The sequence below is a fragment of the Peromyscus maniculatus genome, chromosome X (assembly GCF_049852395.1).
Source record: "Peromyscus maniculatus bairdii isolate BWxNUB_F1_BW_parent chromosome X, HU_Pman_BW_mat_3.1, whole genome shotgun sequence".
NCBI lineage: Eukaryota > Metazoa > Chordata > Mammalia > Rodentia > Cricetidae > Peromyscus > Peromyscus maniculatus.
The window spans coordinates 109,899,606-109,971,694 of record NC_134875.1 but is presented as its reverse complement, the minus strand read 5'-3'; the positions used below and the strand labels follow the sequence as shown (position 1 = coordinate 109,971,694).

The following is a 72,089-nucleotide window of genomic DNA, read 5'->3' as shown; positions in this document are numbered from 1 at the left end:
GGGATTAAAGGTGTGTGCCACCACCACCCAGCTAGCCTGGTCTACAGAGCGAGATCTAGGACAGGCACCAAAACTACGCAGAGAAACCCTGTCTTGAAAAACCAAAACAATAAAATAATAAAATAAAAAAATATTATTAATTCAAGGAAGGGATAAAACATGGGTGGTACTCACCCAGCATACATGATCCCCAGTACTGCATAAAACCAGGTTTATGGATGCACACATGTAATCCTAGCACTTTGGAGGCAGAGAGGCAGGATGAGCAAAAGTTCAAGGTCATCTTTGGCTATACAGCAAGTTTGAAGTCAGCCTGGGTGATATATGAGACCCTTTTTGAAAAAAAAAACACAAATAAATCAGACCATTAAAGCTTGTCCTTTGGGTCTTCAAGGTCATCTATGAGCCAATAAATTTACTACATTTTTCTTGTTAACCTGCCTTTTGTTACAAGAGCTATGACTATGAGCCTTTATAATGGACAGAAAAATCGACAGCAAGGATTCACCTCTTGCTGCCCTACAAAAGGTGGACATCCTTTGCTTCAAAGTCCAGTCAGTTCTTTGAAAAACATATAGTTTTGTCACATAGCATATAAATGTTAAAAGAAAATTCTTTTGGCTACTCAATTCAGTTTCTGGAAAAATTGTAGGTATATTAAATCAACTTGAGTATGTGAATCTGCATTTTTCTTCCCCAATGGAAACTGAATGAAGAATAACTACAGAAGAAATACTTCCCGTGAAGATGTAGCATCCAAAGATGTGCTAGAGGTGCACACACACGTAATTTCAGAGGCTTAGGGTGAAAAGAAAATCTAAAAGATCTCATTACTTTTTGTGCATAATTAAAAGCTAACATATTGAATAAGTTAGGTAAAATAATAGGTATTAACATTAGACTCTCTAGTTTCTATTTGTGTGTGTGTGTGTGTGTGTGTGTGTGTGTGTGTGTGTGTGTGTGTGTGTGTGTGTGTGTGTGTTTCAGGCTAACTGGCCTATGAGTTTATGGCCAACTCTCCCATCTCACCCTGCCATCTCGTGTAGGAGTGCTGGGATTACAGATGTAAGCCATAAGCCACAGCATATGGCTTTTAACCACTGAACCATTTACTGGGCCCCTGGGTTTCTTTTTACTTCTTTTTAACTCTTGATCTTAGTCGAGAGACTAAGAAGCAATTTTGTTTCTTTTAAAGATTGTTTTGTATTCTTCTCTCATACATTACATCCCTACCTAAGTTTCTTCTCCCTCCACTCCTCCCAGTCCCTCTGCTACACATCCCCTCTCCCCCAGATCAATTTCGTCTCCATTTCCCTTCAAGAAAAGAGCAGGCTGGAACCAGAGGCTGGACAGCCCAGAGACCCAGGATAGAATCAAATAGGACTGGTAGAAAAAAGTTAATGAAGTGATTCCCTAATGATATTCTGTTATACTCATAGATTGGTGCCTAGCTCAACCTTCATCAAAGAGGCTTACTCTGACAATTGATGGATGCAGATGCAGAGGCCCACAGCCATCACAGAAAAGGGGAGGGACTATTTTAGGAGCCAGAGGGGTTGAGGATACCACCAGAACACAGGCCACAGAATCAGCTAAGCAGGGCTCATATAGAGTGAAGTGACAATCATGGACCCTGTGTGGGTCTGACCTAGGTCTCATATATATATATATATATATATATATATATATATATATATATATATATATATATATATATATATATATATATATATATATATGTAATGATTATGTAACTTGATGTTCTTGTGGGACTCTGGTGATATGGAAACCTAGTACAATGGAAACTCCCTGGAATCTACAAGTGACCCTAGTGAAGACTCCTAGTAATGGCGATACAGAGCCTGAGCCAGCCGTTTTCTTAGCCAGGCAAGGCTAGGAGTGGGACTGGGACACCAACCTAGCCACAAGACCTTTGTCCTACAATTTTTCCTGCCTACAAAATGTGCTGAGGTAAAGGTGGTGCAGAACTTGTGGAAGTGGCCAAGCAATGACAGGTCCAACTTGAGGTTCACACCTGACACAGCCTGGATAGCCATTTTTTTTTTAATATTATAAGTGTTTTGTCTGCATGTGTGCATTGGCAACATGTGTGTGTAGTGCCTGTAGAGATCAGAAGAGGGCATCAGATACTCTTTGACTTAGTTGAGTTTCTATTGCTCTGAAGAAACACCATGACCAAAAGCAGCTTGGAGCGAAACAGGTTTATTTTGTTTAAACTTCTGAATCACAGTTCATCATCAAAGGCAGTCAGGACAGGAACTGAAGCAAATCAGGAACTTGGACACAGGAGCTGATGCAGAGACCATGGAGGGATGCTGCTTACTGGCTTGCTCCTCATGGCTTGCTCAGCCTGCTTTCTTATAGAACCCAGGACTGCCAGCCAAGGATAGCATCATTCACAATGGGCTGAGTCCTCCCACACCAAACATTTAGAAAATTTAGAAAATGCCCAAGCTGGGCAGTGGTGGCACACGCCTTTAATCCCAGCATTCAGAAGGCAGAGCCAGGCGGATCTCTGTGAGTTCGAAGCCAGCCTGGTCTACAGAGTGAGTTCCAGGACAGCCAGGACTTTCACACAAAAACCGTCTCAAAATATAAACAAAAAAAATGCTCTACAGACTTGCCTATAGCCCTGTCATATGGAGACATTTTCTCAGTAGATTCCCTCCTCTCAGATGACTCTAGCATATGTCAAGTTGACACAAAACTAGTCAACACACCCTGGAACGGGAGTTACAGATGACTGTGAGCCACCATGTGAGTGTTGGGAATCAAACCCTGGTCTTCTGCAAGGGGGACAAGTACTCCTAACTGCTGAGCCATCTCTGCAGCCCCTTTAATGTGTTCACTAGGCCACACTGCTCTGCCTCAGACAGTTATACTTTATATAACATTCTAATGAAACATGAAAAGAACACTTACTAAGCAATCTTATTTCTAAATGTTGGGTGGTGGGTTTTTTTTTACATTATTAGCTCATAAAAGACCACACTGAGTCTGAGACTTGTAGTAACTAAGCAGGTTTAGCACCTCATGTCTTTAGAGGAATAATCTTAATTGAGTGAGGAAAGGCAGCCTAAGGCAGACCACAAAAAGTCATTAAGCCATATATAGGATTTAGTCTTTGTTCTGAAGGCAGTTGGCAGCCTTTGGGTTTTAGCAAGGGAGTTGTTGCATCATTAGATTTGTATTCTGGAACTATTGAAACAGGTAGGTGGGCCTTCAATTACAGGGAGGCAATTGTTATTGTACAGGATAGAAATCAAAAAGAAAGGCCTAGATTTAGATAAGTGGAAAGAAAGGGCAGGGGCTATAAAACAGGTTTTAAAGGAAGATTTAATGACTGTTGGAATGTGGGAAGTGAAAAGAAAGAGCCAAAGAAGAGTCCAAAGTGTCTGGTTGTGGTTAGCAACATGGGCAGTGGGGCAAACTCCGTTTTCATTCACTATTTACAAACACGGTAATGTTTCAACTGTGAGGTGACTGGAGCTGGACTTGCTGCTCAGTTGTAGAGCCCTTGCCTAGTGTGTGAAAGCCCACAGCAAAACACACACACACACACACACACACACACACACACACACACACACACACACACGGGACTGAAGGACCAGTAAGTGTCATGGCCCTCATATTCTGAGGGGCTCCTTTATGAGCTGCCTTCTCCTACTCCCTTTGTCTCTGCTCCACCAATGTATCACAAATGACTGGAGCTGAGAAGACTAGGGAACAGACTTGGGCTGGCCTGCATGATTCTCAAAGATGCCCAGATTCTAGAATGGAGGCGAGTATCGAGGCCATGGTTGCATCACAGTGGTCATGTAAGTAAAGTGAGTAAGTTGAAGTGAACTGCCTGGGGAAGGTGTTGAGTTCTTGGATGAAATCAATAAACAATGCACTGGTAGTATCCTACGTTTGCTGTTCTTCTTCCTGCCCCTCAGTGTTACTCTCTAAGAAGGAAAGTGCTCTCCCTAAGTATAGTTTGCTTGTGCTTCGAGATTTCAGCATATCTTCATGTTACTACTTCATGACTGTCATTTTGCTGCTGTTCTGAATCATGAAGTAAATATCTGTGTTTTCCCATGGTCTTAGTCGAACCCTGTCAAAGGGTCATTTGACTCCCACAGTTTGAGAACCACTGATTTAGATTTTTTTGGGGGGGGGATAAACATTCATATTGTTTTCATACTATGTGAGAGTGAATTAGTGACATTATGTGCCTTTACCAAAATGGCTCAGTGTGTGATTTCTAAACAAGGATATTTTCTTCTCTAATCAGAGTATAGCGATCAAAGCTTGGGAATGGATAGAGATACAAGCTGTTGTCTAGTCCACATTCCTTGCTCCTCTCTGCTCAGATGTCCTGATAATAACTTTTATGGCTCTTTTGCTTTCCAGATCTAAGATGCCATTCTGAATCACATGCTGCAATTCAGCTGCAATCTCTCTTTAATCTCTTCATCTGGAAATTGTTCCTTAGCCTTTCTTTGAGTTTCTTGACCTTGACATATGTTGTAAGAGTATAGGCCATTCATTTTATGGACCATAGTTTATCCGCATTTTTCTGATGTTACATCATGCCTAGAATCAAGTTGTATATTAAAAACCTATTTTACATGTACTTATTGTGTGTGAGCCTCTGTGGAGACTGGAGTACAATTTACAGTCAGATCTCTCCTTCCACCTTGTGGGGCCTGGGAATCAAACTCAAGTTGGCAGTATGAACTTTTTTCTGCTGGCCCATCACCATAGCCAGGCTGTGTATTGTTGACAAGAAGAGTACAGAAAGGGAGCTGGGTCCTTCTTAATCCATCACAGCGGAGTGCACAATGTCTGTTTGGTCGGATTGGTTCTTCATTATAGCAGAGTTTTTTGGATGTCTTTTTTTCCCATTCAGCAGGTATTTTGCATTGCAGCAACATTTATTTTAGTATGACTGTGACAATCCGAAGATTCTAAATTATTATTATAATTATTAAAGTTATTTTTTTTGAGACTGTATCTCTCTGTGCTGCTCAGGTTGGCCTTAATCCCAGGCTCGGGGAATTTAACTGCCTTGGCCTCCCAAGTAGTTGGTACTGAAGGCATGTGCCATCACATTGATATTAATTTAAATTTGTTACAAATAACTAAAGTGCATCAATCTATATTTTAAAAATATTTTTATGTTATATTGTGAGTGCCTGCATGTGTGTCTACTGCTCAAAAAGGACTGAAGGAGAGTATTGGGTACCCTAAAACTGGAATTACGTGTTATTTTGAGTTGTCATCTGGGTGTTGGGAATGGAACCCAGGTTCTCTGCAAGAGCAGCAACTGGTCCAAACCACTGAGCAATTTCTCCAGCCCCACCTAGATTTTTAAGGAAGCAAGTTTAATAAATTAATTAGAAACAAGATTTCACTATGTATCTCTGACTGACCTGGAACTCACAGAGATCCTCCTGCCTCAGACTCCCACATACTGGGGTTAAAGGTGTGCACCACCACACCTAGCTAAGAAGCAAGTTTAAAATTATACCATGGGGCTGGAGAGATGGTTCAGTGCTTAAGAGCACTGGCTGGTCTTCCAGAGGTCCTGAGTTCAATTCCCAGCACCACATGGTGGCTCACAACCATCTGTAATGAGATCTGGTGCCCTCTTCTGGCCTGTAGGTATACATGCAAGCAGAACACTGTATACATAAATAAATCTTTAAAAAAATAAATAATAAAATAATACCATGTATTTTTTTACTTGTAGAGTGCTAATATCAACAGTTGTTCTTTGAAACAAACTATTTTTAGACAAAAGTGAGAAAAGTATATATTTGTTAAAAAGTTTGAAAAATGAGATTTTTTGCTTTTAAAGGAATAAGCGCTAGATATGATGAATACATTTTAAAATATTAATGTTAACATATCCTTAAAGCACAGCACTTGTATGATTAACATGATAACATCTCAGGCAGTACACCATACAGTCAGAAGAGACTTGGGGCTCAGAAGAGAGTGAATTGTCGATTGTAGAGTGAATCCTAGCAGTAATGGCTGCATCAGGATTTTAGACAGACCATCAATGACGGAAAGAGGGGAGTCATGCAACTGATTGTGCCAAAAGGAAGAAATTGAAAATGGAGCCAAAGAAGATTTTGAAACGAGGTTTGTGTCAACATGCATAAATTCCCTTGCTTTGAAGGAGCTGCAATCGGATCCGAGAACAGGAAGAAGAATCTTTATTGTAATATTAAATGAAGCATTCAGTGCTTTTTCCCCCTGACTTCATTTGTAGGTCTGAGCAGCCACAGGGCAAACTATAAATGCTACTGAGTGAGTCAGCACTGACCCACATGCTCTGCGCGCCCCACACAGCTCTGCTGCAGAATGCTATGTGGCACTGAACTCAGTCTCAGTGGCATTTATTTGTTTGTTTGTTTGTTTATTTACTCATTCATTCATTCATTCATTCATTCATTCATTCATTCATTCATTCATTCATTCGTTTACGAATTCAGGATGATGACTGAACCCAGGAGGATATTGCACATACTAGGCCAGTACTGTACCACTGAGCTATAATACTCAGCTCTATATCTACGTATGGAATACACCTTGCCAGGTTGGGATGAACTAAAGTAATACACAGAAGAGATAAATAGTACTGTACAAATTCTGTGGCTCATTCTATCATTCAGTGATGGAAGTTAAGGCATAAAAGGCAATGTGATAAAAGTTTAGTTTAATCTGGATGGTGGTGGGGCAGGCATTTAATCCTAGCACTCAGGAGGCAGAGGCAGGCAGATCTCTTTGAGTTCAAGGCCAGCCTGGTCTACAGAGTGAGTTCCAGGACAGAGGAGGCTACAGAAAGAAACCCTGTCTTGAAAAAAAAAAGTGTAGTTTAATGAAAGGAACCCTGGGCTGGGAACTTAGATTGCTAGGGTTTAGTTCTTGATCTTTACTTAACTAAAAAGCTCACACTTTTATGTCTGTAGTCCCACTATAAAAGTGTTGGCAAGAAAGAGCTCAATTTCTTGGGGAACTAGCATTCAATACATGATGAATGTTCTTCACTGGCATGCTGAATGAGGTGACTGAGGGGGTGAACACTCAGCTTTATCTATGTTGGGGATAGCACTAGAGTTGTGCCTTGAAGGTTTGCATATGGAGTTTTACCACTGGATAGGAGAGACTACACCAGGTGAGAAGTCAGGGTTCTGCCATCCTGCAAAATGGTGCCTCCCAGCCAATCACATAGCAGTCAACTCCTGAGACTGTGCTTGCCTACTGAATTGTAGAAAGGCGTGTTAAGATAAGCAGAACCTCCAGGGGCTTGAGAAAATTCCTTAGCTCTGCTATAGGGAAAAGATAACTGAAATGGGAGTTACTTTATAAGCCTCCAAGAATTCACCATTTGGACCACGGCAAAGGAAACCAGCAGTCTAACATCAGTCTCTGCTTAGTAATAATATCAGCTAATCTTTCTATGATTTCTATGTTCTGGGCACTGTTCTGAGAGCTCTCTATCCATTTACTTACTTAGTCCTAGAAACAGCCAGGTGAAGAAGTACTATCATCTTTTCTTTCCAGATGGAGAGACCTAGGCTTAGAAAGATGAGGTTACTTTGCCAAAATCAGGGAAAGAAGCAAGATTTGGACCCCAGATGGCCAATAAAAGGTGTTGATTCTAAACACAATGTCGTGTTTCTTTTTCTAGAGATTAAGTGTTTAGTTTCATCTTTAAGCAAAACTGAATCAAATGCTGTACTCAGATGAAAAGCCAGCAAGCTCTGTTTTAGACCACCACACTCTACTTATTTGCTTTGGTTACATTTTTATTGCATCATTACTTGGGCATAAGTGTTTAGGTAATTTAGTTTTATCATTGCTGTTTATTTATTATGGCATATTTTGGCATATTGCTCAGGGGATACAGGGCTCCACAGCTGGTAAGGCATGGCTGCTAGGGCGGGGGTGGGGCAGTTTGCTGCTCCATTGCTTGCCTCTCACCAGATCAGGAAGCAGAGATTGTTCCAACCGGAACTGACAACACCCTGTAGGGCTATAACCTCTAAGGCACACCCTGCCAGCAACCCACTTCCTCCAGCTAGACACTACCTCCTTAAGGTTCCACAGCCTCCCCAAACAGCTGGAAACCAAGTGTTCAAGCACAAGAACTTGTGGAGAAACATTCCACATGTATGTCATGATAGTAATGTAGCCCAACAAGCAAATCTCTGCCCTCTGTGTACAATTCTTTGCTTCAAGTGAGAAGAAAGGTGGAAGCCAAGTGACTTGGAGGTCATTTCCTGTGGAGAAAGATGTGCTCAGTAGAGTCACAAGTAAAGATTCTTTTCAGAAAGGTTGCTTTACTTTTTCTCTGACTTGGTCCTCTACCTCAGAGCTGAGAGGTATGTAGTCACAGCTATCCAGGCTTTCTCATGCTGTAAGAACCTTCTGGGGCAAACAGACATATTTTAGGAAATGTGAGTCCACAGAGCTGGACAGTGGTTACAGGTTAATAGCATGATAGCATGTACTGACTACTTGCCCTTTTGTGGCAAGTATTTGAATTCTGTACAAGACACTGGCAATACAAATGAAGATTATAGATGCCTTAAAATGTCTCATAAACTTCCATTTAATAATAATAATAATAATAATAATAATAATAATAAAAGAGGTTCTCAACTTGTGGGTCATGACCCTCAGGCTTCAAATGACCCTTTCACAGGGATCACCTAAGACCATCATGCATATCAGATATTTACATTATAATTCATAACATTAGCAAACTTACAGTTATGAAGTAGCAATGAAAATAATTTTATGGTTGGAGGTCACCACAACATGAAGAACTGTAATAAGGGGTCCCAGCATCAAGAAGGTTGAGAATCACTGATCTGGAAAGTAATGAAAAGGAACTCTTAGTGACTTCTGAATGGGCTGTGGTCTGCCCAGAAGTCTTAGGGATCAGGGATACAAATGGAATATGTGCCTAAACCTTCTGTTGGGAACATGGATAGCTGGAGATTCTTCTTCGCTATTCTGGCCACAGGGAATTTGGTCCTTTGGATAAGGAGCATGCTCAGTTCATTTCAAGAGTCACAGATGCTGAGGCCCCACCATGTACCAGGCCAAGTCCTCTGAACACAAGGTGACCTATACAGAGTCCTGAAGGAGTATGTCACCTTAGTAACACTGATGTCCTCTTCAATATACCTACCATTTATCAAATATGTGTCGTGTATCAGATATTGCCCTCAGTGCCTGCTGTATATTTATTAAATTAATTAATTTTTTTAAAAATGTCTTTTTGAAGACAGGTTTTCTCTGTGGAGCCCTGGCTGTCCTGGAACTCACTCTGTAGGCCAGGGTGGCCTTGAGTTCAGAGATTCTCCGGTCTCTGCCTCCTGAATGCATAATTTAATTCTTCTTTCTTTCTTTCTTTTTTTTTTTTTTTTTTTTTTTTTTTGGTTTTTCGAGATAGGGTTTCTCTGTGTAGCTTTGCGCCTTTCCTGGAACTCACTTGGTAGCCCAGGCTGGCCTCGAACTCACAGAGATCTGCCTGCCTCTGCCTCCCAAGTGCTGGGATTAAAGGCGTGGGTCACCACTGCCCGGCCATAATTTAATTCTTATATCAACCTTATGACTTCTAACAAAGTACTATTGTTAACTGATGAACCTCTCCCTGTTACTCAACTAGTAAGGTTGGAATTTCACCCTAGACATGGGGTTGAGCCCCAGAGAAGGGCTACATGGGACATCTCTTCCAAACCTACATACCCTGATAGGGAGCAGGTGCCCACTGGTGCCAGGGAGGGAGACTTTCATACACAGGGGAGGGAGGAGAGGGGAGGGGCGTTAAGGAACCCAACAGGGAGGCTGTTTAGAACAACTGAGGCCAAACAATCAGAAGTAGAACAGTAAGGAGGTACACACCCGTCTCCTGCAGCCTGCTGCCTAGCCTTGTGTCCTGGCTTTTACCACTTTACAGGTATCTGACCTATCTGTGCCCCCTCTTAACTCACTTGCAAAATGAGGATACTAACAAGATTAAGTAATTGAACTTCTCTTTTCTTGGTGCTAGGAATTAAACCCAGGGATTCCATGCATGCAGAATTTGTGCTTTACCGCTGAGCTTTTAAATACTCAGCCCATATAATTTAGCATTTGAATTAATGTTACATAAAAGTGTTAGAGAGAGACTACCCTACAGTCCTCTTGCTGATGTTGGTCAGCCTCTCACTTGAGCTCTCTCCCCTTAGTCCTTTGCTCTTTTTTTTTTTTTGGTTTTTCAAGACAGGGTTTCTCTGTGTAGCTTTGGAGCCTGTCCTGGAACTCACTCTGTAGACCAGGCTGGCCTCGAACTCACAGAGATCCGCCTGCCTCTGCCTCCCGAGTACTGGGATTAAAGGCGTGTGCCACCACCGCCTGGCAGTCCTTTGCTTTTCTTAAAATCTGCTTCAGGTGGTAAAGTACACTTATTAAAAATTTCTACATGGTGGAGTGATGCTGAGGTTTGAATTTTTTTTTTCTCTGCCCAAACTCATGTTGAGGCCCACTATGTAACAGTGTTGAGTGGTCAGGGCCCTTGAAAAGAAAATTAGCCTATGGGAGCTCGATCTTCTGACGGATTAATGTGCTTTACAATGTTGTAAAACTGTTACATCTATTTAGGTTTGGGGTTATTTGTTTGTTTTTTGAGACAGGGTTTCTCTGTGTAGCCCTGGCTGCTCTGGAACTCACTCTGTAGACCAGGCTGGCCTCAGACTCCGAGATCCACCTGTCTCTTCCTCCTGAGTGCTGGGATTAAAGGCATGCGCCACCATGCCCAGCTCTATTTAGGCTTTGTAAACAAAAAAAAAAAAAAATTTAAAACAAGGTCTGATTATGTAGCCCTGTCTAGCTTGGAACTTGGTAAGACACCAGGTTGGCCTTGAACTCAAAGAAGTGTGCCTGTTTATACCTCCTGAGTGCTGAGATTAAAGGTTTGTGCACAGGACTTATACAGGTTCCAGCACTGAGAGGGAAAATGGACACATGCCTCCATCCCTAACCTAGAGGCTGTCTCCAATTGATAACTACTTGCAAAGGAAAACTTAGTTTTCTCCAACACAAGTCTCACTGGGTCTACAAACCACTCTTAAAGGCAAGCCCCATGCCCAACAGTAGACGATCAACATAAAATGAACTCAAAGGCATTTTTTAGGGCTTTTCTGTGTCTGAGTCTTTGTGCTTTTATTTATTTTTTTATTTTTTGGCTTTTTTTCCCCTGCTCATTTGTTCATTTTGTCTTTTTCAGGTTTGTTTTTAATTTTATCTTAATTTATTAGATGCCTTTTTTTTGGTTTTGGTTTTTTTGAGACAGGGTTTCTCTGTGTAGTTTTGCACCTTTCCTGGAACTCACTTTGTAGACCAGGCTGGCCTCGAACTCACAGAGATCCGCCTGACTCTGCCTCCCAAGTGCTGGGATTAAAGGCGTGCACCACCATCGCCCAGCTAGTTTTGAAAAAATTTTTTATTTGTTTGGGTTTTTTTGTTGTTCTGTTTTTCGAGGCAGGGTTTCTTTGTGTAGCTTTGCGCCTTTCCTGGAACTCACTCTGTAGCCAAGGCTGGTCTCGAACTCACAGATATCCGCCTGGCTCTGCCTCCTGAGTGCTAGGATTAAAGGCGTGCACCACCACCGCCCAGCCTTTTTTTGTGTTTTGAGACAGGGTTTCTCTGTGTAGTTTTGGTGACTGTCCTGGATCTCACTCAGAAAAAGGCCTGGCTCTGCCTCCTGAGTCCTGGGATTAAGGGCGTGTGCCACCTCTGCCCCTGTTGTTCATTTTCTAATGAGAGAGCAAGAAAGGATATGGATTTGGGTGGGTGGGGAGGTGGGGAGGATGAGGCTCTGGGAGGAGTTGGGGGAAGGGAAACCATAATTAGAATATATCGAATGAAAAAAATCTATTTCAATTTTAAAAAAGGCTTGCACCATTATACCCAGCTCTTTTAAGGTTTTAAAACTTGTTTATTATTATTTATTATTTGTATTATGTGTGTGTATGGTGTGTGTATATGTGTGTATTTATTTTTATTGTGTGTGTATGTATGGTGTGTTCAAAGAACCTGGGCTTGTACCCATGCCACTGCATGGGTGTGGGAGTCAGGGAACAACTTAGAGAGTCAGTTTTCTCCTCCTACCATTTGGGGCCTGCATTGTCAGGCATGGTGGCAGGCATCCTTACCCTTTCCTTAATGAGCTATTTTGCTGGCCCCATTTAGTTTCAAGACATCACCCCAAAATGAAATCTGTACCTATAACACAGTAAAGACTTTCCCACTTGATCCCCTTTTGCCTCTATGGTCTTACCTATTGTGGGCCTTTCACATAAATAAGGGATCTTTATCTGTGGCTTTTTGTTCATATCAGGACACCCCTCCTACACACACCATTTTACAACCAAATAGCAAATGTCTCATTGTATGAATATCACATGTTTATCCATCTATGGATGGACATTTGAGTTATTTCCACCTTTGGGGCATTGTGACTAATCCTTCCATAAACATTCAATCTCATGAACATCTCGTTTCAATTACTTTGTGTACATATCCCGAGAGTGGAGTATTGGATCATATGATAATTATCTCATCATCCCTCCCCTCCTTTTTAAAGTGCTGGGGATAGAGCCCAACACCTCAGGCAGACTAAGCAAGCAATCTACCAGTGAGCAACAGCGCTAAGCCAAACTCTTTTCCACAGAGGATGGATGCATCTTGTTACATCCTCAACAGGAACACACAAGAGCTCCAGTTTCCCTTGCATTCCCACACTCCTTACTTTGTATCTTTTCACATTTGTTTATTCTGGCTATTTGTGTGAATGTGAACAGGAGTAACAACTATTTTGACATATACTGCTTTAGGATTTGGCAGTGAAATTCTTTGCTTTATATGAGACTCTCTCGGGTTTTGTTTCTTTATTTTTTAATAATTCCAATGCAAAGGCTATGCCTAAAACCAATTCCATGAAGTACTAGGGCTGGGGCCTAGGCAACAGCCATGTGTTTAAAGTCCCAAGGTGGTTTCTGTGTGCAGCTGAAATTGTGAATCATCGTGTCAAAGATCTAATCCTGTCTTTTAGTTCCACAGTTTTTAATCAGCATTTTAAATGCTGTTGTGTTTAAATAGCTGGGCGAGTCCCATATTCATATGGAAAAATGGTGAGGGAGTGATCCAGATTTTTAACAGGCATTCTAAGGCTAATAATGAATGCCAAATTTTGAAGAAAGGAAGTGATTTCACCTCAGCTGCACACAGGAGGCAGGGGCGTGTGTGTGTGTGTGTGTGTGTGTGTGTGTGTGTGTGTGTGTGTGTGTGTGTGTGTGCAATATCTCCAGGGGTACCATGCAAAATGGTGAAAAAGCAGAAATCTAAGCAGTAAAATGGAAGGTTACTGCCTTTGGTAGTCGGGCAGCTTCTCAGGGCTGACACTTACACCCATCCCTACCCTACCGCCCTTCATGAGGCTGGTTTAGGACAACAGCAGGCTAAATGACTTTCCAGTGGCTCTTGGAGCTTTTGGATATTTTCAGTTAAGCACCTTAGCTTTTCCTCCACTGTGACTGTCACCACCATCACCATCTTGGACTTCCTTCTTCCAAGCAGTTTCTCTTGCTAACTGTGTCAAGTGCAGTGCTCCCTTTGACTTTACAAAACCCTGCTGCTGATAGCCAACGTGCTTAAAGGTTACTGAGCCATATGCCCATTTTGAAAGTGACTTTTGGATAGAACTAAGCCTAACATTGTATAGCATTTTGCTAAACAGGTTCCTTGTTCAAATCTTAGATGGTCTTTTAATAAAAAATCCCAGAGCCAGATATCAGGGTGAAAGCTGAAAGATCAGAGAAGCAGAGCAGCCAGCCACTAGTTCTTACCTCTTTGAAATCCTCAGCCTAAAGAGAGATTTCCTCAAGCCTTATACACCTTTCTCTGCCCTGCCATATTACTTCCTGGGATTAAAGGTGTTGTGCTTCCCAAGCAAAGGCATCAGATCCCAAGTGCCACCACTGCCTGGCCCTGTTTCTCTCCTAGACTGATTCAATCTCATGTAGCCTAGTGTGGCCTTGAACTCACAGAGATCCAGATGGATCTCTGCCTCCAGAGTGATTAAAGGTGTGTGCCACCACTGCCTGACCTCAATGTCTAATCCAGTGGATGGCTCTGTCCTCTGATCCTCAGGCAAGTTTATTAGGGTACATAATATCACCACACAGGTTTCTTATTTTTCTTTCTTTTTTTTGCTTTTAAGCTATAATGTCATCTTATTACTTACATTCTCACTACTCTCCAGCAACATACTCTCGGGAATACCTCTGGAGTTCAACAAGCTGTTTTCATCATGTATTTGGAAGAAGATACACCTTGGGGACCTCGGGACATCTGAGCCAGAGAGTGAGAGAGAGGCTGACTTAGGGGATTTGCATCAGGTGGTTTGGGGAGCATTTCAGGGAGTCGGGGTTGAATGTTGCCAGGGCTTTGACTATGGCTGAGTATCTTAGCAAATATCTCTAGAAGTGGGGCAAACAAGAGCCCAGTGGGGTTGGTAGAGAAGCAGCAGGCATCCCTATTAGCAAGATTGGGGATGTCTGGTCATACTTGTGCTTTGCACGATGTCCATGTTTTGCCCATGTGGAGACATGATTATGAAGTAGCTTTGCTTGTTCCTTGTCCTGGATGGTTGCAGACTGATTTGCTGGATTTTAGTGTCTGGGGAATTGGTTCTCATAGCCCACATCTGTCTATGAGCATATAACCAGTTCCGGGAAATTGAGTCCTCTTTTCCTTTTTCGTTTCTCCATTTTGATCAAGAGCAGAGAGGGCAGCCTGATGGACATGAATAATTCATACTATCCACATTTTTGCCAATGGAAAAATTTGTCCACCAGGAAATTGTTTCATAGTGGAGGCTAGTTTCTCATTGCTGTGACACAATATTTAACATCAACAACTCAAGAGAGTAAAAGGTTTCTTTTGGCTTATGCTCTCCATCATGGTTAGCTGACTCCATTGTTTTTGGGCCATCAGGCAGATGAACATCATGACAGAAGGGCTTTAGGAGCAAAATTGCTTACTTCACTGTAGGCAGGGAGCAGAGAACAACAGCAAGACGCCAGGAACAAGATACCTCCAAAAAGCATGCCCACAGTGACCTACTTCCTTCAGCTAGCTAGGCCTCCTAAAATTTCTACTACCTTTGGTGACTCAGAATGTCACCACCTGAGGACCAGGCCTTCAATTTATGGGGTGGGGATTTCATATTTGGGTTAGTTACTTTTCTATTGCTGTGCTAAGACACCATGACCAAGGTAACTGATAGTGGAAACAGTTTATTGGGAGCTTACTGTTTCAGAGCATGAGTCTATGACCATCTTGGCAGGGAGAATGGCAGCAGGCAGGCAGGCATTGGAACTGGAGAAGTGGCTTAGAGCTCATATCTTGATTCACAAGCATGAGACAGAGAGATCATTTGCAACCTCAAAGCCCACCTACAGTGACTTGTGTCCTCCAACAAGTCCACAGTTCCTAATTCTTCCCAAAGAGTTCCACCAACTGGGGGTCAAGTATTCAAGCATATAAGCCTTTGGAGGCCATCCTCATTCAAACCACCACAAAGGTCAAAGCATAACTTTAGAGAATTCTTGCATTTTTTGTTGCAAGATGAGTGCCAGATCTCTTTGATGTAACAGCTAACAGCTAACCATTTAACAGGTCAACTATAATATAGTCGCTAGCCACAGCCGACATGATTAGTTTTGAAACAGCTCTTGAAGTTGGGGGCCTAGATTGCAAAAACTCAGGCAATGAGAACATGTTCCAGAATCCAAATAGGTAGTCAGAGCACAGTTGGAGATGTTTATAGAGGCCTTTGGTTTCTGCCTATGTCCTATTTTTGTTTGGTTTTGGTTTTGGTTTGTTTGTCTTGTCTTTCCAAGACAGGGTATCTCTGTGTAACAATCCTGGCTGGAACTCACTCTGTAGACCAGGCTGGCCTCAAACTCAAATAGATCCTCCTGCCTCTTCCTCGAGAATGCTGGGATTAAAGGTGTGTGCCACCACTACCCACCTGACTCCCATGTCTTATCTTTAATAATCTTGCCAGGATTGTGTAGATTTGGGAAGACCTTGCATTAAACTGTTGCCACCACCCCAACAATGTTGATCCTATATCATGACCCATTTGTTGCTGATATTTTATTATCTTCCTGAGGCTTATTTTTTTGTTTTTGTTTTTTGAGACAGGGTTTCTCTGTGCAGCTTTGGAGCCTTTCCTGGAACTCGGTAGACCAGGCTGGCCTTGAACTCACAGAGATCTGCCTGCCTCTGTCTCCCCAGTGCTGGGACTAAAGGTGTGCACCACCACCCGGCCCGAGGCTTATTTGTTAAACTACACTTTTCTTCATGGCTCTCTTTTGCCATCAGTTAATGACAAAGCACTTTAAAGTTCTTCATCTCTGCTTATTTCACACTTTGCAAGGTGAAGTACAATTTCTGGGGGAGAATATGTTTCAGTTGAGAGCCCATGGCCACCTACACTGTCCTACACAATCTGCCGAGCAGGACCAGCTACATACTTTTCAGTCAACCTCAATACCTTCTGTTCAAATTTTTTTCTTTCTTTCTTTTTTTTCCTTTTATTTTATTTTACAATACCATTCAGTTCTACATATCAGCCACGGATTCCCTTGTTCTCCCCCCCTCCTGTCCCCTCCCCTTCCTCCCAGCCCACCCTTCATTCCCACCTCCTCCAGGGCAAAGCCTCCCCCGAGGAGGACTGCGATCAACCTGGTAGACTCAGTCCAGGCAGGTCCAGTCCCCTCCTCCCAGGCTGAGCCATGTGTCCCTGCATAAGCCCCAGGTTTCAAACAGCCAACTCATGGAGTGAGCACAGGACCCGGTACCACTGCCTAGATGCCTCCCAAACAGATCAAGCCAATCAACTGTCTCACCTATTCAGAGGGCCTGATCCAGTTGGGGGCCCCTCAGCCTTTGGTTCATAGTTCATGTGTTTTCCATTCGTTTGGCTATTTGTCTCTGTGCTTTATCCAACCTTGGTTTCAACAATTCTTGCTCATATAAACCCTCCTCTTTCTCGCTAATTGAACTCCCAGAGCCTAGCTGTGGATCTCTGCATCCAGTTCCCTTAACCATCGGATGGGGTTTCTAACATGACAATTAGGGTGTTTGGCCATCCCATCACCAGAGTAGGTCAGTTCCTGCTGTCTCTCAACCATTGCCAGCAGTCTATTGTGGGGGTATCTTTGTGGATTTCTGTGGGCCTCTCTAGCACTTTGTTTCTTCCTTTTCTCATGTGGTCTTCATTTACCATGGTCTCCTATTCCTTGTTCTCCCTCTCTGTTCTTGATCCAGCTGGGATCTCCCGCTCCCACAGGCTCTCTTTCCCTCGACCCTTGCCCTTCATTGCTCCCACTCATGTCCAGGTTGTTCATGTAGATCTCAGCCATTTCTCTGTCATTGGGAGATCCTCGTGTCTTTCTTGGGGTCCAGTTTTCCAGGTAGCCTCCCTGGTGAAGTGAGTAGCAGTCCAGTCATCCTTGTTCCACATCTAGTATCCTCCTATGAGTGAGTACATACCATATTTGTCTTTCTGAGTCTGGGTTACCTCACTCAGGATGACTGTTCAAAAATTTTTAAGCAATTCAAAAGGATGACAGCAGATAGTGAGGTAAGTGCAGGCCTACTCCACTGCTGAGCAGGGAATGAATCATATGTGTGAAGCTCTACTGCCCTTGCAACGTACGGGAGGACCTGACTCCAGAAGAAAGGGAGAAAGAGGAGCTGCAGGCTGATATAGTGGGACTGAAGGAGAATAAGTCACAAAGAGAAGCAGAATAACAAGAGAGCAGAATAAGTCACAAAACTGAGGACCTGGTCTGCAGAGAAGGAAGCAACAAATAGGTGGCTATTGATAGGAACAAAATAGGAGCACACTAAAAAGGGATATAGTTTAATAAGTGTTGAATAACTGTTATGAAGTCAGTGCTAGGTTCTTGCAGGATAGTGAAGGGCTCATTAAAACAATCAAACAACAAACATTAAAAAAAAAAACGAAACAAAGCACCACTAGAAACTGCCTAAGGGAAAGCTAAGCTTAATATCTACGGGTTTTTTTGTTTTTGTTTTTGTTTTTGGTGTGTGTGTGTGTGCTGCTGAGACACAGAATTCACTAATCTCAAGTGTAACAACCATTACAGCAATTCCGGAGATTCAGGAGAGGAACCCCACACAATGATGGAGTCATTTGCCCAGAGCTTTTGCTCCTGCAATAACGGATGGCTTTAGTTCACAGACACTTCAGTTTTCTTTTGTCCCATTTTGTTGAATACTACTAACGGTCGAAAATGAGGCCAAGCCTGTAGGCTCATTGATGAGAACAGAAGCACCATGGAGGGGGGAAGTCCTGTGCAGGAGGCTCTCAAATCTGCAACTTCTCAGCTCAGCCTTAGTCCTTGATTCTTTTGTTTTCCAATTTTGCATGAAAATGTATGTCACTTGAATGTCTGTGAGCATTCTATTCTGTTCTCAAATACTACCCCTTACCAATAGAAATGTTATTAATAATCCCAGCGGGTTTCGCGTGCATTTTAAGAAAAAGGCAGGCTGTACTTTTAGATTACAGAGGTAGATCCTAGCATTTTTAAATTTTTTTTCACATGGTCAGGAAGTAACTGGGGCCCTGGTTGGGGAGGAGGGGTAGGCATATAGGGAAGTGTATAGGGAGGCCCCCCGGAAGTCGCGCTGAGCCGTTTAAACCTGAGATGACCTCCTAACGGATGGTGAATGGCGGGAGAGCCTGGCCAGAGCCTTAGTGCAGGGCGCGGCCATTGGTGACGCACGCCAGGGAGCCAGCGCCCCCGTTTCCACCATTCGAGAGGCCTCACACCCAGCGCTCCAAGTTCGGGGCTGGAGGCGTCGCTGCTTCCTCCTCTAAGGAGGCGGGTCGGCCCCGCCCCTGCGCCCCGGGTCGCTCCCCGCGGCCCCGCCCACCTCCTACTCCTGGCCTCCCCCGGCGCAGCGCGCTCCCCGCCGGCCCGCAGCTTGACACGCCGCGCGGTCCCTCAGTCTCCCGCGGTCGCCTCCCCAGGCATGGCACAGGGCCTCGCCACACTATGGCAGCAGCGAGGCACAGCACGCTCGACTTCACGCTCGGCGCCAAAGGTGAGTGCGCCGCTCGCCACCTGCACGGGCGGTGGCGGTGGCGGTGGCGGCCGCGCGACCGTTCCCCTCCGCTCCTGCGGGGCTGAGGCCAGGGCCAGGCTCCGGGGCGCGCGCGGCGGGCTGAACAATGCGGGCAGGCGGGCGGCCTCGCGGCGCCTGCGTCTCCCCCGGCTGCGGCGCGGAGCACGCTGCGGGCCCTCGTGCATCGGCGGAGGCTGCGCCGCGCCGCGCCCCGACCGTCCCCGCCGGTGCTCGGTCCTCGCCGAGGTCGCTCGTGGCCGCACTGCGGGGCCTGGGGGAGCCGCGTCGTTGTGTGCCAGTCGCAGCGCCCTTCCGGGCCTGGATGGACCGTGGGTCCACGCGGGCTCGCTGCCCTCCACGCCCCGCTGGGGCGGGGGGGAAATCCCTTTCAGGCTATGGGGCGCGGCGATCCCCAGTGGGGGCGGGTGCCGGAGCGCCGTAGACCGTTCGAGGCATGACCCGCGAGGCAGGCCTGGGCGAGGGGTGTGCGAGGCGCGGGACTACTGCCCACGCCACCTTTTCCTGTGCTGGCAGGCTGCCGAATTTCCTTCGTGGGGGTGCGAAGGGGGGTTTCCCCTTAAGGGCGGCTAAGGCTGGAGAAGGACCAGGGCCACTTAGCACTTGCAAGATTCTTATTAGTCCACTGTGTAGGAGACAGATCCTCAGAAAAGGGACCCGGCGGACAGAGAAAGGAAGCGATTATTATTATTGGGGGTGGGGAAGGATGAGATTTGGGCGCGGGAATTATAGCCACCACCATCACCTCTAATCCAGGAGGCTCAGAAAACCGAGCTTGGTCTCAGCAGAAAAGGTTGGGAGAATCTATTAGAATCTATTGCATACTGGAGTTTGGAGGGTAAGGATGCATTGCAGGCTTCTTTTCTTTGAGAGAATCAAGCATGGGCGCAGGGGGCGGGAATGATCGGGCCTTTAAAGGACTGCTGCAGACTTGCACTTCCCAGATCATCCCATATGTAGTGTGTTGCCCAAACCTTGCATTTCCTCTGGTTTCTCAATTAATGGAACACCTTTTCTGTTAGGATTTTTAACATCGACTTTATTGCTTTCTGAACTTCTGAGCGCTCACTTGGTACTTTTTTTCTCCAACCCTAAAATATCGCAGAGATCAATAATTTAAAGACAAAAGATAAAATCTGGGGATTTGGAGCAAAATCTGTTTCTCAGTCTGCCTTTTCTAATTGGTTTTGTTCGGTAGGTGGCAATTTGGGTTTATCTCTTAACGTTTTTTTTGAGCCTCATCATCTCTGTCCCTGAGGGGAGGACGAGGAAAGGGATAGCGCACATCTCATAGGGCTTTTTACTGTGTACCTGTGAACTACAGGGTTGTTAGGTAAGTCATTGTGCTTGGGTGGTCAGAATTGAGCTGGAAAAAAAAAAAGGAGCATCGTTCACTTCCCGCTTTTCTTAGGCGAGGATGGAGGGAAGAAAGGCAGCTGGGAGAGAATCCATAGATAAGATGGTGCTTGGGTGGTAGAGGTGGAGGAGATTGTAAGATCACAAAGGCTTTACTGAGTGTTACCTTGGCAGCTTTCAAGGCTGACTGGTTAATGGGAGTTCTAGCACTGTGAGTTTAGTGGTGAGGAATGTGAAGAAACTGGTGAGCAGACCAAAGGCCTCCCAGTTGGGAAGGGGTGAATTTAGGGGATGTGTTCCTCATGTAATCACCATGGGAACGCTTCTATTAATCCTTCATGGGCTTTCTAGTAGGCTTGAGGGATAGTTAGCTCAGCATGGGGTCAGAAAAATTCTAGCACTTCCATGGAAGATTAAATCTTCTTCGCTTAGTTTAAACATTGAGAATAAAGGGTGAGTGCACATGTAAAGCTCAGTGAAAGGTGCTTAAGAGGGAAACATCAAGCATTAGCCCTTAATGTTTTAACTCACACTTTGTTCCTTATTAGAACTAAGAAACTGAAGCCAGGCATTATTGGCAGACTTTTAATCTCAGCACCCAGGTGGGTCTTAAGATATCTAAATCCGCTCCACCTTGATTAGATCCTTTCTCAAAACAACAACAGACAAACAAGAAAGATGATGGATTGGGCACATGGTGGTTCATACTGTAATGAGGGAAGAGAATTCCCTTGAGTTCAAGGCCAACCTGGGCTACAGAGTGAGATCCTGTCTCAGAAGCTTAATGATACCAAAGAAAGCTTTGATAAAATGACAAAGAACCTTTTAGAAAAAAGCCCACTATATTCAGGTGTATGTTTATATGTATATATGATTTGGAGTTCTTAAAGTGTTCTGTCACTAAATGAAGCCCAAGGGATGTCCTTGCTCTCCACATTCACATTTGGAAAATGGTGTGATTTGACTATATCATAAGGATTTTTAAATACCTTTCCTTTTCAATAAAGGGGTGCTTGGTGAGAGATCCATGTGTGAGGTCTCTAAAAACATTTAATTGTTGATAATGAGTCAAAGGCATTACTCTTGGCTTGTAAGTATTGGATGTGACTCAAGGGTGAGTCAAATGGGTGAGTCAAGTGGTTGTGGAGCATGGGTGCATGTTCCCCCCTCCCATTTGTCAGTAATCCTTCCTAATGGAGCAGTTCCATGATGTGATTTTAGTGGAATTAAACTTGAACTACTTAGCAGTGTTATTGTTTCAGTTCCATTCTAATGTAGTTACCAATGCAAGCTGACTGCAACCCAGCCACTTAGGTCTGGTGATAGTATTTAGTGTACTGGCTGATGGAGTAACCAGGAAATTGTTTTTGCTAAAATGAATGTTCATTTTATTTATTTATTTATTTAAGATTTATTTTATGTGCATTGGTGTCTTGCCTGTATGTGTGTCTGAGTGAGGGTGTCAAGTTTCTTGGAACTGGATTTACAGATAGTTGTGAGCTGACATGTGGGTGCTGGGAATTGAACCTGGGTCCTCTGGAAGAGGAGCCAGTGCTTTTAACTGCTGGGCCATCTCTCCAGCCCAACAAAGCTCATCTTTGGTCATCCTGTAGGTAAAGTGTTGGACTCTCAGGACTGTTGATTCCAGGAAACATTATGAGATTCTTCTTTTCAGCTCAAAGCTAGCTAACAAGAATAAATCGGTCCCATGGTATGGTTGGGCATCTTGGGATTGGTGGAGGACACACTCTTTTGTTCTAGTCCCAACCCCTAATCAGGATGCTGCGTATGTAGAGCTCAGTGAGGCATTATATCCTCTCCTTGCTTGTTGGAGCAGTGTCTGGCTAGCCACTCAGCTCAGAAAACTTCTGTTAATTATGGTTCTTCTTGTCTTCTCTTGGGCTGGTTATATCTGGAAGGCCGATATCTAAAGGGATCTATGTCACGGCCATAGGTCTGGTACATTGTCAATGGTGGATAAATGCTAGTCGTGTGATAAATGCTTATATGTGAGCCAGGCATACCTTCCCTTTATAGAATTATGAGGCTGGGTTGTGATTTTGAAAATACACCTGATGCCATTCATTTTGTCTTTGGGACCATTGATTGTGTTTTCTGTATGGAAGGAAGCAGAGTGACTTGTGTCACTTGGACTTACACATTACTTTTGTAATAGAAATCTTGATTAATATGAATAGAAGACTACTTAAGAAATAGTCTTAGCTGAAAAGGTTTGGTGGTAGGGGTCCTTTGCCTGGATTATCACTTCTTAGTGTGGTGCTAGGGATGGAACCTAGGGTCTTATGCAAGCTAGACACAGGGCATTATGCATGTGAAGCAACCCTGTGCCACTGAGTCACATCCCCTCCTTATGACAAATGTTTAAGGTGCATGAATTAACAGTTAACTTATATTGAAATTTTTATAACACTCCTCCCCAAAGTAAACCGTGCTTCTTCTCTCCACCCACTTTCTCTCTCTCTCTCTTTTTGGTTTTTGGAGACAGGATTTCCCTGTGTAGCCCTGGTTGTCTTGGAACTTGCTGTGTAGGCAACACTGGCCTCAAATCTACAGAGATCTCCTTGCTTCTGCCTCCTCAGTGCTAGGATTAAAGATGTGACTGCCATCCTAGCCTAACAGGAACAACAGGACTGGTAAAAATGTAGAATTTTAGACTACTGCAGAACAAAATCACTATTTTCAGCTTGAATATATGACATAAAAATACGATTAAAAATGATTTTGGGCTGGGTGGTCCTGGTACACGCCTTTAATCCCAGCACTTGGGAGGCAGAGGCAAGCAGATCTCTATGAGTTCCGAGGCCAGCCTGGTGTAGAGAGGGAGTTCCAGGAGAGCCAAGGCTATACAGAGAAACCCAGTCTCAGAAAACCAAAAAAGATTTCATTGGTGATAATGGGTAGGAGTGAGTAGTTGATATAAATGGGAGAAAACGCTTATTTTCAACTAGTGAAAAAATATAGCTATATATTTTGCCCCATTCAAATCCAGAGGCCCCTTGGGTTGGATTTACAGGTCCCCTGGGATTCCCTGGATGCCAAGAATAGAATGTAGGTTGGAGTGAGAGCACTGCAATTGCCCACACCTTTATTTTACTTGGAGTAAGTTTTATCAGGACCAGGTTCTGCTTTAAAGTATGCTTTTGAAGCATTATTATTATTTGCTTGTGAATCTTTAGCAGGTCTAGTCCACATTTTAAATATTAATAAATTAGGCCCATTGAGGTCCAGATATTTGGGGGGCGGGCTTGTGTGCAGGCTGGCCTTAACTCAAGATCCTCTTGCACACTGAACGATGGGATGACTAGGATGCCTCACCTATCCTTGAGATTGTCAACCTTTATGTGATATAGCCTATTGGTGTGTAAGGTATTTGCTGCTTTCCTAATTGCAAAACCCCTTAACTTAAGGTAGTGACTCTCAGTTGGGGTGTTTTATCATGCCCTACACTGTGAGAGAAATTTGGCAGTTCTGGAGAAATAGGGCTGGAGACTTAGATCAGTTTACCTAGTCTGGGGGGCCATCTCACTCCCACTTTCCCCCAGGGTACTCTTGAGCAGGAGAAGCAGGAAATATTAGATAGGAATATAGTGCCGGGCGGTGGTGGCGTAAATCCTTAATCCCAGCACTTGGGAGGCAGAGGCAGTCGGATCTCTGTGAGTTCAAGGCCAGCCTGGGCTACAGAGTGAGATCCAGGACAGGTACCAAAACTACACAGAGAAACCCTGTCTCAAAAAAACCAAAACAGGCCTGGCGGTGTTGGCGCACGCCTTTAATCCCAGCACTCAGGAGGCAGAGGCAGGCGGATCTCTGTGAGTTCAAGGCCAGCCAGGTCTCCAAAGTGAGTTCCAGGAAAGGCGCAAAGCTACACAGAGAAACCCTGTCTCGAAAATCCAAAAAAAAAAGGCTGGAGAGATGGCTCAGAGGTTAAGAGCACCGACTGTTCTTCCAGAGGTCCTGAGTTCGATTCCCAGCAACCACATGGTGGCTCACTACCATCTGTAATGCGATCTGGCGCCCTCTTCTGTATACATAATAAATAAATAAATAAATCTTTAAAAAAAGAAAAAAGAGCCGGGCAGTGTTGGCGCACGCCTTTAATCCCAGCACTCGGGAGGCAGAGGCAGGCGGATCTCTGTGAGTTTGAGGCCAGCCTGGGCTACAGAGTGAGATCCAGGACAGGTCTCCAAAGTGAGTTCCAGGAAAGGCGCAAAGCTACACAGAGAAACCCTGTCTCGAAAAACCAAAAAAAAAAAAAAAAAAAAAGAAAAAGAAAAAAAGAAAATCCAAAAAACAAAAAACAAAAAAAAAACAAAAACAAAAAACCCCACACACAGACACAAAATTAGATAGGAATGTAGCTAGAGAGAGACAGATAAAAAACAGAGGATAGCCTCGGGAGGGCCTGGATCCTTATCCATCGGGCCCTGACTGTAGCTGCCAAAGGGCATTTATTTATTTAGGTTTTTCGAGACAGGTGGCTCATGCCTTTAATGCCAAAGGGATTTTAAAGGAATGTCCAAGGGTGGAGCAAAAGACCTTTTCCCCAGTACAGCCTAGTGCTGACCATCTCAGACACCTTGTGACCATGCATGTGGTCAAGCCATACCCTAATGAAGCCCTGCTGTGTAAAGCAAGCTCAGCTCTAACTAGGAAGTTTTTGTGGGCTCCCACAACCTAGCATACATGAAGCCTTGTGTTTGATACTCTCACAGGCCTGTAATCCCAGCATTTAGGTGGAGCATGAAGATCAGAAGTTAAAAGCCATCTTATAATACATAGTGAGTTCAAGGGCAGCCTGGGATACATGAGACCCTGTCTCAAAAATACAAAACAACAACAACAAAACCCCAGAAAACCAAGACTGTATATAATGTTACTCACAACTAGTCTTATAAACACGTTAAAGATGCCTACAAAGCCCTGCTACAGCCCCAAATGTCTGTGGTGCCGGCACAGGTAATTCTTGTTTAAGTTCTGGCTAGACATTTGAATTAATAGTAGAATAAACTTATCAGTAAATTCCTTTGGTCCTTCTTAGAAACATCTGTTTTGCTTGTAAATTGTTGTGGAAGGCACCACTTTCCCCCAAGGTGCTGGTTGTCTAGGGCTTGGGGATTTGCTTCCTACCCAGCCTGTGGCTCTTGCAGTCTCCTTTTGTGAACTACTTGCTGGTGGAAGCATACCTTCTTTGTGTGACTTCGGTAGCGAACTGAATTGTAAAGCTTTAACCGTCCTGGTTCTGATTCACCAGCTTTCTCATGGTCCCTTCTTTCTTTACACTGTCTCCTTCACAAAGAATTCTCTTGTGCCCTTTGGCTTTAGCCTTGGAGCCCTGGGGGACTGACACTGGGAGTGAGGAACGAAAGCTTTGATCCCACCCCATGTTGAACTTGTATGACTTTCTTAAATTTGCATCACAAACATCTTCCTTGGGGTTCATTCTGATGCTGATAAAAATATGAAGTTTACTGTACTAGTTTTTTTTTTTTTTTTTAAACTCAAGTCTGCTTAAGTGTTCTTGCTGCTTTTTCAGAGGACCAGAGTCAGCTCACAGTTGCCTGTAACTAACTCCCAATTCTAGGGGATCTGACACCCTCTTCTGGCCCCCACCAGTATCTCCAAAGACACAGGAGAATAATAAAAAAAAAGACATGAAACAAAAGACAATCTCTCCCAATGGTATCAGAATACTTTGATACACTTAATCCCAAGAACCCCCTCAGCCCTGTCCTGACTGAGTCTACTAAATGCACATGCTGAATGCACTCAATTCACTAATCATCTGTTTTCAGGCTTCTATTTCTTGGCCACAACCACACCATTTGTCTCCATTGGCAGAAGCGCTGGATCATTTGGTCCCTTTTCTCATTTACGAAACATTCCTGGGTCCCTAGTACCTTGTGGAAAAACAAAACTCAGCCCAGAAGATCTGTTCCTATCCAGTTCTTACTCTTAGCGCAACCCCTGCCCCCAGCCTTTCACTTCGCTTGGGGGTGGGTTTGGAGGGGACTCAGAATTGACAAGCTTTGGAGGAAGACATTGATTCTACTTTGCTAGGTTTTCTACCATAAGTGAATTGTGTTTGAAATGTTTTATGAACTGCTTGGAAGAGAGCCCTGGTTAGAGTCTGCCTTTCTTTGGCTTGTCTGTTTGGTTTGCTTTGTTGTGATTTTTTTTCTTTCTTTTTAAAATCAACTTCTCTTTCCCCTGGATTTGTAGAAGATTCTCCAGATAACTCCAGGCAAAATAATCTCCCATTGTTGAGAATTTGTTTTGTGGGCCTGCCATTAAAAAATTGATCAAAATATATTGTATAAAAAATTAAAAATAATACAAATGAATATACCATAATGCTTCTATATAGAGTAGTTCCTATATAATCTCCATTTCTTTAAGCTGCTGGAGGTAGCATATGGCAAAATTAATTTATACTTTATATCAAGTAGCCTTTCCTAGCTCTAACTGGATGCTTCTCTCTTGTTTTAAATGCTTTGGGAGGGACACTGACTGTTGAAAACATATAACCAAGGCCTGAGAACCTCCTCCTCTCCTCCTAATAGAGGAGAGGCACTTCTTTCAAGTGGGCTGAAGCACTGTGTGAGCCATTAAAGAGAGGAGTTTCCAGTTGAATAACTGGTGGGCAATTTGTTTTGTTTGTTTTGAGGAAAGAAAGCCAGTTTGGTTTTTGTGTTGGAGGAGTTACCAGTTTGGAATCTTCTCATCTCCCCTGCATACAATTAAATTGGCTGTATTTGAATTGGCAACTTCTTCCTTAAAGGGTTGAGGCTATAGTCCCGAGGCCTTTAATAGCTTTGATCCTTGGTGCTCTAGGGTTTTGGATTTGGTATCTTAAAGATTAGCATTGCCAATCTTTAATTTAATTGCAACTCCATAACCTATCTACATTAACCCTTGTAGCTAAGAATTCATTTATTAAACTACTGGACATTGCAAGGGTGTAATGACATATACCTGTGATCTTTAGACAGTGGGGATGCTGAGGTAGGAGGATCACAAGCTCATGTCAAGACTGGGCTGCATAACAAGACATCATTAAAAAATACTGTCTGTGGCTGTGTGTTTAAAAATTTCTCCAGTATGGCTATTGGTGAGTTTACTTTTTAGAGTCAGTAATTTATTCTGGGTGTTTAATCCACCATTTCACTACAATTGTAACCCAAAACTGCTGGTGAGTCCTGCAGCTCCAACCACCATTTCATGGTAGTTTAATTACAAGCTTGGTTCTTTTGAAAAGTGAAGAAACCTCCTCAATTGAATCTGCAAACCAAGTATGTAAACCATACACAAATGCTCTTTTAAACTCTTAACAACTAGGCAATTTTCCAGACCTCAGGAAAAGCAGTTCTACTGCCCTACGGTGTGATGGGCCTGGATTTCATTAAATTGGTAGTGATATCTGTGTTCTTGGAGAAACTATTGAGGAAGTGGCAATACTAGTAATCAAATGCTTTGATGTGTTTAGGCCCCAAACTCAAAGGAGCTAGTAGGAACCAATAGCTTTTCTAGCTTTCCTGAGCTGGCTTAACCGGATAGTTGAACAAATGCATCTTAATTCTTTCTTCTCCGTAAAGGCATTAATGATACCAAAATTACACACATTGTGTTGTTGTGTTTGATAATCAATAACATGCTTGGGAAAGTGTCAAGTGGTACATAAAATACTTAACACTTATTACAATATTTAGGACTGAATACTTTGAAACTGTGCCAGCCAATAAAGATGCTCAGATAGATAGATATAAGAGGTACAAATTTAGCTTACTCAGAGATTTGGAAAGTTCTTCTGTCAAAAGAGAGGTGGAAATAATAAATTGGCTTATGATTTGAACCCATGTCTCTATTCAAAGCCTTCGTTTAAACCAACCATGCTGTTGGTTAAAGTAGCCAGTGTTTGCACATATCATAGTGTTCAAATAAGGCTAAGTGATATGCCTGCCCAAGGGCCTTCCAGACCTTTCTGTTGGCCTTAGAACATGGAGTTGAATGTAGGTTTCTGAAATGTAGTTCAATGAAACAAAAACTTTTAAAAAAGATTATTTTCAGGACCAATGCCTTGGATCAGTCTTTGGGAAAGTCCATTTTTTAAAGTGGTATGTTTTATAATGGTGTTTAACGTTGAAGATCAAAGTATCATACAGAGGCCTAACAGAGTGCCTCTGTTCTGATTGTGAAGTGTTGGCAATGAGGTACCCTGGGCCATCCTGTACAAATAGCAGATGTTTCTAGTTTGTCTAGTCTGGAGCAGGTGGCTTTGGTGTCAGAAGACAGAACTTGCCACCAGCTTAACTCCTTTTGGTATGAGGTATAAAAATATGGTAAGACTTAAAAAACAAAATAACTGGGTTGGCAAGGTGGCTTAGTTCGTATAATCCCTGGAACCCATGACAGGAGAGAATCAACTCCCTCGAGTTATTCTTTGACGTCTACAAGTGAGCATACACACACAAAAAAATGTTAAAACAAACCCAACATGTTTTGTGATTTGTTTTTCTTTGAATAAAGAATTTGGTTTGAAGAGGCTGCAGAAAAAGAAACTTGCTGAAGTAAGTCGTTTATAGATTTTTCCTTCCTTCCTTCCTTCCTTCCTTCCTTCCTTCCTTCCTTCCTTCCTTCCTTCCTTCCTTCCTTCCTTCCTTCCTTCCTTCCTTCCTTCCTTCCTTCCCTTCTCTCTCTCTCTCTGTCTCTCTCTCTCTTTCTTTGTTTCTTTCTTTTATTTTTTTTTTCTTCGAGACAGGGTTTCTCTGTGTAGCTTTGGAGCCCGTCCTGGAACTCACTCGGTAGCCCAGGCTGGCCTCGAACTCACAGAGATCCTCCTGGCTCTGCCTCCTGAGTGCTGGGGTTAAAGGCATGCACCACTACCGCCCAGCTCTTTCTTTCTCTCTTCCTCTCTGTTTCATTCATTTTTTTGTTTGTTTTTTCGAGACAGGGTTTCTGTGTAGCTTTGAAGCCTGTCCTGGAACTCGCTCTGTAGACCAGGCTGGCCTTGAACTCACAGAGATACACCTGGCTCTGCCTCCTGAGTGCTGGGATTAAAGGCATGTGCCACCACCGCCTGGCTCCTTCCTTCCTTCCTTCCTTCCTTAAGACAGCTCCTCACTAAATGAAATGGTCTGAAAAAAAAAAAAAAGCTGGGCGGTGGTGGCGCACGCCTTTAATCCCAGCACTCGGGAGGCAGAGCCAGGTGGATCTCTCTGAGTTCGAGGCCAGCCTGGTCTACAGAGTGAGTCCCAGGAAAGGTGCAAAGCTACACAGAGAAACCCTGTCTCGGAAAAAAACAAAAAACAAAAAAAAAAAAAGAAATGGTCTTGGCTGTCCTGGAACTCACTACATAGACTTTGTTGGACTAGAATTCCTAGAGGAGTAGTTCTCAACCTTCCTAATGTTGTGACCCTTTCATACAGTTCCTCATGTTGTGGTGACCCCAACCATAAAGTTTTTGTTGCTACTTCATAACTGCAATTTTGCTACTGTTATGAATTGTAATGTAAATATTTGATATACAGGCTATCTGACATGTGACCTCCGAAGGGGTCACAACCCAGAGGTTGAGAATCACTGCCTTAGGTACTGAATAACTAAGCCACCTGACACCTCTAGGGAAGGACTCAGTCAAGCATCACAAGTGATCCTGTGATACATCAGCTTCAGCAGCAAGCATTCGGAAGAGGAAAAGAGTAAACTCAGGTTACAGCTATGAAAAGAACCAAAGCAGAAGAGAACATTAAAAGAAAACATCTGACCCAAGTCAAATAGCCACCCCTTCCCTTTATGATGGCAACATTGGTGTCTTCTTTGTGAGGTGTTAAAGGTCCCCAGGCACCTCTTTCCTCATGCCTTCATCACAAAGCATTGGGCCACATCTCAGGCTGGCTCCGGGATAGGAGAGTAGTAGTAATTTCCTTTAGCTCCATCCAGAAAGGGAACACTTAAAAAGCGTGGGTCTGGCCAGGCTTGGTGGTGCACGCCTGTAATTCTTAGGAGGCCGAGGCAGGAGGATTATCTTGTCTTAAAGTAAATAGCCCACCTCTCCAAAAAATAGCTGGAGACATAACTCAGGGACATAGGACTTGCACAGCATGCACAAGAAGAAGAAAATGGGATTACGAATTCTAGAAATCCTTTCTAAGACCTTTACCAACATCGTGACTATCCAGCTTTCTATGCACTAACATCATTATTACTATTACTATTATTACTACTATTACTATTAAGAGGAGGAGGAATGTTGACAGCATCTCACTATGTAGCCTTGGCTGGCCTGGAACTCGATGTAGACCAAGTCATCCTTGAAACTCAAAAGAGATCAGTCTGCTTCTGCCTCCCACATGCCTGGATTAAAGACGTGCACTGACACTCTGGTTTCTCAACCCACTAACTCTTAAGTCGACAGATTTGCTTACAAGTTATCTGTGTTTCTATGAACAATTTAAAGATTTTTGTCTGAATATATGTGCCAGACTCAATCAACAATGAAATAGCATTCAAAGAGATTATAAACAGTTAAAACATTCTGTACTTTGTAATGGCAGAAGTCATTTTTGGGGAACTGTCCCTCAAAAACCCTCCCCCACAGCACTATCAGCAGAATTCACATTTGGGTGAGGCTCTTCACAATGGACCTCCAAGTGGCTTGCTCAGTGGCTAGAAGGCAAGAGAAATACAAATGCCATGGGAGAATAGTAGAGAGATAGAAGACAAAGGGACACAAATCAAAACAATATAAGCATGAACAGAGCCATGTGCTGTGACAAATTCCAGATGGGAAAAGGGCCATGTGAGGAGCCTGGGAACCTGTGCTTCCAAATATTTCCAGATGACTCAGAAGCGGGCAGTCAACCTCACTGGCTTTCTGTGACCTAAAGGCAGAGGAGTAGGAAAACTTTCCGTAAAGGTCCACATAGTACAGTGTTCAGGTGGTGTAGGCCAATCAGGTCTCAAGTCCCAGATTCTCAAAGTGCCTTTACTTGTGATTTACAACTCTTGAAAAATGCTTAGCTGGAGGGTCAGATTAGACCTGGGCAGCTAAGCAGGATTTGGCCCAAGGACTTTAATTTGCTGACCCCTGGGTGTAAGGTCTTTTCTAGCTCTAAAGTCTTAATCAACAAGGACATTTAGCTCTAATTTGACAATCTGAAGTTTAGAAATGGCTTCTTAGAACTTAAGCCTTAAATAACACAAGCACTATTTCCTGTAGTTAACTCACCAACTTATTAATTAAATGCTAGAGAAAACTGTCAGTCACCTAAGATGTCTGCTCTTTATGGCGTTTTTGGAACTAACACTGGTAGCTAGTGAAAACCGTCCCATGATAGAGAATATTTAGGGGGAATAGTCTCCATTTTAAAGTTTTAAATCACCAATTTTTGTTCCCACTCTAAGAAAAAAAACAATAGACTAAGAGGAAATCAAGAAAAAGCTGTCTCATTAAAAAAAAAATTAAATAAGGGGTCGAGGCTTTACCTCAGTGGTAGAGTGCTTGCCTAGTAAGCGGAAGGCCCTGGGTTCGGTTCTCAGCTCCGGAAAAAGAAATTAAATAAATGAAGGAAATGACAAACCAGCAAGGCTGGCAAAGAAAAAAAGAGAAGTCAGAATGGCAGTGCTAGGAAGGAAGAAAACGACAGAAACAGCAAAAGGGCTACCATTACAGACCCCACAGGTACGAGAAGGCTAGGGGAATACTACAAACAATGTGACACAGATACACAGTCCCAACTTCCAGAAGAGATGGGTCAATTCCAACAGCACACACTGCCACAATTTACTCAGTATGAAATGGGAAATACCTTAACAGCACTACAGCTAAAGAACTTAATTTGTAGTGTGACAGCTCCAAAGAAAGGGCAGATGAGATGCCTCAGCAGGTAGACACTTGCCACCAAGTCTGACTGATCCTCATGCTAAAAGGAGAAAAACTGTTCCCACACATTGTCTTCTGATCTCTGCATATGCTTCAGTTTCTGTCTCTTTCTCACAGAAACACATAGATAAATAAGTGTAATTTAAAATGATTTTTAAAAGAACTCCAAAGAAATCCTAAAGCTACAGGGTTTCACTAAAGAGTTCTAATCAACATTCAAACAAAAATCAATACCGTTTTGTCATATTTTCTTCTAGAGGACAGCAGAGGAGAGAAGGCCTCAGTTTTATGAAGCCAGCGATATTCTAATACCAAAACCAGACAAGGACAGTGCAAAAAGAGAAAGCTACAGTTCAAAATCCCTCATGAGCATAGACACAAAGCTTGTGACAAACTGGCAGGCAATCCTTTGCAAATAAGATTCAACAATATAGAAAAATAATTACATAAATGACCAAGTGATAACTTACTATCATATCAGAAAAAAAAGAAATCTGATCCATTATATTGATTGGCCAAAGAAAAACTTCACGCGATCATACTGAATTTGGACAGAAAGAGTATTCTGATAAAATTTAATACCTCTTCAAGATAAAGGAAACCAGAATCGAGGCTAACTTCCTCAATTCCTTAAAGGGCATCTACAGAGTGTACTTTACACAACAGCAAATAGTGAACAGCTTCCCTCTCTAAGGGTAACAAGGCATATCTGTTCTCACCATTGCCAGTAAACCCAGCCAAGAACTAGAGCCAGACCAGCAAGGCACACAGAGCTTAACAGCTTTCATAAGGTAAAATAGGTAGGAAGTGGTAGATCCAGGATTCAAACACAAGCAGGTGAACTCAAACCTATTTCATTTATCTATCTTATGGTGTGTGTGTGGGGGGGGCAGTGCTGTGTCTTGGCATGTGTAACGTGTACCAAGGACAGAGAATTCCTGGAAGTCTATTCTCTTCCGCCATGTGGATTCTGGGGATGCAACTCAAGTTGTCAACCATGGCAGCAAGCATCTTTAACCCCTTAAGTGAGTGGTTCCCAACCAGTGGGTTGTAACTCCTTTGGTGGTTGAAAGACCCTTTCATAGGGGTTTCATATTGGTTATTTACATTACATTTCATAACAGCAAAGTTACAGTTATGAGCTAGCAATGAATTTTTTTTTTTGGGGGGGGGTGGTTTCGAGACAGGGTTTCTCTGTGTAGTTTTGGTGCCTGTCCTGGAACTCATTCTGTAGCCCAGGCTGGCCTTGAACTCACAGATATCTGCCTGGCTCTTCTCCTGAGTGCTGGGATTAATGGTGTGCACTACCACCGCCCAGCGAGATAGCATTGAAAATTTTATGGTTGGGGTCACCAGAACATGAGGAACTGTATTAAAGGGTCACAGCCTTAGGAAGGGTGGGAACCACTGCTCTAGTAACTCATACCAATTAACAGTATTTATCTTTTCCCAAAATAAAAACGCAAGCTTTAGTCAGATGCAGAGATCCACAGCCAAGCACCAGGCCAAGCTCCAGGAGTCCAGTCCAAAAGAGGGAAGAGGGATTCTATGAGTAAGGGGAATCAAGATCATGATGGGGGAACCTCAGAGACAACCAAACCAAACTAGTGGGAACTCATGAACTTTAGACCAACAGCTGTGGAGCCTCCATGGGACTGGACTAGGCCCTCTGCATAGCATGACAGTTGTGTGGCTTGGTCTGCTTAAGGGGTCCCCTGGCAGAAGAATCAGGAAATGGTTTATGAGCTAGCTTTTTGGAGCCCATTACCTGTGGTGGGACACCTTACTCAGCCTTGATGCAGGAGGAGGGGCTTGGATCTGCCTCAACTGAATGTACCAGGCTTTGCTGATTCCCCTCTCGAAGGAGGGGATGGAGGATGGGTTGGGGGGAAGGGCTCGGGAGGGAGTGGGAGAAGGGAAGAAAGGGGGATCTGTGGTTGGTATGTAAAATGAATAAAAATATTTCCTTATTAAGAAAAAAAAAGGAAAGATAAAGGCCCCAGAAAAAAAAAGATGTCTTCGTCCCTATGCTTTTTTTACAAAAAGACTCATTTATTTTTATTTTATGCATACGATTGTTTTCCCTTCATTTTATATCAGTGCACTGTTTGTAGTGCCCTCAGAAGCCTTTTGAGGGTGCTGGATCCTTGAACTGAAATTATAGACTGCTATTAGATGCCACATGGTTGTTAGGAACTGAACTCCAGGCTTCTGGAATAGCCTCTTAACCCCCTGAGCCATCTCTCCAGTCTCCAGATGCTTTGTAAAAAGTTTAAGAATTTCAAGGATGACACCCATAGGTATGCTAATGTGGATGGGAAAAAGCTCCGAGGCCTTAACCCTAGACAAAGAACTATACATAACTAAGGAATCCTGAGAGCAGAATAGTCTTCCCTGGGGAAGAGCACACCAATTGGTTATCCAATACCAAATAATCAGCCCTGAATATATATATATATATATATATATATATATATATATATATATATATATATATATATATGCAACATCATACAGACTGAGCATGTTGTATTTAGGAGTGTTTGTCTGTGTATGTATGTATGTAACAATAAATAAGGAAAGAGGACATGAATTTGAAAGAGAGCAATGGGGCAGGGGGAATTTTCATAGGAGGGCTTAGGGAGAAGAAAAAGGGAAATGGCATAATTATAATCTCAAAATGATATGACGTAAAAGTAAAAATTCAAACAATTTTACACTTTTAGTTTACTTGCTTTGTGTGTGTGTGTGTGTGTGTGTGTGTGTGTGTGTGTGTGTACGTACACGTACATGTGCACTGGTGCCATGGCTCCTGTTCCAAGGCAGCGTCGTACCACGGTACCTGAGCCACATTGTGCATGTGGAGGTCAGAGGCCATCCAGCCTCTGTTAGTTAGTTCTCTCCTACCATGTGGGTTCTAGGTGTGAAACTCAGGTTCATCTGGCTTGGCAGCAAGCACCTTTACTCACTGAGCCCTATTCCCAGCCTGCTGTGCTTTATTTCTCTACCTTGGTTAGATTCTCCATAGGTTAGATTAGAAGGAAGAGTGCAGCTTGCTCTCCAGGTGAGCATAGGCTGTGAGGGTGAATTAAGACTCCCAGTTTTATGAAGAAAATGGTCTTACTAGGAAAGGAGATAGGATTTTTTATTAGCATTTTGTTTTCAAACCAAAGAGGGCTTAGAAGTGTATGCCAGTTTTTTTGTAAGCTCCTCTGATTTACCAGGCTTATAGAGGACAGATTGATAGGAATAATTTCAAAGTAAAACAACTGCATCTGCCCACCTTCTAGGGTAGGTATGTTATGGGAGGGTTATTACTGGCCCCATTGTGTCCTTAGAAATGCCTCTTTAACTGCTTTCTGTTGCAGTGGAAATGGGACAGCAGGGCAGGGGAATTAGCAGCACATTTCCATTATGTTATAACTTGGTGTGTTGTAAACTTTTAGAAATAGTCGTTGTGGCTAGTACTTCATAAATGTTTCCATCTGGCTTGCCTGAATGTGTGTTTTGCATGGAAGGAGTCTGGGTGTTATTTCAGTGTTGGCTTTGCATGGCTGTTAATCTAACTTCAGTCGGTCTTTTATTTTCCTTTCTTCTTTCTTTCTGAAGTTAATTTTTCTTGGTTAGTTCCTCTTTCTGAACATCAGGAACCATGATCTAAAACAAGCCTGACATAAAATTGCTGACCTCATTGTCCTGGTCTGCATTTTGCAGCCATACTTTTCTTCTGTGACTGAACAGTAGCCTAACACTGTCTGCAGGAGCTTTGCCAGCAGGATAGTTGCACAGGAACAGTCCTGTGGTCCCCTCACACTGTCCCCAGAACTTGGAAGAGTGCTGTTTAGACATTTGCTGTTGGATGATGAGAACGGATGGAAGAGACTCCCTACCTACCCTGTAGTCCCTTTACCTGGTGTCTTGCAATTGTGCCTGAGCCTAGCAGGGACTTGTGTTGGAGGAACTTTCTGTCTTGCCTTGGTTATCTCTGAATAAACAGGAATAGGAAGGCTCAGCTCATTTCTTTGGGTTTATTCTGACCTCTTTATTAAGTTATGATTCACATTGTAGTAGACACCACAAACTATATTTTTAAAAGGTTTTTAATTTTATGGGTATGTGTGCATAACTGTGTGTTTGGGTGCCTGAAGAGGCCAGAAGGAGGCATAGTAATCCCATGGAGCTGAAATTATATAGGTGGTAGTGAGTTGCTTGATGTGGGTGTTGGGAACTGAACCCAGGTCCTCTGGAAGAGCAACAGCAAGTGCTTTTTTATTTTTTATTTTTTATTTTTTTTTGGTTTTTTGAGACAGGGTTTCTCTGTGTAGCTTTGTGCCTTTCCTAGAACTCACTCTAGCCCAGGCTGGCCTTGAACTCACAGATACGCCTGCCTCTGCCTCCCGAGTGCTGGGATTAAAGGCATGCACCACCACCGCCCGGCAACAGCAAGTGCTTTCAACCACTGAGTTATCTCTCCAGCCCAGAACCTGTATTTTCTTAAAGGTATTGAGTCTTTACTTTGGCTCACAAGATAACTAAAAACAAGATGAAAGCTGGCATCTCTGTCTTCGTTTTTTTCTTTCTTTTTTTTCTTTTCTTTAGGTCAGACTCCTCCTTGATTCTGATAATCACTAAGGAGTGTCTGTCTACCTAACCTATCTCATGCCCCTTTAAGGCTGAGAAGAGCCATTGACCTAAGCTCACATTTAGCCTAGATTACTAGAACAATAAGATCTTGCAGGTCAAGCTTAGCATATTAGAATTGCTGAGATCAGGTTTCTTTGCTTCAGTTAAAACTTCGTTTGCAACTTGATATATGATTCCCTGGTTGTATGATAGTTTTCAATATAATATCCATAGAGTTCTGTGACTATCACCATAGTCAGTTTTAGAACATTTTCATTGCTTCAGAAAGAAACCTTGTTACTCCTTAGCTATCAGCCCAGTTTCTTCTGACTTCCTTATCACTGATTCCTCCCAGGCTTTTGGGTTTATTGGTCTATCAAGAAAAACAAAACAAAACAAAACAAAACAAAACAAAACAAAACAAAACAAAACAAAAAACCCAGAGTTGGTTAAGTGTGAAGAAAACGACATGGCTTAAGCCTAAGTTCTTTAGTTCTGGAAACTCACTAAAGTGAGTCTAGGGTTTAGGAGAAAGAACTTGTGTGTGTTGGTAGTTCCCCTTTAGGCAGCTGCAGAGTGCCTCTCAATGTAAAAGGTTCAGAGCTTTGAAAATACCAAGAGTAGGTAGGCCCTTGGAGTGGCTTTTGCTGCAGTTGCTGTAGGAGTGGCCTTCTGTCTCCTGGCTCCTTTCAGTCTGTGAGGATGAGAATGGTTAAACATCCCATGGAGTTTAAGTGGCTTGAGCCCTACTGTGGGAGAGCAGTTTTGGTGGGGGATTAATGATGAGGTGTGGAATTCCCAGGCTTTATAATGAAAAAATGCTAGACCAGAATAGAAATTCACCACCACCACCCATTTCAGAAGCCAGATGCTGTGTGAATGTGAAAGCCAAAAACAGTGCAGACCAAAAAAAAAATTGTTCCAATTCCTTTCTCTTACAGAGGAGACTTAAGATTGCCCATGGGATGACCAGCTGAGTGCCAACTGTGGAGTTCCATGCCTCTGTATGAAAGATGGCATCTGTTCACAAGACACAGCTGGAGTTTTACAACTTTGGAAATTTCTCAACTGTGTTCATGGCCTAAGAGTAGTTTTTGAATTTGAAAAGTGTAAAGCCACACATCGAAGTCCCAAGTGGCTGAATAAGTGCCTCCTCTCCATGTGTTAGAATTGCCAAATTCCCTAGGGCAACCTCGAATATACTCAAGTTTGATAAGGTGCATTTTGGCCTAAAGGTGAAGAAGGGCCTTGGACTATAACTGAAGGAGCGGCAAGTTTCCTGTCTTATCAGCATCTTGGGTTTTTAGTCAGTATGTCTCCTTGGGCTCCTAAGGTTGTTACAGCTAACCTGTCGCTCACCCTATGGCAGCACAAGCAGCTGGTCTATTTTATGGTTGAGGAAGTGAGGTCTCCAAGTGAGATGTGTCCCAGCCAGGGAATTTGGGTGGGGCAGAGGCTGTATTGGGGGTTTGTAGGAAAAGGTTGGTAGGAAGGGACCATTTTGGAGACATCTTAAGTGGCCAATGGAATGGGTAGAATATCACTCACCAGAAATACTTGAGTTCAGAAGTGTTTCAGATTATATGTTAAATATTTTTTAGGGTTTTTTTTTGAATATTTACATTTACAGATTTGGTGATGGGATACAAGTTTAATACAACATATATATATGGTCCTATAGCTATTTACTTCTTTGTGTTTCATATATAACTTATATACAGTCTGAAGTTGGTATTACAATTTCACAAAACATTTTGAGTACACTTGAGGTTTGACTGATCTGTTACATAAGGTCAGATGTTGATTTATGTGCTTGTGAGCGTCATCATGTCAGTACTCAAAACTGTCCCATTTTGGAGGAATTTGAATTTTAGGTTTTGAGACTACAGAGCATCATCTTATATAACTAGAAGAACAGTAGAAGAACAGACAGCATGAACCGGCTTGTGATTTCAGATTGGAACTATGTGAACAGTTGCCCCAGGAGGTGGAGTCCAGCAGCATAGACAGGTTTGGCCTTCAGCCATCTGGAGCGAGGGTCAAAAGAGGAGGTTCTCAAAGAGAGTCCTGTAAATGGATCCCTGGTAGAAAATGAGTCAGGGAGAGATGCCAGTCCCCCCCCCCCACTCGTGTGTGTGTGTGTGTGTGTGTGTGTGTGTGTGTGTGTGTGTGTGTGTGTGTGTAAGAAGGGGTATGTTTGAAGGCCAGAGGTCATTCCTCAGGTTCTTTCCACCTTATTTATTGAGACAGAATCTCTCAGTGGTTTTGGGCTCAGGTTAGGCTAGCTGGCTAGTGAACCCCAGGGATTTTCCTAGCTCTACCTTTACCTCCCCAACACTGGGATTATAAGTGTTCCACCATGCCTGGCCTCAGTTTTTAAACATGGGTTCTGGGGATTGAACTCAAGCCCCTATTCTTGTATAGCAGCACTTTATTGACTGAGCTCTTTTTCCAGCCTGACATTTAGGTCTCTATTACTTTTCTTTCCTCTCCATTCCTAGCGGCCTTCCCTTCCTTCCTTCCTTCCTTCCTTCCTTCCTTCCTTCCTTCCTTCCTTCCTTCCTTCCTTCCTTCCTTCCTTCCTTCCTTCCTTCCTTCCTTCCCTCCCTCCCTCCCTCCCTCCCTCTCCTTCCTTCCTTCCTTCCTTCCTTCCTTCCTTCCTTCCTTCCTTCCTTCCTTCCTTCCTTCCTTCCTTCCTTCCTTCCCTCCCTCCCTCCCTCTCTTTTCTTTCTTTCTTTCTTTCTTTCTTTCTTTCTTTCTTTCTTTCTTTCTTTCTTTCTTTCTTTCTTTCTTTCTTTCTTTCTTTCTCTCTCTCTCTCTCTCTCTCTCTCTCTCTCTCTCTCTCTCTCTTCCTTCCTTCCTTCCTTCCTTCCTTCCTTCTAGTGGTGGTATATATGGACCACATCATCATAAGTTATTGTCAAGTAAACAGATCAGGCAGCATCCTAGAAATGGGGACATTGCATTGTTCATTAGACAAAAGACACATTTTTATCCTGGGAGAGGTCACTGTTTTGGAGCCTTTTGGAAGATTCTTAGTAATAATTCAAAGGTTATATTATAACCCAGCCTTCTTGCCCAGCCACTGTAATGAATTTTCTCAGAACTGCCAAACAGCAGTTTACTGGCCTACTTTAGATTACTATGCCTACTTCAAAGTACATTTATCTCTTAGCCTTTGGATCTTCTTAACACTTTCTCCTGATTTGTAGGCATTTATGATGCCACTGTCCTCCCTTGTTTTGTCAAATTTGGGTATACTCCAATCTCACACTCATTTCACCGTGTTTAGAGTATCTAGTAGTTCTCAAAAGTATTACTACTCTTTCTTCTGTTTTTTTGAACTTGGGCCAACTGGACACTTTTTTTTCTTGGCAAGGGGACATGCATCCTTGACATCTGATAGGTATGACTAGGGCTTTTAAAGCCCTGAAAGGGAATAGTTGGTCCTTCACACATTGTTGCTCTCACCCCCAATTTGAGTATTGAGAAATGCTGATAGAGCAAAACCCAGTTTCTTGGGTCAAGTTACATGTTGTGTACTAGACAGCCATGAAGGTTAGGTTTTCATTAATTGCAGAGCATTTTCTGGAGCATTTCTGGGACACTTACGACTTCAATTAATAGAATTTTGACTTTATTTTGAAAATACTTTTCTTTTCTTTTCTTTCCTTTCTTTCTCTCCCTCTGTCTCTCTCTCTTTCTTTCATGTGTCTGTCTGTCTTTCTGTCTGTCTGTCTGTCTATGAATGACAGTCTCAACAGCTCTGACTTGCCTCTGCTTCCCTGGGATTAAAGGCATTTACCACTATGCTTGGCTAGGCTTTATTTTTGTTGCTCGAGAATTTCAAATGTGCAAATAATATGTTTTTTTGTTGTTTGTTTTTTGTTTTTTGAGACAAGGTTTCTCTGTAGCTTTGGAGCCTGTCCTGGAACTCACTCTGTAGCCCAGGCTGGCCTCGAACTCACAGAGATCAGCCTGCCTCTGCCTCCCAAGTGCTGGGATTAAAGGTGTGCGCCACCACCGCCCAACTAAATAATATGTTTTTATCAAATCCACACCCTGAGTATGTTATGTAGCTTTTTGAACTTGAGTGTATTTAGTATGAAAATTCTGGGTAGAGGTTCCTTATTTCTTAGTACTGGGCCTAGAACTCAGGACTTCACATGCTAAGAGGTATATCCTCAGCTCTTTTTTTTCCTTTTGAATAGGATGGTTTAGATCTATTACATATTGGAAATTCCCAGGAAGCTTTTAAAAATACTGGTGCTTGGGTCCTACACTAATGTTTTTATTTAAATGGTCAAGCAGATGGCATTGAAATTTTTAATAATTCTCCAGGTGATTATAATGTGCACTTAGGATTGAACACTACTGATCTAGATGATTTCAAAACTATGTAGAGACGGAGTAATAATGATTGTGAATTTAGTCAAATGAAAATGGATTTCATTGACCTGTACAATATCTATTGAGCACCTGAGATCAAGATAAGTAAGCCACCACCCAACTTTAAGTGAACTGGAGCTCAGAGCTCTTGCTTTCAGTTTTTCCATTAAACCCTGATTTTTGTAAAGGGATACCGGGAGGCTGTTCAGCCCCATCCTCCCCTCTGGACTCTTTAGGGCCTGGAAGCAGCAGAGATAGTAAGAGAGGCCCCAGCTCAGGAAGAAAATGAATGTGATGTCAAGTGGCAGTAAAGCAAATAGAATGATTCCAATAGCCCCCTACAGACACCTTCCTAGCTGTGCTGGCACACTCAGACACCCACAGGAACCAGGAGACACACACACTGGGCATGGGAGCAATTAAAGAACTGGCCTGCCAGAAATATATTCATTCAGACCTGCCTGGTTTTCCTCAGTTGGGGGTGGGTGTGGGGTTAATGCCCATAGTGTGGAAACAAGTAACACTTGAAATTGGATTTCTTTTTTACCCTTTGATCTTTATCTTGAAACCTAGCCAGAGGGCTGCTTTTAGTCCATATGATGCCTTTTGGCTAATTGTGCCAGTGAGAAAAAGGGATGGCTACCATGCTGGCCAGCAATCAAGAACTCTGCACTACATCTAAGGCATCCCAGTTTTTTGGCCCAAGTAACTGAGTTTATACTAGTTCCCCAGGCTAGGTTCCTGGTACATCACATCCAGGATAATGCTGCATTTTCCCCTTCCACTTGTTTTGTTTTGTAGCATGCCAACAAGAACACAGCCTTGAGGCCATTTACCAAGAGTGATTATTTGTTTTATACACTCTCAAAACAGAAAACATCTGTCTAGCCAAGGAGAACTGTGTAATGACATAGTGATTTCTACATTTAGGGTAGCTTCTGTTGGTCTGGGTGTTCTTTTCCTTCTTGCTCTGTGCTTAGCTCTCTCACTTGCACAGTGGACTGATCCATCAGGCTATGGTGCGAAATAAACTGAACCTGAACAGGTTTAGTTCATGTGATCAAGTTTGCAAATCAAATGTTTCCCCTTTTTATTTTTATTTATTTTTTTATGTGTATGGGTGTTTTGCCTGCATGTGCGTCTTAGTTAGGGTTTCTATTGCTGCAAGAAAACACCATGACCAAAAAGCAAGTTGGGGAGGAAAGGGGTTATTTGGTTTATACTTCCACATTGCTGTTCATCATTGAAGGAAATCAGGACAGGGACTCAGGGTAGAAATCTGGAGGCAGGAGCTAATGCAGAGGCAATGGAGGGATGCTGCTTACTGGCTTGCTCCTCATGGCTTGCTCAGCATACTTTTTTTTATAGAACCCAGGACCTCCATCCCAGGGATGGCACAAAATGGGCCTTACAGGTGAATCTTTTTTAAATTTTTAATGGTTTATTTTTATTTTATGTGCATTGATGTTTTGCCTGAATGTATGCCTGTGTGAGGGTGTTGGATCTGGAGTGTGAGGGTGTTGGATCTGTCTATAACTGGAGTTATAGACAGTTGTGAGCCACAATGTGGGTGCTGGGAATTGAACTCCGGTCCTCAAGAAGAGCAGCCAGTGCTCTTAACCACTGAGCCACCTTTGCAGCCTCCTTACAGCCAAATCTTATGTAGCCATTTCTCAATTAAGGCTCCTTCCTTTCAGATAACTCTAGTTTGTATGTCAACTTGACATAAGTTGATATTGTACCAGCAATATCATGGTACATGCAGTGCTCACAGAAGCCAGAAGGGTGTTGGATCCTGCCTGGAATGGTAGTTACAGATGGTTTTGAGCCATCATGTGGGTACTGAGAGCTAAACTCAGGTCCTCTCCAAAGAAGCCAGCCAGTACTTATAACCATAGTACCACCTCTCCAGCCCCCGGAAATACTTTTTAGGGGAGATGGGTTGTCTTAAATGCTGTAGTTCTGGAGACACAATTCAGACTGTTTTAATTTCCTAAAACCAATTTCAGAAGAGTAAAGCAAGCTGGATTATTTTCTGCCAAATGGGTTTGCCAAAGGTACGGTTTTGCTAGGAAGAGAATTCAGTGAGTCATTGGCTACTGCTTGTATTCCCAGCTGCTTTTGTTGGGATGGGTTTATGGCATGATTCTGTGGCCTTCCTTTCTGTCTGATTTGAAGCTTTGTCTTGGAGGTGACCTAAGTTCCTTCAGTTTGGCTATCAAGTCACTTGCCCCTTCTTTCTCCCTGTGTCTTCTGTCTCTTAAAAGGACACTTAGTGGGTTTAAAGCCCACTTAGACAGTCTAGATGCTCTTATCTGGTGAAATGTAAGTCATTTATATCTGCAAAGATGTTTCCTAATAGAGGCCCGTTTCTTTTCTTTCCTTTTTTTCTCATGAGGAGCCAGTCTACAGAAGCTCCAGGAGGAATAGTAATTTCTCTTGGAATTGGTTCTTCATTTACCTTTGTCAGGAAAGGGCTGCTTTGCAGATATAATTGCAGCAGAATAAACTGAATTTTGTTCTTTTACGTATTGCCATGTTATTGAAGATTCTGACTTTGCCAAATGAGTTTGTGGGAGGTTAATGAGTGCTTATTTTTGGTTGTTGTTGTTGAGACAGGCCTTCACACTGTAGCCAAGGCTGGCCTGGAACTCACATTGGAGCAAGACTGGTATTGAACTCCCGACACATCCTCCTGTCTGAGCCTCCAGAGCCACACCATGCATGTCCAACCAGTTCATGATGCCAAGCTCTACTTTTGAGGGACAAGTTGTGAGGTGGGGCAGGGTGGAGAGGGGAAATGCTCACAACACAGTAGTTCCTTCTGTTGGGATTGTTGAGTTTTTGCTATTTCCAAGTATGTTACTGGATGTCACTTTTTAATTCCTACTTTTCATCTGTATCAGCAACAGTTTCCTTTTGTAAACATCTAGAAAATAAAACAAAAATTCCTATTATGAGTGAGACTCATCAATAATCGGTATGCATCCCCCTGCTAGAACTATGTGTTCCCATTAATTTATTTAGCCTAAAATGGAATCGCATTCTCTTGAAATCTTTAGTTTCATTGGATTGTTATTTCTCTGTGTCTTTGGCATACCTATTTGTGGTCAGTTCTTGCGTTCTTATCGGGTAGCCAGGTGTTCTTTTTAGCCTTTCCGTGCAGGGTGGAGAAGGTTCAGTCATCAAATCATGTCACATTAGCTTTTCTTATTTTATATTTAATTTTAATGTTTCATGTTGCTGGGGATGGAACGCAGGGCCCCAGCCATGCTAGGCAAGGGCTCTACTACTGAACTCCACACCTTAGCCTTTAGCTTTCCTTCTGCACGTGTTTTTCCTAATCACCTTCCCTCATTTCCTGTCTTCCAGCTGACGGTGAGGCCATTCTGAAAGGCCTTCAGTCCATTTTTCAGGAGCATGGGATGGCAGAGTCAGTGCACGCCTGGCAGGACCATGGCTATTTAGCAACCTACACGAACAAAAATGGCAGGTAAGGTAATCTCATGGATTTTAGATGGGAGCAAAGTTGGGGCTAGGGATGATAGCCAAGCTTTTTTTTTTTTGTCCCTTGACATCTTTTAGAGGAGGCTAAAATTCAGTGCTTTCATAAAATTCTTCTGCCTAGGCATTTTCCCGCCAGAGCAGAAGGCCACTGGACCTGGACCTCTGTATTTCTTTAAAGCCCTAGTGATTCTCCTGTGTGGCTAGGACCAGAACAAGACCCCTGGCAATAAACAGTGTGACATTTGGTAGGCAATGATCTGGAGTTGGTTAAAACAGATTTTTGGACAACTCCCCACCCCGACCCCAGAGTTTCTGCTTCAGCGGGTCTGGGCCAGAGTCCTTTCTGCCCCTGTTGCATTTCCAAGAAGGCCCTGGTTGCATTGCTGCTGCTGCTGCTGCTGCTTCTCCTCCTCCTCCTCCTCCTCCTCCTCCTCCTCCTCCTCCTCCTCCTTTTCCTCCTCCTCCTTCTTCTTCTGTTGCTGCTGCTGCTGGCTAGAGCATTGCTAGAAGAGATTATCTTTTACTAAGACCATGATAAAACACGGGATGCTAAGACCATAATAAAACATGGGATGGAAAAAAGTCAGGCTCAGGAAGAATTGTTCAGAAATTGCTTCTGAAAGGAAAATGAACACAAAATGAAAGCATGTGTGGGAGGATAGGAGAAGTATGTTTCAGGACTACATAATACCTTTAGGTGACTCCCCGAGGCCAATTGAAAAAAAAAAAAGAGACCAGTGTGGAAATTAAGGTTTTAATAATAACAATAGTAATGGTAATTATTATTTTGGATATTCGAGACAGGGTTTTTCTGTGTAACAGCTCTGGCTGTCCTGGAACTCACTCTGTAGCCCAGGCTGGCCTCCAACTCACAGAGATCCACCTGGCTCTGCCTCCCGAGTACTGGGATTAAAGGTGTGCGCCACCACTGCCTGTTTAGATTAAACATACTCGTAAAGGTTGCTGTCACACATTCTTCCCTTTTGTATTTAAAGAACTCTTTCAAAACATACACCATTCTTAGCCTTCCAGCCAGGACGACTGCTTTCTCTTATGAACATTGAAGGTTAGTTGGGAGAGCCCAGTTTGCCCTTCCCAATCTTCCCCTCCTCCTGGTTAACTAAACCTGACAAAACCTCCTGGGGACCCTTGATAAAAAATCAAGTGCCAGAGGAAGCTCAAGCCAGACAAAATTCCAGTGCTGGGAAGTGTAAGTGGGCACCAAGTGTTACCCCTAGCTAGCCAAGAAGCTAATTTTAATGAAAACCTGCTGGGAGAAGGAAACTCGGAGTTTTTTTTTTGTTTGTTTGTTTTTTGTTTTTTGTTTTTTGATGAAGTCACTTTGGGTATACCAACTATACTCCAGGACAGGTCTCATGCTCAGGAAAACCAAAAACAGAACTAAAAACCACATGCTTACAGGGCGTGAGGAGATAGCCCAGGTGGTAAAGTGTTTGCCTCATGAGGATCTGTGTTCCCCATGAGAGCCCATGTACAAAAGCTGGGTGGCATGTGCTTGTAATTTCAGTGCTTGGGAGGTGGCCTGGGACTCCTGGCCGTCCTCTCCCCCACATACACATGTACAAAGTCAGATTCATAGCCTGTGAATCAATTTATAGATTTAGATAATAGGAATCAGTCATAGACTTAGATCAATTTCAGAGCCCAAGAAGTAAAATTAAAAGCTTAGTATTTGGCCCTTTCCTAAATCTTCCACAAGTGACCATGTCCCACCTCCCATCTCTGAATTGGAATTGCAAAAAAGGCCAGAGAATTAACTTTGACATTGAAGGAAAAAAGAACTTGGTTGGGCCTACATCTCTTCTCTTTGAAGTGCCCTGATAACAATTTCTAACCGGAAAACTACACTTTCTTTTGTAGCTTTGCCAATTTGAGGATTTATCCCCATGGATTGGTGTTGCTGGACCTTCAGAGTTACGACAGTGACGCGCAAGGCAAACAAGAAACTGACAGCGTTGGTTTTCACTTTTCTTTCTCCTTTCAAAATGTTGTGTATTTTATCTCCCCAGATTTAAGGTTCTGAAAGTCTGCTTAGCTTCTTGAGTGTTGACTTTCAGGTTAGCTGAAATTTAAACTTGCCTCCTTCGTGAAGAATTAATCCCGAAGGTTTGGAAACCTAGCTGTTGGCTTTCCTTTTACCTTCTGAATACAAGGAATGGGTTTCACTTCCTATTGGAGGGAATGTAGAACCTTCATGTACAGTTTTGCACCTGCAGTATCCTTTAGCTTTCTTCCCAGTTTCCTCTTGGGAATATTCAGACTGTGGTTAGGGCAACATCATGAGGGAGAGGTAGTATGGGAGTGTGGATTTGGGCCAGGGCAGGAAGCTCCAGTAAGCATAAGGGGCATGTGTATAGGCCAGTATCACATTGTGGTCAGCATAGCCTTATGCCTCGCCTCTGTAATTTAGCTATTCTGTGCAGTTTATACTCTAAGCCCACTGTTTTCTTTTAATTGTAGCTTTTGAACAAAATAGAAGAAAAAATGAAAGAACTGAGTCAGGACAGAACTGGGCGGGTGAAGCGGTAAGTCTATCTACTCATGAATGTCCTTTTAATATTTGTTTAATTGGTAAAATAATTAATACCAATTAATTTGTTTAATTGGTACAATAATCAGAATGGCAGTGTTGGTCTTTGTGTCTGTAGAAGATGTGGAGAAGATCAAAGTCAAATGCCTGCTACTGTCTGTATGGTGAACTGAACCATCCTCTCATCCCATCCCAAACAGGACAAATATGTAAAAACAAACAGGACGGGGGGTGGGGTGAGTGGGGGGGTGGGAGGGTGAGCCTATAATGAGGCAGAAAGATGATACTGAATAATTCCAACAAGCTGGAGCTGTGTAAAGCCAAAAGGTGGATACAGACAGACATGGAGGGAATTTACCCAGATCACTGATGTGCTGATCCGAATAGGATACTGTTTTCTTTATCTCACAGCAGATTTTAGAATAGGAAAACTCTTGTTGACAAAAGTAGGATGTTTAAACTCTTAGTGACTCAACCTGCTGAGTTTGATCAGGCCATAGGAAAGCGCCAGGGCAGATTTGGGATAACTAGGTAGTTCTTCAGCTTCTTGTAGGTGGTTAGGTAGGGAAGAGCAATAGGATGCCTGAGAGTCCTGAAAAGAACCAATCCTCATGTGAAACTTGCCCATGGTTGAGATCTGAGAACATAGATTTTTTTTTTAATCCCACCCAAGTTCAGTTTAGTAGTCCTTGGCTATGTCCACACCCGCACTGCTTTCTGCGCTTTATCTTTTTCCTGCTGGCAATTTTCCTTGAATTGAACATGCCCCAACTCTGGGAAAATGAATTGTCCCACACCAAAAGGTACTCTGGTTTTTATCATCGCTGCTTCTTGGTGTGAGTAAATAGAGTGTACTTCTGAGGCTGGGGAACTGGCTACATGAGTAAAAGCACTTGCTGCCAAATTTGAATTCAGTACTCAGAACATTGGGTAGAAGGAGAAAACCGACTTGTGCAAAAACCGACTTGTGCAGGTTTTCTTTTGACATTTCCAGTCGTGTGTGTGTACACACACACACACACACACACACACACACACACACACTTAGAAAAAGAATATGTTTCTGGGCTTCGGTATTTACAAAAACTCTGGTTGATGGAGGAGTTTTCTATGTGAGACTGGTCACAAACTTTAGATTTTTATATCAAAACATGGGACTTGTTTTTGTTTGTCACTGTTTTTAATATCCTTTTTATAAAATAAGGATGGAAAGAATGGGAAGTTGGGATTGCCTTGTTGTAGACATCAGAGCAAAAGGATTGTTACAATCCTGTCTGGGAAATGACACTGTCAGAGATGGAATTAAAAACAGATAACTTGGTAATGTTATCTGAAATTCCTATTGCCTTTTCAGTAGTGGTTATTGAGCAACAAATTTTGACTAAGAAGCCTTGGGATTTCTGTGAAGACTTGTCTTGTGTTTTCAAGCGAGAAGGAACAAGGAAATAAAGCTCACCTAAAGTTTCAGTTTGGGGAAAATTCTTGCAATGTATATATAGTGTACTTGAAGCCAAGAACACATGGAGCTGTCTTGCAAATCCAGGTTTGATTTTGAGCAGGAAAGGTTGGTTTTGTGGGGCTGCATGGGGTCTCCTGGTAGCCCACTGCAGGGAGTTACACTTTATGCTGCCTTGAACTCCATATCAAGCTGATGGCTGCCATATCCTGTTAGAGATCTCCTTTGTTTCTTGCTGGGCTTTAAAAATCTAGAGAAGAGAGAGTTTCAAGTTAATCCAAGCAGCGTTGAACCAGTTGAGAGCAGACATATGTACTGGTTAGAACTGGCTGACTGTCAACTAGGGTGGATTTTCTCCCCTGAAATCCTTGACTTTGTTTGTGTTCAGCATTTGTGGGAACTTGTTGGCAGAAGTTTCTGTCCCTCAGTCACTCTCAAATAAACACACCGAGGCTTATATTAATTATAATGTTTGACCAGTAGTTCAAGCTTATTACTAACTAGCTCTTGCATTTTAAGTTAACCCATATTCCTTCCTTACACCCTGCCACATGGTAGTACCTTTATTAGCATGGCACGTTCATCTCTGCTTGTTCTGTGGCTGGCTGGCAACTCCAGACGGCCCTTCTTCCTCCCAGCATTCTCCTAGTCTGGCTCTCCTGCCTAACCTTACTTTGTTCAGCTATTGGCCAGTTAGCTTCTTTATTGAACTAAGCACAGTGTCATATATTCACACAGTATAAAGGAATATCTACCTATCTGTCTATCTATCTATCTATCTATCTATCTATCTATCTATCTATCTATCTATCTATCTATCTATCTATCTACCTACCTACCTATCTATCTATCTATCTATCTATCTATCTATCTATCTATCTATCTATCTATCTATCTATCTTTATTTAGTGCATTTATGCATATGTGGGTGGGTGTGAAGGTCAGAGGGACAACTTGGCAGAGTTAGTCTCTCCTTTCATTTTTTATATGGCTCCTGTGGATCAAATTTCAAGTTGTCAGGCAAGGCCGAAAGCACCTTTATTCATGGAGCATCAACATCATCATCATCATCATCATCATCATTATTATTACTATTAATGTGAAATGGTTTTCTAAATGAGATTGGTCAAAGTCACCTATTGCCACAGGTTCCCTCTCAACTTGTTCTACTAACCTCAGTCCACCCAGGGTTGGAAGAAGCTTCTGTCAGTCCTGCTCACCACCTGGCTGGGGACTGTCTTAACTAGGCCATTACCTAACACAAGAAATTCCTCTGCTCTGCCTAACATTCGGAAGGATGAATTCATTCCCTAGAAAGATGATGTGCTTAAAGCAGGAGTTGTGAGGATTAAATGAGTTTGTGGGGAATTACTTTGTCAGCTTTGGAGCAGTTAACAGGTGTGTGTGTGTGTGTTTCTGAGAAAGTTTTGTTCACTTGTGTCTGTACTGTTGGAAGCAGGTGAGAGGAAACTGGGATGTGAGGCAGTTTCCAGCATTACGGGCCTGCATAGCTGTACATAGTACCACTTCATTGTTGGGTTTTTTTTCTTGTCATTTAGTGTCCTCTGCTGGTAGTTTTTGATATATTCACCCTATCAGCAGCACTTGATTATTTACAAAAGCATGGAATGAGAAGCTTGTCATTTTGTCACTTCTCCAGTGAGAATTGCTTTAGGCGAGAAGCTTCTTAATCGCATTGCCACTGGTAAATAACTGTTGGTATAGTACTCAGTTTCTGAGAACCATAGAACAGCCTAATAATGTCAGAGGGACATTTGCAGATGGAAAGAGGTCCAGCAGACATCACCGTAGCTCAGTAACATCTACTTCATATCATTAACAAAAGTACAAGTCTCCCTGTATTCCTGCTGGGAAACCTGGATGCTGTTTGCCAACCTGACTCCAATCAAGAGGATCTCAGCTAAGTCCACATGAAGGATGACTTCCAGATGCTTGATCTGGACTTTTTGGAGACAACGACAGAATAATAATAATAATAATATTCCAAGTGAAATGAGGGTTAAAAAAGGGCAGGGAAAAGAAAATGTAGTATTTGAAACTTAATTCAAAAGCATGACAGATATCAAGGACATAATTGGGACAGCTCAGGGTTCTTGAAGATGGAATCTATACTAGATAACAGAACTTGTAACTTCAGTAATGCCCATGTGGTTTTGCAGACCTTCGATGATATGTACTGAAAAGTGTGATACCTACCATACCCATTTTCTCCTTCAATTTTTCATTAGGAAAAATAAATTTAAAACCTGCCAGAAATGTTTCCTTTTCTTTCTTTTTTTTTTTTTTTTAAAAGAAATAGTTTTGTGCAGTTGTTGCAACTTGGTAGAGTTTGATTGTGAATAGGTAAATGTCCATACTTTGGATTTGTTTTGTGCTTTTAAAGAGTCTGCCTGCTACAAGCACATGGCCACCTTTTTTTTTCTTTATAATTGTGGGTATGTACATGTGAGTGTAGGTACTGGCAGAGGCCAGAGGTATCAGATCTCCCTGGAGCTGGAGTTACAAGCAGTTGTGAGCCACTACCCAGGAACCAAACTTGGGTCCTCTGCAGGAGCAATACACTCTCTTAACCACTAAACCATCTCTCTTGTCCCTCATGGCCTTCTGTAAATTCTCTATCCCAAGTCCTTTTGTAATGCAGTGTTCTCCAAAGGCTCCTTTCTGTCTCTCTCTCTCCAGTTTACCACCCATAGTTCGAGGAGGGGCCATTGACAGATACTGGCCTACTGCTGATGGGCGCCTGGTTGAGTATGACATAGATGAAGTGGTGTATGATGAAGATTCACCATATCAGAACATTAAAATTCTACACTCAAAGCAGTTTGGAAATATTCTCATCCTCAGTGGTGATGTTAGTAAGTATTCCATTCCTATGCTGATTGCATAACAAGGTGGTGATGTGTTGGCAGCCACTGCCTTCTTGACAAATGCCATTGTCTTGGATTCATCTGAGTGAGCTTAATTCTGACACTGCTATCTTTTGTGATTTACTTACATTGTATGAACTTATGGGTTGTCTGGATTTTTGTGTAAACTTCGTCTTAAAATAGATTTTTCTTTGATGAGTAGTTAGTTAGAAAGTACAGTTGCTTGTTTAAAAATAGCATTTTATTTTGGAAAACTTTCAACCTAAATAGACAAACTAGTGCATTGAGCCCACAGATACTCACCATAGGACATTGACAATACCAGTGAGTAGCCAGTCTTGTTTTCTCTAACCCTGCTGCATTTTGTCTTAGAATATTATCTTGAAAGCAGCTTCCAGATGGCACATCTTGTCATCTTTAAAGGTGTCATTTCTTTTAATTACTCAGACTATCAGCACATTCTCAAGATTGTATTTTTGTCTAAGTAACTTAGTTCTTTTTATCCTATGTGTCAGATGCATTAAGTTTGTGAAAACTACATAATCCACAAAACAACCTTGCACATTATGGACAGTTTTCGAAAGTTGGAAATTTTCCATTGCAAGCTAGATTTCAGCAGTTTGTATATTTGGGTAGAGTCATCATTTGGGTCTCTTGTTTCCTCCCTAGATTTGGCAGAGAGTGACTTGGCGTATACCCGAGCCATCATGGGCAGCGGTAAAGAAGATTATGCTGGCAAAGATGTACTGATTCTGGGAGGTGGAGATGGTGGCATATTATGTGAAATTGTCAAACTGAAACCAAAGATGGTCACCATGGTAGAGATATCCTTTATTGTATAAGAGGACAACTTCAGAGACTGGAGAGATGGCTCAGTGGTTAAGAGCACTTTCTGCTCTTCCAGCGGACCTGGGTTCAGTTCCAAGCATCCACTTGGGGACTAATAACTGTCTGTTGTAGATGTAACTAACCGTCTTATTAAATAAGAAACACAGAAACAATGTAAAAGAGAAAGCCGAGAGGTCAGAGCTCAGAGCTAAAATCTCACCCTTCCGCCTGTGGTGTCCCAGCTTCCCGAAAAGAGACCTATTTCCTGTCTGTTCGTCTATTTATAGTATTTTGTTCTGCCTTCTCATTGGTTGTAAAACCCAAACACGTGACTGCCTCATCACTGTCTGAATGTACAGCCCCCTAGGTCTTAAAGGCATATGTCTCCAATGCTGGCTGTATCCCTGAACACACAGAGATCTATGGGATTAAAGGCGTGTGCCACCACCGCCACACTCTTGCTATGGCTCTAATAGCTCTGACCCCTGGGCAACTTTATTTATTAACATACATTCAAAATCACATTTCAGTACAATTAGATTACCACCACAGTCTGTAACTCCAGTTCCAGTCTATCTGATGCCTTCTTTTGGCCTCCAGGCAGCAAGCATGTATGTGGTGCATGCACATAACAGCATGCGTACACGGATACAATGTTTTTTTTTCTCTCGAGACAGGGTTTCTCTTTGTAGCTTTGCACCTTTCCTGGAACTCACTTGGTAGCCCAGGCTGGCCTTGAACTCACAGAGATCCGCCTGCCTCTGCCTCCTGAGTGCTGGGGTTAAAGGCGTGGGCCACCACCGCCCGGCTCATACATTTTTTTTTTTAATTAAAAAGATGAGCAAGAGAGAGAGGAGAGAATGAGAGAACAAGGTAAATGGATTTTGGTCCTCCTTCCTTTGATATCTTTGGACTCCAGTGAGAATTTCCCCAGACTCAAGGCAGATGTGTTAAGTTAACTTCCCAGAGAGCTAGAGTGAACACAAGGTAAATGGATTTCTTTGGTACCTTCAAAGTCTGGTGAGTGTTTCCCCAAACTCAAGGCTAATGTAAGAAAGCCATGGAGTCTAGGGCTGTGCTTTAGGGTCACAGAACAGCTATTCACTACATCTCCCCCTTTTGTCTAAATAAGAAAGTTCTAACCTAATATAAAACTATATACAATAGGAACGATTATCAAGTATTGTTCAGGAGTGGGGGAAAGGTAATAACCTAAACAAAAATAGAAATACAACCAGCAAGAACAACATCAAACAAGAGATACATACTAAAATCCAGAAATTTCCAGAACATAGGTAAATGGCATGTTAGAGAGATTACTCCAATAGCTGTCCTATTCTAAAAAAATCTAACTTTAGTATCTGAAATGTCCTTAGCTAAGATGCTAGAAGATTATAACTGTAACTATCTGGTCTTCAACCCCATCAAAGACCCGAGAAGGAACATAATAATAACAGAGAAAACAGGAAATACAGTCAGTAGAGCATGGGACTCTTAATCCCAGGGTTATGGGTTCATGCCCCACATTGAACACCAGATAAAGAGAGAAATCTACGGAGTCTGCTTAAAGGGTGAAGGAATTTATTAGGGGAGAAAAACTCACTGGTACAGAACAGAATTGCCGCAGTTTCTGGAATGCTGGGGCACGCGGTTCTGGCAGTCTCAGTCAGTCCCACATCCAAGCCCACAAGGGAGAGCAGAGAGCTGTATACGTGCATCTCAGGTCTTAAGGTCACAGGCGGGTAGAGCAGTTACCTGCTATATTTCTAGGGCTACACTTCAGCGTCATAGAACAGATATCCACTACACAAGGCAGATGTGTTGTCTTTCTGGGACAAACATTTAAATTTACAAACTAGCAGCCTTGTATGTGTCTACCAGTAGAGAAGCAGAGATAATAACGTAGTTGTGGATTAGAGAGCATTTATGTTGGGTGCCCCATCTGCTGCTTAGTGGCTATCAGAATGGCTTCCCTAAGCCATTTCATGAGAAGAAAAAAAATCTAGTTTCACTTGAATGTCCTTAGTGTGAAAAATAAAGTCACCATAATATCTTTTTAACTTTATGATCCTCAGCTGGCGATAGTCAAAACCTTTATTTGTCTGAACCTTTATGTTTTAGAGGAGACTTACTCTTTCAGAATTCTTTGGTACATTCAAATTCTCTTTAACCCGTTTTGAACATTGACCAAATGGTAATTGACGGATGTAAGAAATACATGCGAAGAACATGTGGAGATGTCTTAGACAATCTTAAAGGAGACTGCTATCAGGTAATTATTTCTTGGTTTAAATTTCTACGTTTAAATTGACTGAAAATAGAAATACATGTTATCAATTGGGCCTGTACCTTTTAGTATAATTGGTTAGGAAGATAGTCTCTTTGTGTGAATATAGTATCTATCATACTTAGAGTAGATGGTGTATAGATACTGAAAGAAGTCCCCAGTGTGGATTCTATCAGATTACTTTTCTTTATGTTATTGGGGACTTGGCCCTTCTGTATGCTAGCCACCCACCCACTACTACTGAGTGATGTCTCCAGCCCACATTAATCCTGGCATAAAAGATGTCATGTACTTTTTAAATCTACCACCTTCTGTCACTACCCTGAATAATGCCTTGAAGTCTTGGTCTTTCAGAGGGAATTCAGATTTTTAATTGGTAGGTGTAGTTTATTAACATGTCGCAAATAAGCAATTAGTTTCTGTCCTAAATTGTACTGTGCCTGAAAGGTGAGCAGCCACTCTGATGTGTGGGGATGCATATATTTCCTTTTCATAGACATGGGGCTTGTTAGAGTAAGATACCCAAGCAAATTCTTAATTGAATAGAATATGAAATGTGTACCTCCAGATTTATAAGCAATTTGGATGAGTGCTGTACTTTGGGATGTCAATTACCTAGCACTTCTTCCTTCCCTAATGTATGTACATTTAAATTTGTGCTACCTGCATGTTAATTTGAGGCAGGAATTCTATCTACTTTAAAATGCAATTGTGATTGTTTTGTGGGCCAAAGGGCAAGAAAGATTAGAGTTAGTTTATCCTGTTGGATAGATTCAAGAAGGGAGGGTAGAATTCAGCTCTGCAAAACATTGGCTGAACTATTTCACACCGAATTCAAAGTTATCTTGGCTGACAAATAATGAGCCAGACCCCCCCCCTGCCTGTTGTACTTAATCCCCACACCATAACTGGTAGATGTTGTTCTTTATATTGGGAAGAAAGAGCTGAACCTTAGAGAGTTTAAAGGGGATTTATTCAAATTTGTAGGGGTCACTTTAGATCAGTGTGGGGTACAGTGGGTGGAGAATTCTGTCACCCTGGCTTTTGTTGTATGGATTTCTTGTAAAGATTATGGAAAAACCAGAAACACAAACTGAGAGCAGCTGTACAACCTAGGTGTTAGTAGGGGTATGGTGGAAAGGGGAATTTGACCAATAGTCTCCTGAAATGGGATATCTGACCCTCAGGGCACAGATGGTGAGCCGGGTGGTCAGATGTATGCAGCAAGGGATTTTTGGTGTGCATTTGGTACATATTGAAAGACCACATGACTAAATGGTGTTAAAGCCACGTGCTTAGGAACTTAATAAATCACATCTTTTTTTATTTAATTTTTTCCTTTTTCCATTTTATATACCAACCACAGATCCCCCCCTCCACCTCCTACGCTCCCCACACACCCTTACCCACTCCCTTCACCCATCCACTCCTCAGAGAGGGTAAGGCTTCCCCTGGGAATTCAACAAAGCCTGGTTTATCAAATTGAGACAGGACCAAGCCCCTCCCCTGTGCATCAAAACTGAACAAGGCATCCCTCCATAGGGAATGGGCTCCAAAAAGCCAGTTCATGCACCAGGGACAAATCCTATTCGTACTGCCAGGGGCCCCACAAGCAGACCAAGCTACACAACTGTCACCCACATACAGAGGGCCTAGTTCAGTCCTCTGCAGGCTCCCCAGTGGTCAGTACATGTCCATGAGCTCCCACTAGCTCAGGTCGCTGTCTCTGTTGGTGTCCCCATCATGATCTTGACTCCCCCCCCCTTGCTCATATAATTCCTCCTCCCTCTCTTCAACTGGACTCCAGGAGCTCAACCCAGTGCTTGCCCGTGGATCTCTGCATCTGCTTCCATCAGTCACTGGATGAAAGTTCTATGATGACAATTAGGGTATTCACCAATCTGATTACAGGGGAAGGCCAGTTCAGGCGCCCTCTCCACTATTGCTAGGCGTCTTGGCTGGGGTCATCCTTGTGGGTTCCTGGGAATTTCCCTAGCACCAGGTTTCTCCCTAACCCTTTAATGGGTTCACTCTACCAAGATATCTCTTTCATTGCTCTCCTTCTCTGTCCCTCTCCAAACTCAACCATCCCATTCCCTCATGTTGGTGGTAGGGGGGAATGTTGGGGGGACTAATCACATTTTGTTCTATTCAAAAGCTCTTGGAGGGTGGCAGTGGTTAGTGTCTCAGAATAACCACCAGGGGGAGCCTGAGCCTTTTTTTTTCTGCTGAGGGTTCTGAAGACAGATCAACCTGAGCACTGTACCAAAGGCAACAGTCCATTAAAATGCTGTTTTTAGAAAGGCAGGAGTTTTTACATATGTTTTAAACAGTTACTCTGGTTAACATTTGTTTCAAGAAACAAAAAAAAAAATTTCTTTTATGATGACAGTAATCTTAATACTGAATTAAAGGTACTATGCCAAGAAAACTAAGGATGAATTACCCATGTGTATGTATGCATTTTATGTACACACATACAAAATGATCAAGTAAAATAAGTTAAATTTAGTGACTTTTTAAAAAAAATCTGTATTATACTCAAGTAGAATTTAGTTTAAAATTAAATTTAAAGGTGAGAATTTTAAGAAATCTGTTATTGGACTGTTGAAGTGGATAAAGGCATTTGCCTCCAAGCCTGATGACCTCAGTTTAATTCACATGGTAGAGGGAGAGGAGGTACTTGGACAAGTTGTCCTCTTTGCTTACACACACGCACACATGCACATAAAGACAATGCAATAGAGGGATTCCACCAAAACACAATAGAAAGTATCAGAAATTGAATTTTAATAGTAAATGATAAAGTAAAAAATATAGTAAGTGGCAAAAAGTTATTTTCGTCGGAAGTAAGAACCAGTTTATGGATGCTGTGTATCTGAGTTTATGCTTATTTTTGAAGCCACTAATAAGTAAGATAGGAAGATGAAGGTCATAAAAGTAATAAAATAAGTATAGGGAATAAAAAATGGTTTGAAAAATCCAAGAAATTTAACTTGACAGTTACTTGGACTTCCGAGAAATTGGTTTAGTGATTAAAGATTTAAGTGACTTAGGAAAGATTAATTTTTTTCTTTCTGCTGAATGCAGAACAGTTTGAAAGGAAATTGGGAGGTGTGTGGCAGGAAATCCTCCTCAAAGTAATTTGCTAAATGCTTAGAAATAAACTTAGCAAGAGGTATTATGAGACTGATGTGAGCTATGTGAAGATTTGACTGAAAGACATGAAATAAAGTGAGTATGTGGAAAGGCATGGTATATCTTGTGCCTGGTAATAGGAGAACAGTTTCCATAGCTTCTCATTTGTCCTAATTCTCGTCAGAGAACCAAGGGAGTGAGGCCAACTGACATTTTCAACGTGGCTTTATTAAAACAAATGTCTAAAAATAGCCAACGGAACTTAAGAGAACAATGATTGTAGAAGGCTTGTCCTTTCCATTGCTAGTTTACTGAAGGCCCTGTAATCAAATAGGAAGTTGGACACAGACTATAGACAGATAAGAGGGATGTCATGGGAACATGAACTTGTGTCAAGTATGTATTCAAACGCACTGCTAACATATCCAAGATGTATTTCTTTTTCTTTCTTTTGAGACAGCTCTAGCTGTCCTGGAACTTGCATTGTAGACCAGGCTGGCCTCGAACTTACAGACATCTGCCTGCCTCTGCCTCCTGCAGAGTTCTGGGATTAAAGGCATGAGCTACCATGCCAGGACCAAGATGCATTTCATTTCACTTGGGTAAAGATTTAGTAAGTGATGCTGACATATTGGGTTACCCACTTGTTTGAGAACTAAATCAGCTAGTCCTAGAAACCATTGAAAAGGGCATTTCAGTAAACTTAAGCCCTTGGGTTTGGAAACCAAGATATAAAGGAAAATTTACCTTTTAAATTGGCAAGTGAGGGGGTTTAATATGACTTCATAGAGGAGAATAGAACATTTGTAGTGAGATAGAATAATTTACTGTCTGTATTCAGAGTTGTGTTGATTGTGAGAGTGTCAAATGGACTTTCTGGGGTGCTGGGATCAAACCCTGACCTTCATGCATGTGCTAGGCAAGTTCTATATGGGGACGTACCATTAGTTCTCAGATGGGATGAATGTGTGGATTAGTTGAGGATTTTTTTTCTATTTTTTTAAGACAAAAATCTCATGTAGTACAGGCTGGCCTCAAACTCTACGTAGCTGGGTGTTCACATTTTCTCTGACTTTGCCTACGCAACTTGTGCAATGTATTAAGTTTTATAAAACAATAGGACAAAAAAAATCTTCAAATATATCAAACTCCATACTTCTTACACTGTAGTCTTCCCTTATCCATCCTACTAAGAACTCAACATAAAAACCAGCTACCCTCAAACCTGTGGGGTGTCACTCTTTCTGTCTAGCCTTCCAAGAGCTGGAATTAACAGGGTGGGCTACCATACCTGATTGTCCTCCTTTCTTATCAAGGGTCTATGGGCAACCTATGTAAACTATTTTAAATAAGGTTGTGTCTCCATTAGTCAATTAGGGAAGGGACTACTCAGATAAGAAAGGATATAAGTATATGTTTAATACTTAGTTTTCCTATTAATAGACAGGGGTGAAGGTCTCTTTGTTTACGGTGCTGGTGCTGGTGCTGGTGCTGGTGCTGGTGCTGGTGCTGGTGCTGGTGCTGGTGCTGTGGATTTACCCCCCAGCTTTCATTTCCTATTTATTTATTTCTTATTTTTAAAAATGTGTAGCCCAGGCTGGCCTCGAACTTGTGATCTTCCTGCCTTTGTCTCCTTCAGCAAATCCTACTGGCGTGAGCCACCACAACTGACTCATTTCCTATTTATAAGTATTAAATGATACCCATTTGTGTTGACTCATGCATCCAATCCTGTTTCTTCTGAAAGGTTCTCATAGAAGACTGTATTCCAGTACTGAAGAGGTACGCCAAAGAAGGGAGAGAGTTTGATTATGTGATTAATGATTTGACAGCAGTCCCAATCTCTACATCTCCAGAAGAAGGTAGATTGTGTTTTGAACTCTTTATGCATGCGTACATATTTGCACATGGGTGCACATACATTCCTCCTTATTTTTTTGGGAAAGGGTTTCTTTTTTGGGGGGCGGGAGGTGGGGTAAAAAGCTGAGAGATCAGAAGAGCAGAAAGAAGCCAGCCATATTCTTACCACTTGGAGATCCTTGCCAAAGAGGAGAAAGGGTTTCTTACTGAGCCTAGAATGTTCATCAAGTAGGCAATGCTTGCTGGCCAGCAAGCCATAGGAATCCTGTCTCCCTACTTACCACTGGGATTGCAGAGGCACATGCCACCATACACATTTTATATGTGGGTGCTGGCGGTCAAACTCAGATCCTCATGCTTGCATGGCAAGCACATTCCCCACCAAGCCATCTTCTCATCTCCTCTTTTATTTGTTGAAAGCAGTTGAACTAGTATTGATGGTGGGAAAAATGGCTGGATTTTAATGTGGCTTTGGTTCTCTTCCTGCCCTTAATGTGAAAACACAGCGTATAGTGCAAAAGGTCTGAGTGTTCTGGAACTAAATATGAAGGACCATGGTAGAGTTTACGTACTATGTTCCAATGTGGTAACAGTCTCATGTTTTTATAGTTGGAGAACAAAAGAAATTCACAAATGAAGGCATATTCAAATCCATTGGTGACAACATTAAGTAAAGTAGGGTAACCTCTGCTGTAAGATTTTTGGAAACCTTCTGAAGACATTTTTAGTTGTGGTATTGGGCGAAGATAGTGTGTTCTGTTAATACATATGAAAAAAAGTCTCATGGAATATTCTCAAGGAGGTTAGGTTTAACCCAGGTAGGCACTGAATTGCTATTATGGAGGCTGCAACATTCTGCAACATTCTGTCTCTCCACAACCAGGAATTTCCTCAGCTTCTCAGTGTGCATTGCTGATTTCCTTTTTTTAGCTTTCTTTTAGACTTGAGCTCTGCCTTTTTTTTTTTTTTCCGTTTTTCGAGACAGGGTTTCTCTGTGTAGCTTTGCGCCTTTCCTGGAACTCGCTTTGTAGACCAGGCTGGCCTCGAACTCACAGAGATCCGCCTGCCTCTGCTTCCCAAGTGCTGGGATTAAAGGCGTGCGTCACCCCCGCCCGGCGAGCTCTGCCTTTTTGTTCAGTCTTTGTTCTTTATCTGAGAGTGATGCTGGGAATAGAACCCAGGATCTCCTGCATATGAACAAGCTCTTCACCACTGAGCTGCACTCTCAGTCCCCTATGTTAAGTCTTTATTGGTGGTGTATTGTTCATCCTAAGTAGATATAAATTTGATTTTGACCTTGGTGATTGTGTTAGTGTGTACACAAAACCAGCTATATGATTGTACATTTTTGGTTTTTAACAAACTTTCACATGCATATTTAAAATAGTCTCATGTAGCACAAGCTGACCTCAAAGCTACTAGAAGATGCTCTTCAATCCTGATCCTCTCCCCTCTGCCTCCAAAGTGCTAGGATGATGGGCATGTGCCAGCACATGGGGGTCTCTTCTTTTGTATTATTGACTATTTGATAGATGGAAAACATATTTACAAAACTTAATTTTTTTTCCACATCCAGATTCTACATGGGAGTTTCTCAGACTGATTCTCGACCTGTCCATGAAAGTTCTGAAACAGGATGGGAAATACTTCACACAGGTAGACCACTCAGTCCCCAGCCCTACTCCGACGACTTTCAATGAAAACCATTATTTGGATATTTGACTGCATGTTCTTGAAATTTACCTTTGTCAGGAGAACAACAATATCATTGAATTAACAGCAGCAGGCAAGATTAGCTTGATTTAGTTGGCTCTGGCTGTAGTATGAAATTGCACCAGCAGGTGGAGACACAGACCATAGTTCTCCCCGACCCACCATCCTTTAGGTCCATCTCTAAGGAAAAGCAGCACATTCATGATAAGCAGCTTTGCCTATATATAGTGTGAGCTGCAGACACCAGATAGAAGTGAATTGTTGCTTTGTACTTTTTTTTCATTCTTGAGGGTATTCTTAACTTTAAAGAAGGTTTGGAATTGTTTGGTATTTGTATAAAATAGGTACATATAGAAAAATATTATACTTCTTCCTAAAAAGTGACAAAGGCAACTGATTGTTAATCCAGTCTCTTTACTTGGTACAAAATTTAATTAATAGCCAAGTTCAGCACTTGCACTCTGGACTTTGAATTCTTCTGAGTTTACTGGAGAGTATTCTTCATCGTACCACACATAAACTCTAACCCTTTTTAGTTTTTACTGAAATAAGAAGTTACTATTTTGATTATGGACCATCTTAAGCAGAAACCTATTGTCTGTCTTTTGTACATAAATCCCATCCACTAAAAACACTTTACTTTTGTGGCCAATTTTATATTGTATTGATTTCTCAGTAATTCATTTCTTTAAAGTATATCTTTCAATTTTGCTAAATACTAAATGCTAAATACTTTTATTTTAAAATGACTTATTTTTATTTATGTGCATGTGTTTCTGTGGGTATATGCATGTAAGTGCAGCTGCCTGTAGAAGCTAGAGGTATCAGATCTGTAGCTAGAGTTACAGGTGCTTATGAGACTCCTCAACTGGGGGGCTGGGAGCTGAGCTCCAGTCCCTTGGAAGAGCAGCCAGTGCTTGTAACTGCTGAGACATCCCTATAGCCCCAGGACGTTGTATTGTAAATATATTTTTTGAAGATTTATTTATTTATTCTCTGTGTAGTGTTCTGTCTGCATGTATGCCTGCAGGCCACAAGAGGACACCAGATTTCATTACAATTGGTTGTGAGCCTCCATGTGGTTGCTGGGAATTGAACTCAGGTCCTCTGGAAGAGCAACCAGTGCTCTTAACCTCTGAACCATCTCTCACCCCGTAAATATTTTTTATAAATCATAATGTAATTATATCATTTTTCCCCCTTCCCCTTCTTCCAACCCCTTTCATGTACCCCCCTCTCAAATTCATGGCCTCTTTTTCTTTAATTGTTAAATACATACACACAGATACACATATATTTGTGATATATATGTAAATACATAAATACAACCTGCTCAGTCTGTATAATGTTATTTATATGTATATTTTCAGGACTGACCATTTGGTATTGGGTAATCAGTTGGTGTGCTCTTCCCTATGGAAGATTATTTCTCCGCTTTTCAGCATTCTTTAGTTGCCGGTAGTTCTTTGTCTAGGGTTGGGCCCCATGAAACCTCTCCCTTCCACATTATCATGTCTATTTGTATCATCCTCATTCAGGTATGATTTTGGCAGCCATATTGCTCAAGTATCATGGGTAGCTTCCATAGCATTTCTAGCAGACACAATGTCACCATAGATTTGTTTTGTTCCTCTGGCTCTTAAAATCTTTCTGAACCCCTTTTGTGATGTTCCCTGATTTTTAGGTTCAGGAGCTGTATTGTAAGTGAATCAATAAGGCTAGTTTAAATTTTAATATGAATTTATTTTTGACTGATCTATAAAAACATAACAATGATCATTTACAGAGTTACCATGAGATGTTTACCTGCATGTATACATCGTCTACTTTTTAATCAGGTTAAGCACATGTATCCTCTTAAACATATATCATGTGTTTGTGGAGAAAACATTCATCTTCCTTTCTTGTAATATTTTAAAGTATGCAGTGCACAGTCATTAGCTATCTTTACCTTATACTGTGTAATTGCATGGCAGAACTTCTTATTCCTGTCCAACTGTTACTTAGTACCAATTGATGAACTGCTTTGAAAGATTATTGGTATATTTAAATATCCGGAACAGGTGGAGGTCTTATTTTTTCCCCCGAGGAAGCACTCGTCTGCAGACTCTAGTCTGTCCTGGCTATTTCATGGGATCTGAGAATAATAATGCTGGAAAGAATTTAGAATACTGAGACACCTAAAGCTCTAGCTTGTCCTGTTTTCCTCCTCTTCCCACTGCATGCAAAGCCTGTGGGCACATGGTAGCTTAAAGCTACAGGGTCTACACACTGGGGGCCAGATGTGGCTGCCTGCTCTGTAGTTTCTTGATAAACTGCCATGCCTTTGTTTTGTGCTCCAGGAGCAGTGTGGAGTATTGCTAGGGAAGCCTCATGGTCTGTGCTGTCTAAAATGTGATCTGTCTGGCCCTTTGCGGAGGAAGTTTGCAGGCCTCTGTTTTATGTAGAGTGTTGATGATGAAACCCACTCAAACAAGGCTTTGTACTATAAAAGCAATACCGATGCAGTGAGTTGGACTTTGGGGAGCATATTTATTGTATTGCCTTGTCTCTGCATTTCCAGAGCTAGAAGGGAGTCTCATGTGTAGCATGAATCTTAGAAGGTCTTATTAATCTAAACAAATGCAGAGCCAGGTATTGGGGTGAATGCTGGAAGATCAGAGAAGCAGAACAAACCACAGCTTCCTTACCTTGCCAGTTCCTCAGCTGATCTTGTTTCCTCAGACTGGAAGCCTCTGAGTCCTCATCCAAATGGATCTCAGCTGAACTGCTGCTCAAAAGCCTAAAAGCTTAACCAGATTCTAGTTCCTGTTCCTCACACCTTATATACCTTTCTGCTTTCTGCCATCACTTCCTGGGATTAAAGGCATGTGTCACCATGCCTGGCTGTTCCCAATGTAGCTTTGAACTTAGAGAGATCCGGATGGATCTCTGCCTCCAGAATGCTAGGATTAAAGGTGTGTGCACCACCATTTTCTGGCCTTTATGTCTAGTGGCTGTTCTGTCCTCTGACCCCAGATAAGTTTAAGATGCACAATATATTGGGGAACACAGTACCACTACACTCATGCACATTAATTGAGGAAACATATGAGGCTCTAGGATCTTAAAACCAAATAGAGATGTACCAGGATCTGCATGGGTTGGGTCTGGAACTCTGACTAGGAGTAGTGAAAAAATGATGAAAAGAAAGAGCAGGACACCTTTGCATGGCAAGGCTGGGGTCAGGTAGGCTGTGTGCACTCTGATAGAGTTGAGCCAATGACTGCAAGCATCTTGGAACCTCGGCATGTTTTATTATGTACAGCATAGGGAAAAGAAGTTAGCTAGTCTTGGGAGGAGGCATCTATAAGTGAGCAGTCTCAGGTTGTGAACATCCTGGAGGAGAAAGTTGTTACTAGTTTTGTACACATTGATTAATCACTAGCATTAAAACCCCCAGGAAGGTATTGCCATTTCTTTGAATCTCACCATTCCTATGGGGCTGAGGCATGCCCATGACAATAATACTCATGCAGGACTGCACTAATGCAGGGCTTCCTCTGCTTCAGTACAGAGACTGAAAACAAGCTAGGCATGGGTGCCATCTGCCTATAATCCCAACTACCTGGGAGGCTGAGGCAAGGGGATTTAAGTGTGGATACTCTGAAGCAGTCAGTTTGGAGTAGATGAAAGGTTCCATTAGGAGGTATGGTGGTTTTTCCTTGCCTGCAATGGGGAACTGGTGCTTTAGTGTGAGAAACTGATAGAAATGTTCCATGAGAATACAGCATGTGCAAATACTAATGACTCAAACTTTGATAACTTGCTTTTGTGAACTGTTTCTTTTTTAAACCTCCAGATCATTTATATTACAGATCATAAGTCCAAGGCTATGTTCTTTGCCAAGAGTTATTCAAAAGACATCACTGTGAACATTCTGTCCTCCCATTCACTACAAGTGGAGATATGAAGTGATAACATTTTGTGATACCCTGGGGTTGTTTCTTCTATTTGGTGTCTGTATGTGTCACACACCAAAATTCACATGGATTAAGGGGCATAAGCCTTGCAGGAAGCCGTACTCTCCACCATTCATTCATTCATTCATTCATTCATTCATTCATTCATTCATTCATTCTTTCACTCATTATTTATTCATTTATTTTGTGGTGAATTCCTGCTTGCTAGACAGGAGTTCTCCCATTGACTTATAACCTTAGACTCCACTTATTTACTACCTAGTGACATGCTCACTTCATTCCTACCATTCCTCTTCTGTCCTTAGGTGGAGTGTAGAGCAGAAAAAATGGAGATGGTTAATGATGGGGTGAGGGTGTTATATAATGATTTTCAAAAACTGAATCTTCCCAGCAACACATTGCTTGTGTCACAGTGGCCAGTTTGTGACATCCTGGCATCACACTGGGTGCTTGAAGGTAGCCTTACTATCTTGCCACAGAACTTGGGAATGTGTATTTTTGAGAATAGAAGTAAGGTTCTGGGACTTGACCATGTATCTTCTGTCTCCAACCCTTCCCCCCCCCACTGCTACATACAAAAATGGGTATGTGAGACACAGGGAAGCTACCATGAAAAATGCAGCAAACTCCTGACCACTCTCATAATCTGCTTTCTGGGAGTAATCCATCATTAGCATCATTTGAAATTTTTCTTCATTTATTTTTTATTTTATGTTTCCAGTTATTTGTGAGTCAGAGTGTGGGTGCCTGTGGAGTCCAAAAGAGGGTGTTGGATTCCCTGGAACTGGAGTTCCAAGCATTTGTGAGCCCCCTGACATGCGTGTGGAAAACTGAACTCTTGAGTGTCTGTACTCCCAGTATGTGCTCTTCACCACCCTTAACTGTCAATTTTTCTTCTTGATTTTTTTAAGCTGGGCATACTGGCATAGACCTTTAATCCTAGTACTTGGGAGGCAGAAGCAGGTGGATCTCTGTGAGTCTGTGGCCAATCTGATTTATGTAAAGAGTTCCAGAACAGCCAGGGCTACATAACAGAGAGACTTTGTCTCATAAAGCAAAACAAAAACTGAAAAAAAATGTGTGTGTTTGTGTATGTTCATGTGAGTGCATGTACCCTCTAAGGCCACTGAGGTCAGATCCCCTGGAGCTGAACTTACTTGTGGTTGTGAGCTGCCCAACATGGGTACAGAAAACTGAACTCAGGTCGTCTGCATGGGCAGTAAGAATTCTTAACCACTGAGCCATCTTTCCTGTCCTTTAGTGTCAATTCTCAAAAAAATTTTTTTTCTAGTTCACCTAAGTGTGATTTTTTTTTTTACTATTTAGTTTTGCTTGCTTTAAAAAAAAAAGGTTTGTTATTTTTAATTATGTATATGTATGTGTGTGTGAGTGTGTGGGTATGTGCATGTGAATGCAGATGACCTAGGAGACTAGAGGTATTGGGTCATCCTGGAGCTAGAGCTAACAGGCAGTGGTGAGCTGTCCAAGAGGGTGCTAAGAACTGAACTTGGGCCCTTTAGAAGAGCAATAAGTGTTCTTAACAACTGAGTCATCTGTCCTAGTCCTACTCCCCCCCCCACACCCCTACTTTTTGAGACAGAGTATATGCAGCCTTGGCTGGCCTGGAACTGGTTGCATGGAGCAGGCTAGCTGGCCTTTAACTCACAGATATCCACCTGCCTTTGCCTCCTGAGTGCTTGGATTTAAGGCATGTGCCACCCAGCTAGTTTTGCTCACCTTTGAAACTAATAAGGGCACAGATAAGGATTTATATTACAGAAATAATACAAACTGATTTAAGGTTAAAAATGTAAACAATACAAAAGTCTGTAAACTAAAAAAGCAAGTGTTACTTAAGTATAATATGAGGCATGGAGAATTTTCTAGAACCGAAGCTGCTGAACTAATGGGTGATTATTTCTTTGCTGTTGGGTTTTGTTTTGGAACTCTGATGTATCTTTCTTAAAAAGAAAAGAAAAAAAATGTTCTATTTATGTAGACAGGAAAGTGAAATTTATCATGTTCCTTTTTTGGGTAGGTCTCTATTTGTGGAGTTTCTTCTTTCCCTTTTTCTTTTGAAAAACTGCTTCATGACAATGTTGGGAAAGAATAAATTGAAACCTTCCAATTTTTGTACCATATTCTCAGTAAGGAGGTCCGGCCCTCCCATATGTCCTCTTTAAACATACAGCAGGGTGTCATTTTTAAGATAGCAGACGATCATTCAGCTGTACACCTTGGTGGCATTTCCGTTTTATATCGCTTCCCCAGTGGTGATGTGTTCTAAAAACAACTGCACAGTGTTTTCTATTTACGAATTGTAAATTACATGTGTGGTGTTTATATGCTCTCATGGTGAACTTGATGTTGAAACCAAATTATATGCTGGTGAAGGGCACTTTGGCTAAATCCCACTGCAGGACCCTAGATGATGGGTTATTAAACAGGCTGGCACTGAAGGATGACGTTGTGCTAAGTGAATGTGCTAAGTTGAAGCTACCAAGGCCATCTCTTGGAATAGTTCTAACCCCTTTCCATGGCTGGCTGGCTGGATACTTGGTTTAAAAAGGTTGTTCTCAGAAATTCTGACGTCATAGGGCACTTGTGAAGTTTTTCATCTCACATTGTTCCTTATTCCTTAAAAATTAGTCACAGAGGGCTAGTGGGATGGCTCAGTGGATACAAAGGCTTGCAGCAGAAGCCTGACAACCCGAGTTTGGTTCCCAGAAGCCACATCAAAAGGTGGAGAGAGAGAACTGATTCCACAAAGTTCAGACTATCACACTCATACAGTAGTGCACACTTGAAGAAAATCAGAATCAGAATTTGAGGAAAGGATGAGGTATGAATACAGTTGTGTCAGAACTTATTTTTAAGAAAGGATGTAGTTTAAATAATTGTGGAAAGAAAGAACATCATTTTGATATTTCAGTTTCAACACAGTTGTGACCGGTACTGACAAAAAATTTACTTTGAGTGGTGGGTTATGTGGATGAATATGCTAAATTGCATGGTGTGGATACAATGAACTATGTCACTAATGAGAAATTGGCCTCACTGCTTTCTATTGCTTCATACTTCAATAATTTGAAATAGCTCCGTAAATGAGGTAGAAAGAGAATGAACTAATGAATCCATAAATAGAATTCAGTGTAATTTGTGGAAGTATAAAGGCCTTATCTCATTTTTAAAGATGAACTTTTATCTCAAGCTCCAATTGTTCTCCCTTTATTAGAGACCTTCAAATGAGTATGACTTGGAAATCCCATTGTTTGCTTTTCTCTCTGATTTAGGGGAATTGTGTCAATTTGACTGAAGCCCTGTCGCTCTATGAAGAACAGCTGGGGCGCCTGTATTGTCCTGTGGAATTCTCGAAAGAGATTGTCTGTGTCCCTTCATACTTGGAATTGTATCCTTTGACCATGACATTATGTGCTACTTTTTCAGATCATCTAAGTACATCACATGCTGCCATTATTAATCATAACAACAAGCAGAATTAGCTCTATAGTATATAAGCCCTGAGTTTCAAACTTAAGTGGGACTCTTCCTGAGAACTTGAAAAATAGGCTTTATTTTTGGATCTTAGAGACTGGGGTGTCCCTTGTCATAGATTCCCAGGGGCCTTTAATCATTAAGTCCCACTGATCTAAAACAGAAACAATGGTTTGTTGAGTGACAGGCCCTAGCCAGGCATATGCAAATTCTTCTGTCGCCCCAGTCAGAACTATTACCCCAGTAGAGATGGGGCCCAATGGCCTGTTTCCTCAGTCCTCCAGGGGACTGATGAGTACCCGATACTTGAGAAGTGGTTTGAATTCCCAGAAACCTACATAAAAGCTTAATGGCCCACCAGCAATTTCAGCATATGAAAGGGAAAGTGGGGGATCCCCTGAGTAAGCTGGCTAGCAGGACTAGCCATATTTGTGATAAACCATTCTTAGCAATCATCAGCTTCCATAGCTGCAAGCTGAGTCCAGGTTTCTTTCATGATGGCAGTTTCCCTTGTTATCAGGGAGCCCTCGAACTGCTGCTGGCCCTGGGTTGGCTCCTAGCTTGGGGCAAATAGGCTGCTGAAGCTGGATGCCTAGTAAGGGACAAGAGCTGCCTAGGTCCTTTGCCCAAAGCGGGGGATACTATGCTTGCTGGGCAGCCATGTCCTTCAATGGCTTGTGGAGATTTAACATCTCTTCCATCTCCACTGCTCCCTTGTCCCTTTAACTGTTCTTCATGCTTAGAGCTTTGAGAAATAGGGGTAATGTGGAGAAGGCTTCTGGGTCTTAGAGTCCCTTTAACTTCTGTTCTACTCTTCCACCTCCCCTGCCTCTTTGCCCTCTTCCTTTACTCCCATCCACTTGTCCCTTATTCTTCTCCTCATACCAATTTGTCAAACTTTTGGGAGGCCTCCAGAGCAGAAGCAACAGTGTTGCCTGAGAGAACTGTCCCAAATGTCAGATGTCCCATGCTGCAAAGTGGTCTTGTTTAAAAGCCCTTTGTCCCATCCCCACAGTGTTCAATCTACGCCAATAAATCTCTGTCCCTCTTTCAATTTGTAGGCCTATGTACACATGTTAACTGGTACCTGCTCCTTCTTGAATGACCTTCCTTATTCCTTGACTCCCTGTCCAGGTGGGTATTTTACACTGTTTGGAAGAAAGCTAAGCCTTAAAGATGAGCATCCCCTGAATGTCGTGTGCTGCAAGCCGCCTTCCTGACTTCCATATGTCCTATATACCATCAACTGAGTCAGGCAACTGGTCACGAATTCCTTCAAGTGTTTTTTTAATTATTATTTTTAATTTAAAAAAGCCAATGGGAAAATGTATATTTTAATGAGCTAGGGTGTTAATTTTTGAAAGTCAGCTGAAGGACAATTAGACAGCCCAGCAAAGACTGCGGAATGCACTGACCCCCTAGAATGTGATTTTAGTATTTTTTTTCTCTGTGTGGGGTTTGGGTTTTAGTAGATTTTAATTTGGACATGTGGAGGAGTAAATATTGTTTTATTCTGGAGAGAAGTTCCTGATAGTGTTCCCCCCCCATTCCCAAATTGACTTAGATATTAAAATTTGGTGCTTTAAAAAGACTCAAGTGATTAGCAGTGCTTCAATTAAAATTACAAAAGAGACCTTTCATGTGTTTTGTCACTTTATTTCAGCCCATGTTCCTGTTTCTTACCTCTGATGGCCAAGAACAAAGATATATTCTAGACTATTTAGTTCTGTAACTGGACTTATGTCATACTGTCTTTGTTAAAGGCCTTGAGACCTTTGTGAATTGTAGTAGTGACTTCATTTATCACAGTGGTGAATGATCCATGGCCTATTTGCCACATCTGCTTTATAAAGTTGACCTGAGAATAGCAGATTTTGCCTGACTGAAAAAAAAGTCAAAAGATTATTTCTGTTACCAGTCTTGCTGATTGAATTACAAGTAAATATAAAAATCTTTGGGATAGCTCCTATGAAACTTTGAGAAGACTGCAGAATGTGCAGATGCACAATAGAGTTCATGTAGTCCTGTGGTAAAAAGAATAACTTAGGAACTCTTAAGAAAGGGCATGAGGCCAGGCAGTGGTGTCACACGTCTTTAATCCGAGCACTTGGGAAGCAGAGGTTCTCTGTGAGGCCAGTCTGGTCTACAGAGTGAGTTCCAGCACAGCCAGGACTATTAACACAGAGAATCCCTGTCTCGAAAAAAAAAAAAAAAGAAAGAAAGAAAGTGCATGTGAATATCAACTTGGTATTGTATTGTGGATAACAATCCAACCAATTTAAATTGTCTTTCGTATTATTTGTATAAAAGATTTATACTATATCAGTGGAATTGGTTCATTTATGGTATTTTTACAGTAAGTAAAACATTGAAAATGTAATATTTAGTAAGATGGAATCAGGATCAACACTGAAAATTCTTTGTTCCTCCTAAGATAGGAACTAATGGTATAGAGTATACCAAATGATCTTTAAAAATGAGTGCAGACATTTGCCATTTTTATTGGATTGACATGGAAGAAGAAACAATACAGAGTAAACGGAGTTGGGAGTCATGTTCAAATTAGATAAGTTTAACAATATTTTTTGTGTATGGATAGGTTAAAAACAGACTAGTAGACACTTCTCTATCCAAATTCTTCTGTAATTCTTTGAAAGACTTTGTGTATTGTGGAGGATTGAAATTTGATGTACTGCTGCAGTTAGAATATGAGTTGGGGCCAATTGTCCCTCCCCCCATTTTACTGCTACTTTTGAGACAAAGTAACAGTCTGTATGTATCCCAGTCTGTCCTGGAGCTTGTTATGTAGCCCAGGCTTGCCTGGAACTCTGCCGAGAACTGAGTTTATAGCACCTTGACACCCAGCTCAATTTTTGC

General features: G+C 42.2%; 1 protein-coding gene across 1 annotated transcript; it reads left to right on the top strand.

The window, feature by feature from the left end:
• Positions 1-19,051: 19,051 nt before the first annotated feature.
• Sms (spermine synthase) lies at positions 19,052-71,439 on the top strand. Its single transcript, XM_076562674.1, has 11 exons — positions 19,052-19,221; positions 44,900-45,020; positions 46,916-47,009; positions 47,516-47,580; positions 51,742-51,917; positions 52,599-52,753; positions 54,940-55,029; positions 59,930-60,044; positions 61,619-61,698; positions 69,011-69,126; positions 70,347-71,439. Exons 1-11 carry the CDS (start codon positions 19,173-19,175, stop codon positions 70,384-70,386), a joined length of 1,101 nt encoding a protein of 366 aa, XP_076418789.1. The 5' UTR covers positions 19,052-19,172; the 3' UTR covers positions 70,387-71,439.
• The last annotated feature ends 650 nt before the right edge of the window (positions 71,440-72,089 follow it).

Coding starts and splice junctions, on each gene's coding strand:
- Sms (XM_076562674.1), top strand. CDS start 19,173: ATGGCAGCAGCGAGGCACAGCACGCTCGACTTCACGCTCGGCGCCAAA. Junction 19,222..44,899: donor CTTCACGCTCGGCGCCAAAG/GTGAGTGCGCCG, acceptor CCTGTCTTCCAG/CTGACGGTGAGGCCATTCTG. Junction 51,918..52,598: donor CATCCTCAGTGGTGATGTTA/GTAAGTATTCCA, acceptor TTTCCTCCCTAG/ATTTGGCAGAGAGTGACTTG.